General features: G+C 45.5%; 3 protein-coding genes and 1 pseudogene across 25 annotated transcripts in view; 1 reads left to right on the top strand and 3 right to left on the bottom strand.

Moving 5' to 3' along the window:
- Positions 1–26,671: 26,671 nt before the first annotated feature.
- LOC113886800 lies at positions 26,672–27,265 on the top strand (annotated as a pseudogene).
- A 3,498-nt stretch (positions 27,266–30,763) lies between these two features.
- USP11 (ubiquitin specific peptidase 11) lies at positions 30,764–45,832 on the bottom strand. Of its 10 annotated transcripts, none has more exons than XM_027533512.1 (21): positions 45,543–45,832; positions 39,040–39,149; positions 38,735–38,865; positions 38,277–38,394; positions 37,989–38,134; positions 37,804–37,865; positions 37,587–37,686; positions 37,044–37,217; positions 36,781–36,939; positions 36,164–36,388; positions 35,938–36,021; positions 35,725–35,819; positions 34,712–34,918; positions 34,007–34,059; positions 33,546–33,788; positions 33,386–33,456; positions 32,936–33,048; positions 31,855–32,004; positions 31,634–31,749; positions 31,372–31,460; positions 30,764–31,292 (listed from the first exon to the last, which is right to left on the bottom strand). In XM_027533512.1, exons 1-21 carry the CDS (start codon positions 45,815–45,817, stop codon positions 31,155–31,157), a joined length of 2,859 nt encoding a protein of 952 aa, XP_027389313.1. In that variant the 5' UTR covers positions 45,818–45,832; the 3' UTR covers positions 30,764–31,154. The 10 variants fall into 10 exon arrangements, with proteins under 10 accessions (XP_027389313.1, XP_027389311.1, XP_027389312.1 ...); XM_027533510.1 differs by having other exon boundaries at positions 33,531–33,788; XM_027533511.1 differs by having other exon boundaries at positions 33,546–33,791.
- A 2,802-nt stretch (positions 45,833–48,634) lies between these two features.
- CDK16 (cyclin dependent kinase 16) lies at positions 48,635–60,481 on the bottom strand. Of its 11 annotated transcripts, XM_027533528.1 has the most exons (17): positions 59,696–60,110; positions 54,565–54,772; positions 54,167–54,302; positions 53,824–53,957; positions 53,596–53,721; positions 53,453–53,509; positions 53,241–53,355; positions 52,482–52,576; positions 52,322–52,384; positions 51,946–52,069; positions 51,624–51,768; positions 51,417–51,514; positions 51,228–51,333; positions 51,104–51,146; positions 50,868–50,958; positions 50,008–50,085; positions 48,635–49,594 (listed from the first exon to the last, which is right to left on the bottom strand). In XM_027533528.1, exons 2-17 carry the CDS (start codon positions 54,664–54,666, stop codon positions 49,554–49,556), a joined length of 1,554 nt encoding a protein of 517 aa, XP_027389329.1. In that variant the 5' UTR covers positions 54,667–54,772; positions 59,696–60,110; the 3' UTR covers positions 48,635–49,553. The 11 variants fall into 11 exon arrangements, with proteins under 11 accessions (XP_027389329.1, XP_027389332.1, XP_027389330.1 ...); XM_027533531.1 differs by lacking the exons at positions 54,167–54,302; positions 59,696–60,110 and adding an exon at positions 60,140–60,481; XM_027533529.1 differs by lacking the exon at positions 54,167–54,302.
- Positions 60,482–63,642: 3,161 nt separating this feature from the next.
- Positions 63,643–70,609, bottom strand: part of UBA1 (ubiquitin like modifier activating enzyme 1) — a 21,939-nt gene continuing 14,972 nt past the window's right edge. For 3 of the 4 annotated variants that reach the window (XM_027533507.1, XM_027533508.1, XM_027533505.1), the window contains exons 17-26: positions 68,787–68,851; positions 68,348–68,543; positions 67,551–67,625; positions 67,242–67,431; positions 66,012–66,100; positions 65,631–65,723; positions 65,311–65,502; positions 64,294–64,395; positions 64,091–64,191; positions 63,643–63,970 (exon numbers count right to left, since the gene is read on the bottom strand). In XM_027533507.1, coding sequence (XP_027389308.1) covers positions 63,835–63,970; positions 64,091–64,191; positions 64,294–64,395; positions 65,311–65,502; positions 65,631–65,723; positions 66,012–66,100; positions 67,242–67,431; positions 67,551–67,625; positions 68,348–68,543; positions 68,787–68,851 — 1,239 coding nt within the window. In that variant the 3' untranslated portion in view covers positions 63,643–63,834. The remainder of the gene's footprint in view (positions 63,971–64,090; positions 64,192–64,293; positions 64,396–65,310; positions 65,503–65,630; positions 65,724–66,011; positions 66,101–67,241; positions 67,432–67,550; positions 67,626–68,347; positions 68,544–68,786; positions 68,852–70,609) is intronic. The other variant, XM_027533506.1, reaches the window with a different exon arrangement.

Raw genomic sequence — 70,609 nt, forward strand, 5'->3', positions numbered from 1 at the left:
TCATAATCCAAACATGCAAACCAAACAGGAGTTACAAGATCATAGCATTCCTCTATGACCTGGTTCCTGTAATTCACATGGAGACAGGAACACCATGCACTATGGAATCTGGGGTGTGCTTTGAAGGCCTAGTTTCTCATGTGCAAATCTCTGTGATATTGGGCTACTCAGTTTACCTTGAGAAGCCTTGGTAGTCTCACCTTTATTTTTTTTTCTTTTCTTATTTTTTTTAATTGGAGGCTAATTACTTTACAATATTGTAGTGGTTTTTGCCATATATTGACATGAATCAGCCATGGGTGTACACGTGTTCCCCATCCTGAAGCCCCCTCCCACCTGCCTCCCCATCCCATCCCTCAGGGTCATCCCAGTGTACCAGCCCTGAGCACCCTGTCTCATGCATCGAACCTGGACTGGCAATCTGTTTCACATATGATAATATACATGTTTCAATGCTATTCTCTCAAATCATCCCACCCTCGCCCTCTCCCACAGAGTCCAAAAGACTGTTCTATACATCTGTGTCTCTTTTGCTGTCTCACATATAGGGTCATCATTACCATCTTTCTAAATTCCAATGAGTTAGTATACTGTATTCGTGTTTTTCTTTCTGACTTAATTCACTCTGTATAATAGGCTCCAGTTTCATCCACCTCATTAGAACTGACTCAAATATATTCTTTTTAATGGCTGAGTGATATTCAATTGTGTATATGTACCACAGTTTTATTATCCATTTGTCTGCAGATGGACATCTAGGTTGCTTCCATGTCCTGGCTATTATAAACAGTGCTGCAATGAACATTGGGGTACACGTGTCTCTTTCAGTTCTGGTTTCCTCAGTGTGTATGCCCAGCAGTGGGGTTGCTGGATCATAAGGCAGTTCTATTTCCAGTTTTTTAAGGAATCTCCACACTGTTCTCCATAGTGGCTGTACTAGTTTGCATTCCCACCAACAGTGTAACAGGGTTCCCTTTTCTCCACACCCTCTCCAGCATTTATTGTTTGTTGACTTTTGGATAGCAGCCATTCTGACTGGCATGAGATGGTACCTCATTGTGGTTTCGATTTGTATTTCTCTTAAAATGAGTGATGTTGAGCATCTTTTTCATGTGTTTGTTAGCCATCTGTATGTCTTCTTTGGAGAAATGTCTGTTTAGTTCTTTGGCCAATTTTTTGATTGGGGTGTTTATTTTTCTGGAATTGAACAGCAGGAGCTGGTTGTATATTTTTGAGATTAATTCTTTGTCTGTTGCTTCGTTTGCTATTATTTTCTCCCATTCAGAAAGCTGTCTTTTCACCTTGCTTACATTTAAATGTATAAAATAATTCTACCCAAAAGCATAAAGACTTTGCCTTACACTTATCCTTTTATCATAATAATAAAGTCCTTAGCTTTAATTCTTCTGTTTTCGGTTGCCCGGGGTCTTCCTTGCTGCACAAGGGCTTTCTCTAGTTGTGGTGAGCGGGGGTTACTCTTTGTTGTAGCATGCAAGCTTCTCATTGTGGTGGCTTCTCTTGTTGCAGAGCACAGGCTCTAGGTGCACGGGCTTCAGTAGTTGCGGCACACAGGCTCAGCATTTGCAGCTCAACGGATCTAGAGTGTGGGCTCAGTAGTTGCGGCTCAAAAGCTTAGATGCTCCACAGCATGTGGAATCTTCCCGGACCAGGGAAAACACCTGTGTTCCCTGCATTGGCAGGCTGATTCTTATCCACTGGACCACCAAGGAAGTCCTAGCTTTTAATTCTTATTTTACCTATTTGCCTCTATGTTTTTATTAGGGGAATTCCAAAGTCATAATAATGAATGGCACATGAATAATAAGAAAACATTCATTTTCTTTTCTTTTTTAAATATTTATTTATTTTCCTGGCTGCACTGGGTCTTAGTTGTGGCATGCAAATTGTTAGTTGTGGCATGTGGGATCTAGTTCCCTGACAAGGATCGGACCTGGGCCCCCTGCTCTGGGAGCATGAAGTGGATTTACAACACTCGTTCCCTCTGGAAGCCAAGTTTAGAAACCTACTATCTTTTACAAAACAGGGAATGCTTGTCAGACTTGTAACTTCTGGCAAAGTTCTGTGACTAAAGAGCCCCCATTACACTGGGCATTGGCCCACCTGCTCCTAATAGATTAACATCAGACCTGTGGCACTCTTTCTGGTTACCAGTGGTGCCTCATCACAGTTGATGTTTGTTCAAATTGTGTTATGTTTTACTTGATGGACATACACCCAAATGGTTCTAATGGATGCTGCTAAAAGTACTGGAATAATAGATGTTTTAACTATGCATAATAGTTCTCTTGATTGTATGGAATGTTTTCAGTGGAGAAATGCCACAACTAAAACAGTAGCAGTAGAATAAGACACAATCAGGAGCCCACCTGGCTTCCACAGCCATATGGTATCACTGAAACAATACAAGATGGGGAAAGGGGAGCTGATCATGGTATTAAGACAAAACCTAATAGAGATGGATGTGTTTTTTAAAAAAATTCAACAGATGTAAGAAAAAAAATTCTATAGTATGCTCATGTACCCAAAGCAAAGCAAGAGGAGAGAAGCAGAAGAATAAGAATCAGAGGGAACAAATAGAAAACAAATAATAAAATGGCAGAAATAAGCCCAGATATATCTCACTAATTACTTTAAGTTTAAATGGTCCAACTATACCAACTAAAAACAGAGACTGGCAGAATGGATAGAAAATACAAACCAAATATATACTGTCTACAAGAAACTCACTTCAGGGACTTCCCTGGTGGTTCAGTGGTTAAGAGTCTGTGCTTACACTGCAGGAGGCATGTTGGGGAACTAACATTCCACATGCTTTGTGGAGTAGCCAAAAAAAAAAAGGAAAAAGATAAGCAATGCAAACATACATTTTTAAAAAGTAGACTTGAGGGCTACCCCGGTGGTCTAGTGGTTTAAGTCCACCCGCCAGTGCAGGGGACACAGGTTTGATTCCTGGTCCAAGAGGATCTCACACGCTGCAGACCAACTGGGCCCATACACCACAACTACTGAAGCCCACGCTCCTAGAGCCTGTGCTCTGCCGCAGAAGAAGCCACCACAGTGGGAAATCTGGGCACCACAACTAGAGAAAGCCTGCGTGCAACAATGAAGACTCAGCAGAGTTAAAAATTAGTAAGTCAATCAATCTCTTTTAAAAAAAAAAAAAGTAGACTTGAGAGCAAATAAATTTATAGGGACAAAGAGAAACATTGTATAATGATAAAAGAATCAATTCACCAAAAAGACATAACAATCCTAAATGTGTATGCATTAAACAAAATAGCTTCAGGATATATGAACAGCAAAAACTGATGGGGCTGAAAGGAGAAATAGATACATCCACAATTATAGCTGAGGACATTAGCAATTAATAGAACTAGTGGAGAGAAATTCCAGCAGTGATAAAGAACTGAACACCACCACTGATTAACAGGATCTAACTTATATGTATAGAACATTCTACCCAACAGTACCAGAAAACACATTCTTTTCAAGTACCCATGGAACAGATTCACCAAGATGGACCATTACCTGAGCCATAAACCAAATCTCAACAAATTTTAAAAAGGGCCCGCGGTTCAATACTTGGTTAGGAAAGTGAGATCCCACAAGCTCCACAGCCAAAAAACAAAGAAACGGTGGAATCAAACTAGAAGTCAATAGCAGAGACAACAGGGAAACATCTAAAACGCTTATTTAAAACCATGCTTCTTGGGACTTCCTTGTGGTCCAGTGGCTAAGACTCCATGCTCCCAACACAAGGAGCCCAGGTTTGATCCCTAGTCAGGGAACTAGATCCCACATGCCACGATAACAACAAAAAAGTTCCCGCATGCCACAACTAAAGAACTAATGTGCCACAGAGAAGATCGAAACTACTCTGTGCCACAACTAAGACCAAGTGCAGCCAAGTAAATAAACATTAAAAAAAAGATTCTTAATCATCTATCGGTCAAAATGGAAGTCAAAAGGAAACTTTTACAAATACATAGAACTGAAAGAAAAGAGAAAATAAAACATATCAATATTTGTGCAATGCACTAAAGCAGTGCTGAGAGGGATATCCACAGCACTAGATGCTTACATTAAAAAGGAGGAATGTTCTCAAATCAATAATCAAACTTCCTACCCCAAGAAACTAGAAAAAGAAGAGCAAAATAGATCCAAAGCAAGCAGCAGGAAGGAAAATAATGAAAATAAGAGCAAAAATCTGGCACTTCCCTGGTGGTTTGGTGGTTAAGAATCCACCTTATAATGCAGGGGATGTAGGTTTGAACCCTGGTCAGGGAACCAAGATCCCACATGCTGCAGGGTAACTGAACCCATGCCTGTGTGACACAACTAGAGAACCTGTGTGCCACAATTAAGACCCAATGCAGCCAAGAAAATAAATAAATAAATATTTTTTAAATCAAGAACATTGAAAACAGAAAAATTGTAAAAGTCAATGAAACAGAAATTTAGATATTTGAAAAGATCAATAAAATTGAAAAACCTCTAGAGAGATTGAGAAAGATAAAAAAAGAGAAGATACACATCACCAATATCAGGAATAAAAAATAGGATAGCTCTACAGATACTGCAACAGTTAAAAGGATTATAAGACTGATCTATACATCTGTGTCTCTTTTGCTGTCTCGTACACAGGGTTATTGTTACCATCTTTCTAAATTCCATATATATGTGTTAGTATACTGTATTGGTGTTTTTCTTTCTGGCTTACTTCACTCTGCATAATAGGTTCCAGTTTTATCCATCTCATTAGAACTGATTCAAATGTATTCTTTTTAATGGCTGAGTAATACTCCATTGTGTATATGTACCAGAGGGAGGGTAGGGGAGGGAGAAGGGAGGAGGGTTCAGGATGGGGAACGCGGGTATACCTGTGGCGGATTCATTTCGATATTTGGCAAAAGTAATACAATATTGTAAAGTTTAAAAATAAAATAAAATTAAAAAAAAAAGGATTATAAGATATAATAAAACTATGAATGACTTTAGGCTCATAAATTCAACAACCCGGAAGAAATAGACTGAATACTGCAAAACCACAAACTACCAAACTCATCTAAATAGTCCTATAGCCATCAAAGAGATTGAATTTTTTATTGATATTTAGCCCCCCAAAAGGAACTCTCTAGGCCCAGATGTTTTCACTGAAGAATTCTACCAGACATTTAAAGAGAAATTAGCACCAATTTTATTGAATCTCTTCCAGGTAAGAGAACACTTCCCAACTCATTTTATAAGGCCAATTTTACTTTGCTATCAAAACCAGAGAAAAAAGGACAAAAAGGAGAAAACTACAGATTGTTATCTCTCTTGAACTTATCCACAGAAATTCAACAAAATGTTAGAAAATCAAAAACATTAAAACAAAATCAAAACAAATCAAAACATTACCAAGGTTTATAAAGAGTTATACACCACAACCAAGTGAAATGTATTCCAGGTATGAAAGGCTGGTTCAACATACAAATTATACACCACAAATAAGTGAAATATAGTCCAGGTATGAAAGGCTGGTTCAATATACAAAAATCAGCCAATGTCAACCACTATACCAAGAAAAATCAGATGATCAAATTGATGGAAAAAAAAAAATCACCAAAACCCCATTTGATAAACTCAAACAGCCAGATTTGTGGTTTCTGGAGATGATGGAGTAGACACACTTTTCCCTACTTCTACCTCTAAGTACACTTAAAAACCTGGATATCGTATATAAACAAGACTCTAGAAGACTCTGAAAGGTGGAGAAAAGACAGCAGACTGGCTAGAGACTCAAGGAGGGAATGACATGGCAGTTAGTTCCCTGGGTTTTATTTCTGCATGATAGATCCAAGACGAGGTACTGGAAAAACCAGCAACTTCAAAACACTAAGTAGTGCAGACAAGAAAAGATCCAAGAAAACCTTTTCTCCCTAGCCAAAGAAGCAGGCAACAGGCAGCCTGTACGAGAAACAAGGTAAATGTTGGGACATGAAGATTAAACATGGAAAAGGCTTGGAAACAAACTTGCTATGTGAAAATGCATTAAGAAAAATCTCAGTTCTCCTCCTACCTTTCTCCTTTACTTTCACATAGAACACCACTTCTGATTTTTTTTTTTTTTGACTGTGCCACACGGCTTGCAGGATCTTAATTCTCAGACCAAGGATTGAAACTGTGCCCTCAGCAATGAAAGCACAGAGTCCTAACCAGTGGACTGTCGGAATTCCCACTTCTGATAATTCTGGTCACTAAATGTGTGGTGGTTTTTCCCCTACCAAACAATTCCCTGTGACACCAGTTGCATGTCTTACTACTCAGTTCTGACACACTTATCTACCTGGAGATTGCATCGGATCTGTCAGGTTAAGGGCTCAGTCCCACAAGACTGCTCCCACAACTTTGGATGCCAATCAAAAGTAGTAGGTCCCCAGGTTACCCACCACTTCTGTCTGACTCAGCTACACACTGGAGATTCCCATGACCTCTTCTCCCTTGGATTCACTAAAAAAAGCTCACAGAACTCAGGGAAACATCCATGTTTATCAGTTTATTAAAGGATATGATAAAAGATACAGATGAACAGTCCAGCTGAAGAGACACACAAGGTGAGATCTGAGAGAGTCCTGAGCACAGGCATTTCATCCCCATGGAGTTGGGTACATCACCTCCTGGCATGTGGACAGTTCAACCACCCGGAAGCTCCTAGAACTCCGTGCTATTGGGATTTTATGGAGGCTTCCTCATGTAGGCACAATCAATTATTAACTCTACTTCCAGCCCTCTCCCCTTTCTGGAGGGTGGGGAAGTAGGACTGAAAATTCCAAGTTTCAATCACTGCTTAGTCTTATTGGTGACCAGCCCCCATCCAGAAGCCTATGTAGAGTCATCTCATTAGAATTCCAAAGGATTTAGGAGCTCAGTATCAGGAAACAGGGTGAAAGACCAAATATTAGAAGAAAAGATTCTCCTGTGCTCTTATCATTTAAGAATTACAGGAGTTTTGGGAGCTCTGTGCCAGAAAGAGGGGGTAAAGACCAAATATATATTTTATTATAAATCACTATATCACAGGAACAAAGACAGAGAAGCTACTTACATTTCTGGGCATGCATGATCTGTCTAAATATTTCATCCAAGGAAAATAAATCAAAAATATTTTCTCACTTGATTAGGAGATATTAATATATAAAAGGGATTCAAAAGAAGAAATTCAAAATGTATGTGGCTTAGTCATGGAGATATGTGCCTGTGGCCTAAAAATAACCATAATATTACTAGTGAGAATTAAATGTTAGAAACCTTTTAAAGTGTAAATGACAGCTGATTGTGTTTTTTTGGTTTGTTTGTTTAGTAATAATGGAAATCTGCCTTTGAGAAGAAACTTGAATATATCTTAAGAGTGTTAGTCTGACTCTTTGTGACCAAGTGGATTGTAGCCCACCGGGCTCCTCTGTCCATGGAATTTTCCAAGCAAGAATACTGGAGTGGGTTACCATTTCCTTCTCCAGGGGATCTTCCCAACCCAGTGATCGAACCCAGGTCTCCTGCATTATAGGTGGATTCTTAACCACTGAGCCACCAGGGAAGCCTACGGCCCATGATCAAATACAGGCCACTGTCTCTTTTGGTAAATAAGTGTTATTGAAATACACACACATGCACACACAAATGGCATTTCTGTATACTATTTATATTAATATAGGTACAAACACAATGCCATTTATAATTGCTCCAAAGAAAATGAAATACTTAGGTATATAGTTAACAAACATGTACAGAGTCTGTATGCTATAAATTACAAAATACTGATGATGGAAACCAGAGGAATTCTAAATAACTGAAGAGATTTCTTGTGTTATGGATTGGAAGACTCAATGTGGTAAGAAATGTCAGTTCTTACCAAACAGATCTATAAGTTAATGCAATTACTATGAAGATGTCATAGATATATACAAAGATTTTCTAAGATTTATATGGAAAAGCAAAGGCTAAAATACCTTAAACAATCTTGGAAAAAAAACAGGAGGAACCACTCCACCTGATATTAAGGTTTACTTCGGAGAAGGCAATGGCAACCCACTCCAGTACTCTTGCCCGGAAACTCCAATGGACGGAGGAGCCTGGTAGGCTGCAGTCCATGGAGTCGCGAAGAGTGAGACACGACTGAGCGACTTCACTTTAACTTTTCACTTTCATGCAGTGGAGAAGGAAATGGCAACCCACTCCAGCGTTCTTGCCTGGAGAATCCCAAGGACGGAGGAGCCTGGTAGGCTGCCATCTACGGGGTCGCACAGTCAGACACGACTGAAGCAACTTAGCAGCAGCAGCAGCAGCATAAAGCTATAGGAATTAAGAGAGTGTGGTGTTTGCAGAGGCATATGGATCAAAGGAAAAGAATGGAGAATCTGACATAGACCCACACAAAGACACCCAACTAATTTTTGTCAAGGGAGTGAAAGCAAGCCAATGGGAGAAGGACAGGCTATTCAACAAATGGTGCTAGAGCAAATGGACATCAAAGGGAAAAAACCTGGAATCTGGAACCTCACACCTTACACAAAATTAACTTGAAATGGATCACAGACTTAAATATAAAACGTACAACTTTAAAAACTTTGAAAAGAAAATATAAGAGAAAATCTTCAGACATCAGGCTAGACAAAGAATTATTATACATGATGCCAAAAACACAATCCGTAAAAGGGAACTATGACTAACTGGGTGTCAGCAAAATTAAAAGTTTTTGCTCTGGGAGGGACTCTGTTAAGAAAATGAAAAGACAAGCTACAGACTGGGAGAAAATAATTGCAAAATGTATACCCAACAAAAGACTTATATCTAAAATATGTAAAGAACTCTCAAAATTCAACAGTGAAAACCAAAACCTCCAATTAGAAAATGGGCAGAAGTCATGAAGAGACATTTTACCAGAGAGGATAAACAGATGGCAAATAATGATGTTAGGCATTATTAACCATCAAGGAAATAAATGAAAACCATAGTCAGATATCCTTATGCAACTATCAAAATGACTAACATGAAAAACTGTAACAACGCTAAATACTGGAGAGGATGCAGAGATCACCTACACATTGCTAGAGAGAGTTTTAAATGGTACGGCTACTTTGGAAAATAATTTGAGTTTGGCAGTTTCTTAAACAAGCAACTAGTATATGACCCACCATTGCATTCCTCAGTATTTATCCCAAAGAAATAAAAACTTATGTTCACCCAAAAACCTGTATACAAAACAGTCTTAACAGTTTTATTCATAATACCTGAAACTGGAATTAGCCAAGATATCAAGTTGTGATAAAGCTTAGTTGCCGCACAGTATGTGGGATCTTAGTTCCCTGACCAGAGATCAAACCTGTGCCCTCTGCATTGGAAGGTGGATTCTCAACCACTGAACCACCAGGGAAGTCCCGATTTCCTCATTTGATATTGTACTATAGTTATGAGAAAGCCCCTTTGTACATTTTTCTTTGCAGGAAACCTTTTGTACCTTTTTTTTTTTTTTTTTGCAAGTTCATGTGAATTTATTATTTCAGAATTAAAGGTTAGAAGAAAAACTGTGCATGGAGAAGGGACTCGCACTCAATAGGCAGAGCTGCAGACTGTGGAGCTTGCCCTGGACATATGTAGCCTGGCATCAAGGTGACTGGATCATCAGCCTCCATGGGGACAAACAGTATGGCAGCAGATCATTTGAGACTCACAGTTCTGTTTGTGACCCATTCAGTGGATGCCTAAGGAATAGGACCCTTTCGGGATTTGCATCAATAAATCAACAAGATGGTAAGCACCATGCTACCCAGGTAAGGACTGTGGGCTTCTACTGCTACAGTTCAGGACTGGGCCCCAGAACAAGACCTGGTGATTACAGCACATGAAGGCTTCTTCATGAAAGAATCTCCCATTTGGAGAAAATGTTTTAATTATGAAGTTGAGGGGTAAGGGAAGAGGCCCAAACTGACTGTAAGAGACCCAAATCACCCAAGTAGTCCTTTTCACTCTGCCTCTTCCCTTCCACTCTGACCTGCACAAAGTCAGGACTTGGCAACTAGGTGAGAAGAGAAGGGAGGCTGGCATCACTAACTTGGTGTTTCTCTTTCCTCCAGGTTGATGATAATCATAGGTATGAAATGATGACTTCTAAGTTGGTCCCGGAGGGGTGCACACATCTGGGGGTGGGAGACAGTCTAGAAGGGCACAAGGTATACAAAGAAGAAACTACTGAGCCATCTTAGGATGAGCGTAGACACAAGGTATGAGGAACACATGGGGAGCTTAAAAGATGGGAGTGCTTTGGAGACTGGGTGTACCCATCACATGACCACAAAATGAGAGTGAAAACCTGGGCTTGTAGGGAAAAAACACCTTAGACCCAGTGATTGGCACAGATGGGGGAATATTAGGCTCTCTTGGCTCTTGCCCGCAGGATCCCTGACCTGTCGTGTCATCTCAGAAAGCTGTGGTAACCTTGTCCCAAGGCAACAAAACATTGTTGCTGAGGTCACAATAAACCTATTAGCAGAATCTGGTTACCCCAGATGGGGCTTCCCAGGTGGCTCAGGGATAAAGAATCTGCCTGCAATGCAGGTGACTCAGGTTCGATCCTTGGGTCAGGAAGATCCCCTGAAGGAGGGCATGGCAACCCACTCTAGTACTCTTGCCTAGAGAATCCCATGGACAGAGGAGCCTGGCAAGCGGCAGTCCATAGGGTTGCACAGAGTCGGAAATGACTAAAGCAACTAAGCAGCAGTTACATCAGATCAGGCTATGGCAGGGGGCTGAGTTGACTGGGGTTGCCTAATCATTCTCTTCAGAAACACTTCTGCTTGCTTTTACAGAAAGATTTAAGATTCCCTGGTGGCTCAGATGGTAAAGAGTCTGCCTGCAATGTGGGAGAACTGAGTTCAATCCTTGGGCTGGGAAGATCCTCTGGAGAAGGAAATGGCAACCCACTCAAGTATTCTTGCCTGCAAAATCCCATGGATGGAGGAGCCTTGCAGGCTACAGTCCACGGGATTGCAAAGAGTCAGACATGACTGAGCAACTTCACTTTCACTTTTCACAGGAGCTGTTTAATTCATCTGAGTTTGTTTATCGTAAGGCACAGAAAATTGGTTTATTCCTGTCATAAGAAATGATACACTTCTGCAACAGTTTATGCCCCAGCAGGGTTCTACTTCTGACACGGACATCAAGCCTATACTTGCCTGCCACACATGAACCAGTCTAAGCGGTGAAGCATGACAAACTACCAGCATACAGAAAGGCCACCCCAAAAACAGTAATCTAAACAAGATGAAAAGGCAGAGAAATATCCAGCAGGTAAAGGAACATGATAAATGCCCACCAAACCAAACAAAAGAGGAGGAGATAGGGAGTCTACCTGAAAAAAAATTCAGAATAATGATAGTAAAAATGATCCAAAATCTTGAAAACAAAATGGAGTTATAGATAAATAGTCTGGAGACAAGGATTGAGAAGATGCAAGAAATGTTTAAGTACCTAGAAGAAATAAAAAAGAGTCAAGCAATAATGAATCATGCAATAAATGAGATAAAAATCACTCTGGAGGGAACCAACAGTAGAATAACTGAGGCAGAAGATAGGATAAGTGAGGCAGAAGATAGAATGGTGGAAATAAATGAAGCAGAGAGGAAAAAAGAAAAAAGAATTAAAAGAAATGAGGACAACCTAGAGACCTCCGGGACAATGTCAAATGCTCCAACATTCGAATCATAGGAGTCCCAGAAGAAGAAGAGAAAAAGAAAGGCCATGAGAAAATACTTGAGGAGATAATAGTTGAAAACTTTCCTAAAATGGGGAAGGAAATAGCCACCCAAGTCCAAGAAACCCAGAGAGTCCCAAACAGGATAAACCCAAGGCAAAATACCCCAAGACACATATTAATCAAATTAACAAAGATCAAACATAAAGAACAAATATTAAAAGCAGCAAGGGAAAAACAACAAATAACACAAGGGGATTCCCATAAGGATAACAGCTGATCTTTCAATAGCAACTCTTCAGGCCAGGAGGGAATGGCAGGAAATACTTAAAGTGATGAAAGAGAAAAACCTACAACCCAGATTACTGTACCCAGCAAGGATCTCACTCAAATAAAAAGGAGAAATCAAAAGCTTTATAGACAAGCAAAAGCTGAGAGAATTCAGCACCACCAAACCAGCTCTTCAACAAATGCTGAAGGATCTTCTCTAGACAGGAAACACAGAAAAGGTTTATAAACTCGAACCCAAAACAACAAAGTAAATGGCAATGGGATCATACTTATCAATAATTACCTTAAATGTAAATGGATTGAATGCCCAAACCAAAAGACAAAGACTGGCTGAATGGATACAAAAACAAGACCCCTATATATGCTGTCTACAAGAGACCCACCTCAAAACAAGGGACACATACAGACTGAAAGTGAAGGGCTGTAAAAAGATATTTCACACAAATGGAGACCAAAAGAAAGCAGAAGTAGCAATACTCATATCAGATAAAATAGACTTTGAAATAAAGGCCATGAAAAGAGACAAAGAAGGATACTACATAATGATCAAAGGATCAATCCAAGAAGAAGATATAACAATTATAAATATATATTCACCCAACATAGGAGCACCACAATATGTAAGGCAAATGCTAACAAGTATGAAAGGGGAAATTAACAGTAACACAATAAGAGTGGGAGACATTAATACCCCACTCACACCTATGGATATAGGTCAACTAAACAGAAAATTAGCAAGGAAACACAAACTCTAAATGATACAATAGACCAGTTAGACCTAATTGATATCTATAGGACATTTCATTCCTAAACAATGAATTTCACCTTTTTCTCAAGTGCACACAGAACCTTCTCCAGGATAGACCACATCCTGGGCCATAAATCTTGCCTTGGTAAATTCAAAAAATTGAAATAATTCCAAGCATCTTTTCTGATCACAATGCAGTAAGATTAGATGTCAACTACAGGAAAAAAAAAAAAAAAAACTATTAAAAATACAAACATATGGAGGCTAAACAACACACTGCTGAATAACCAACAAATCACAGAAGAAATCAAAATATGCATAAAAATGAAAACACAACAACCCAAAACCTATGGGTTTCAGTAAAATCAGTGCTAAGGGGTAGGTTCATAGCAATACAAGCTCACCTCAAGAAACAGGAAAGAAATCATATAAATAGCCTAACTCTACACCTAAAGCAACTCCAAAAAGAAGAAATGAAGAACACCAGGGTTAATAGAAGGAAAGAAATAATAAAAATTAGGTCAGAAATAAACTAAAAAGAAACAAAGGAGACCATAGCAAAAATCAACAAAGGTAAAAGATGGTTCTTTGAGAGGATAAATAAAATAGACAAACCATTAGCCAGACTCATCAAGAAAAAAGGGGAGAAGAATCAAAGCAACAAAATTAGAAATGAAAATGGAGAAATCACAACAGACAACACAGAAATACAAAGGATCATAAGAGACTACTATCAGCAACCATATGCCAATAAAATGGACAACCTGGAAGAAACAGACAAATTCTTAGAAAAGTATAACTTTCCAAAACTGAACCAGATAGAAATAGAAAATCTTAACAGACCCATCACAAGCACAGAAATCGAAACTGTAATCAGATATCTTCCAGCAAACAAAAGCCCAGGACCAGACGGCTTCACAGCTGAATTCTACCAAAAATTTAGAGAAGAGCTAACACCTATCCTACTCAAACTCTTCAGAAAATTGCAGAGGAAGGTAAACTTCCAAACTCATTTATGAGGCCACCATCACTCTAGTACCAAAACCTGACAAAGATGCCACAAAAAAAGAAAACTACAGGCCAATATCACTGATGAACACAGATGCAAAAATCCTTAACAGAATTCTAGCAAACAGAATCCAACAACATATTAAAAAGATTATATATCATGACCAAGTGCGCTTTATCCCAGGGGTGCAACGATTCTTCAACATTCGCAAGTCAATCAATGTGATACATCACATTAACAAATTGAAAGATAACAACCATATGATTATCTCAACAGATGCAGAGAAAGCCTTTGACAAAATTCAACATCTATTTATGATAAAAAAAAAATCCTCCAGAAAGCAGGCATAGAAGGAACCCTCAATATAATAAAAGCCATATATGATAAACCCACAGCAAACATTATCTTCAATGGTGAAAAACTGAAAGCATTTCCCCTAAAGCCAGGAGCAAGACACGGGTGCCCACTCTTACCACTACTATTCAACATAGTTTTGGAAGTTTTAGCTACAGCAATCAGAGAAGAAAAAGAAATAAAAGGAATCCAGATTGGAAAAGAAGAAGCAAAACTCTCACTGCAGATGACATGATCCTCTACATAGAAAACCCTAAAGATTCCACCAGAAAATTGCTAATCAATGAATATAGTAAAGTTGCAGGATATAAAATTAACACACAGAAATCTCTTGCATTCATATACACTAACAATGAGAGAACAGAAAGAGAAATTAAGGAAACAATTCCTTTCACCATTGCAACAAAAAGAATAAAATACTTAGGAATAAATCTACCTAAAGAAACAAAAGACCTATATGTAGAAAACTATAAAAGACTAATGAAAGAAATCAAAGAGGACACAAATAGATGGAGAAATATACCATGTTCATGGATTGGAAGAATCAATATAGTGAGACTGAGTATGCTACCCAAAGCAATCTATAGATTCAATGCAATCCCTATCAAGCTACCAACAGTATTTTTCAGAGAACTAGAACAAATAATTTCACAATTTGTACATAAATACCAAAAACCTCAAATAGCCAAAGCAATCTTGAGAAAGAAGAATGGAACTGGAGGAATCAACCTGCCTGACTTCAGACTATACTACAAAGCTACAGTCATCAAGATAGTATGGTATTGGCACAAAGACAGAAATATAGATCAATGGAACAAAATGGAAAGGCAAGAAATAAATCCACACACCTATGGACACCTTATCTTTGACAAAGGAGGCAAGAATATACAATGGAGAAAAGACAATCTCTTTAACAAGTGGTGCTGGGAAAACTGGTCAACCACTTGTAAAAGAATGAAACTAGAACACTTTCTAACACCATACACCAAAATAAACTCAAAATGGATTAAAGATCTAAATGTAAGACCAGAAACTATAAAACTCCTAGAGGAAAACATAGGCAAAACACTCTCTGACATAAATCACAGCAGGATCCTCTATGACCCACCTCCCAGAGTAATGGAAATAAAAGCAAAAATAAACAAATGGGACCTAATTAAACTTAAAAGCTTTTGCATAACAAAGGAAACTATAAGCAAGGTGAAAAGACAGCATTCAGAATGGGAGAAAATAATAGCAAATGAAGCAACTTTCAAAGTATTAATCTCAAAAATATACAAGCAGTTCCTACAGCTCAATTCCAGAAAAATAAACGACCCAATCAAAAAATGGGCCAAAGAACTAAACAGACATTTCTCCAAAGAAGACATACAGATGGCTAATAAACACATGAAAAGATGCTCAACATCACTCATTATCAGAGAAATGCAAATCAAAACCACAATGAGGTACCATTTCACACAGTCAGAATGGCTGCAATCCAAAAGTCTACAAGCAATAAATGCTGGAGAGGATGTGGAGAAAAGGGAACCCTCTTACAGTGTTGGTGGGAATGCAAACTAGTACAACCACTATGGAGAACAGTGTAGGGATTCCTTAAAAAACTGGAAATAGAACTGCCATACGACACAGCAATCCCACTGCTGGACATACACACTGAGGAAACAAGAATTCAAAGAGACACGTGTACCCCAGTGTTCATCACAGCACTGTTTACAATAGCCAGGACATGGAAGCAATCTAGATGTCCATTAACAGATGAATGGATAATAAAGCTGTGGTACATATACACAATGGAATATTACTCAGCTATTAAAAAGAATGCATTTGAGTCAGTTCTAATGAGGTGGATGAAACTGGAGCCTATTATACAGAGTGAAGTCAGAAGGAAAAACACCAATACAGTATATTAACACATATATATATGGAATTTAGAAAGATGGTAACGATGACCCTATATGCGAGACAGCAAAAGAGACACAGATGTATAGAACAGACTTTTGGACTCTGTGGAAGAAGGCAAGGGTGGGATGATTTGAGAGAATAGCATTGAATCATGTATATTATCATATGTGAAATAGACCGCCAGTCTAGGTTTGATGCATGAGACAGGGTGCTCAGGGCTGGTGCACTGGGATGACCCTGAGGGATGGGATGGAGAGGGAGGTGGGAGGGGGTTCAGGATGGGGAACACATGTACACCCATGGCTGATTCATGTCAATGTATGGCAAAAACACTACAATATTGTAAAGTAATTAGCCTCCAATTAAAATAAATAATTTTTTTTAAAAAAAGAAAATAATATTAGGTAACAGTATTCATTTAGTATATGGATATGGCCCAAGTAGTGATTGTACTAAAATTACTAAATTCTTTACAGCACTGTTTTATTATATGAATATGTTTTCTATGTATGTATGTCACATATGTATATGTGTCATATGGAACAGATATAATATAAAATCCATATATGTGTCACACACACACACAAATATATAATACACTGTGCATGTTAAAACTCTGGAAATTATAAGGAAATATCACAGCCTCTGGATTTCTTTTTTCATTTTTAGCTGTAGCTAGAATCTTTGTGATGCAGTGAATTGAGGAGAAGTCAACAGGAGAATTAAGCTCAAATGAATATATCATACACCAACTTCAAAGAATGGACTTCATCGGCCCTTTGCCCACGGCTGTGTTTTGAGCACCACCTTGTTAGTAAGCTGAAACTCAAAGCAGTTCTCTTGACTCCAGTGCTTGAGTGGTTTACATTATGCTATGTGAGTTAGTAACTGGGAAAACCACATGTGATAAGAAAAACCTATGGTGATGACAAGAGAAATTGATTTATTCCATAGTTTTCACACAACATAAAAACATAAAAGGAAGGGTTTATTCTGAACAGTTTTCCACTGTTACATAACTATACAATGTTCTGAGTAAAAAGAAGGACCACTCTGAGACTTTCCTTCTTTTTTTTTTTTTTTAGTTTTTTTTTTTTTCCATCAAGCATCAAGATCTTGAAAAACAAAAATTCCCACAGTCCCCAAGCAGAACCTGAACATCTCAGATGCCATGGTGAGGGTTTGAGATGAGTTCTTAGTTTAAGTGTGGGAAAGCAATAGACTAACAGACTCAGGTAGCAGTTTAGCTGAGCACAAGGTCTCTTCCTGATCTGGAAGTCAGCGAAGATGAGGGCAGAATTGAATAGTAGTTTTTCAGAATCAAGTTCCTAGAACTCACTGCCGAGTGATTTGAGGTCTCGGTGCCTGGAGTTCTGGCCCAGGTCTGGTCGTTCTCATTCTCGCTTCCTCAGGTGCGTACAGGTGTCTTGCTCCCTGTTTGTCCCAGGTGCCTAGCCCGTGCCCAAGCTCTGGGCTCCTTGAGCATCGCTGGATGCCTCTCCCAGCTTCCATCCCCAGGTTGTTCTGATTCCACTTCTCCTCTGCAACTTTAGAACATGTATTAATATGCGAGTGAGGCTCACAATATGTCAGGGATAACCTTTAATATGCTCTAATTTATGAAAAAAGTAACATTTTCAAACTTGGTGCTTCCACTATTATTAGTGCTGTGGACATCTGCTGATTTGGGATTGCTGGCACCCTTTCCTTCTTCTTATGGAAACAGCTGCCTCTTTTCTCTTGGAGGGTTGACCATCCTTTCTTCTTTCTTTGGGGTTGGAGGACTTGCAATCACAATGGTGGTCACAGTGGGGATGGACTGATTTGAGAAATATGTATTAATAATTGGAGTCAGCAGGACGAAGTAATTTGCCATGAGGGGTGAGGACAGGACAGGGAGTCTTGGCTTGGGTAATGTCAGAAGATGTCACTGCTAATGGAGCTAGAGAATATAGCATGAGAATTGGATCATGGTTTTAGTTCCTTATATTACATATATCCTATGATAAATTCTAAGTAACTTACCCGACTTTCTCATTGATTTAGCTACAGTCATACAAAGCACCATTTTTAAAAAGGTGGAGGGAGGAAAATCCAAGTTGCTAGGTGGAAGAGAGTCCTTTCAAATAGTGCTTTGTATGACTGTCTGTAGCTCAATCAATGAGAAAGTCGGGTAAGTTACTTAGAATTTATCATAGAATATATGTAATATAAGGAACTAAAAAAACAGTCTTCATGAGTACCACCTATTTGATGCTTATCTAAATAAAATTTGCATCATTTGCAAAAAAAATCTCCCTATAGTGTCAAAAATGGGGTGGGAGAGGAGTAGATATTTACTCCATAGAGTATTACATTAAACTATTTTAATATATTCTATGAAATCCAAATGTTCGAAAGACCAACCTTAAAATGTAGAAAAAAATGTTGCAACTGTACTAACACTCATTACTAAGTAATATTCATGGAATATTTGCTCCAAGCCCAGCAGCCCCCAGGTGAGCCTCTGCCTCCTTTCTGATGCCATATCTGAGAGAAGCCAAGTCAGTCAATGTCTCTGTGAGGCAAAATAGTCATTAAGAAACAAAAAGTACACTTGCCAAATCTTCCAACTCATTGTTTAATTTTTTACTTGAAGAAGACAAAAACACTGCAATTCACATATTTAGACAACTTTATCACTATTGCTCAGAGGAAAGGCCTGTCCTGGTCTAGTAGAATTCTACAGAAAGGTCTTGTGTTTGGTGTAGTAAGGGATACTGGGCTCTGGCAGCCCACTAACCTAATTAATAAAATGGTACCCTTTGTACCAGGAAATGTCAACCCACTCCAATCTTCTTGCCTGGGAAATCCCATGGACAGAGAAGACTGGTGGGCTACATACAGTCCATGGGGTCGCAAAGAGTCAGACATGACTTAACAACTAAACAACAATAATCACTTTTCAGATCACACTTGAATTATTAATTTTTCAGAGAATTTGAATGCAAAAAGTAACAATCAATATAATTTAAATGTCATCTCACAATTAAGAAAGTATCTCACAAGTCTGTTCAGTTGCAGGTTTTTATGTTCTATTACATTGCTAAGAAACCACTGGGGCTTCCCTGGTGGTCCAGTGGTTGAGATTCAGAGCTCCCAATGTGGGGGGCCTGGGTTCGATCCCTGGTCAGGGAACTAGATTCCACATGCAGCAACTAAAAATCCCATGGGCTGCAACTAAGACCAGGAGCAGCCAAATAAAGAAAGAAAAATAAGTTTCTTTCTTAAAAAAAAAAAAAAAGAAACAGATACCCTTTCTGAATCATCCTTGTGATTCAGGGAATCACAGACTATTCCCTGGCCATTTCACAATCTTTGCTGGATGCATTAGAATTTTCTAGGTGGTAAAAAGAAAGTTTTGAATTTTTTAAATTACTATGGACTTAAAAGAGTAGCAAGTTTCTGCACTGTATTTCTGAAAAATATCTGGGAATAACTATAACAATAACAAAAGCTGAAAATTATTTTCAAGGACTAAAGAAAACAAATGCATTGTCATGCATGCTACATGTTATCAGTTAAAATAGCCAACTGTGATGAAATATCTGAGGGAAAAAGTAGAGACTTTTACAAATGTAGAAGAAAATGTTACTTCTCTGGGTCTAAGTACAGAGTACCAAGGACAAGGAGAAATATGTCAGAACAAGCAGAAAAATCGGGTCATATACCTTGAGAATCGAAACCTCTTATTTATTCTCACTGAGAGAATTACTGTGAATAACTAGGTGAGTTTGATAGCAGCATAAGGAACAGAAAGGGAATGAGAAAAGCAGGAAGCAAATTCGAATAGCCAGGAGAGTGGCTTTGACCATGAGCATGGTGTCAGAATTTCAAGAATGACAGAAAAAGCAAGTAGACAGATGGCAGAGACACTTGCTGAAACCATAGGGAAGAGAGTTTCAAATATGTTATCATTGCTTTTGAACACTCATTGCCCTTAACTCTCTGTGAGGAAAGCTCTGCTAGCCTTTAAGACTAATGAAGACTGGTTGTCTTGCATTGGGAAATATGGGAGGTTTAAACTGAAAAAGCCTAAGGTTTCTTGATGAAAACAAACCTATGATGGGGCATTCAAACCCAAAGCAGCATTTTTAAAAATCAAAGTACTGATGGTTTGCAATATTGAGTTAGTCTCACATGCACAGCAAAGTGATTCAGTTATGTGTTTTTTCAGGTTATTTTCCATTACAGGTTATTACAAGATATTGACTGTAGTTCCCTGTGCGTGTGCGTACTAAGTCACTTCAGTTGTTTCCGACTCTTTGCAACCTTATGGACTGTAACCCACCACGCTCCTCTGTCCATGGGATTCTCCAGCAAGAATACTGGAGTAGGTTGCCATTTCCTCTTCCAGGGGATCTTCCCAACCTAGGGATTGAACCTTGGTCTCTAATGTCTCCTGCATTCACAGGCAGGTTCTTTACCACTAGCGCCACCTGGGAAGCCCTGTAGTTCCCTATTAGTGAAGTCACTCAGTCATGTCTGACTCTTTGCGACCCCATGGACTGTAGCCTACCAGGCTCCTCCATCATAACCTATTCCTCCTCTCCCTCCCTTCCCCTTTGGTAACCATGTTTATTTTCTATGTCTGTGAGTCTGTTTCTGTTTTGTAAATAAATTTATATGTATCATTTTGGGGGTCTTCCCTGGTGGCTCAATAGTAAAGAATCCACCTGTCAATGCAGGAGACATGGGTTTGATCCCTGGTCTGGGAAGATCCCACATGCAGAGGAGCAACTTAGCCCCAGTGCCACAACTACTGAGCTTGTGCCCTAGAGCCCACGCTCTGCAGCAAGAGAAGCCACCACAGTGAGAAGCCCAAGCACCACAACTAGAGTAGCCCCTGCTTGCCACAACTAGAGAAAGGCCCTTGGGTAGCAATAAAGACCCAGCACAGCCAATAAATAAACCAACAAATAAAATTATTAAAAAAAAAAAAACCAAGATCAATGCAGAAAGGCATTTATACATCACTGAGAAAGGTGTTTGGGGTGAGGGAGAGGAGAAGTAAATACAAAAATCATCGATGTAATCACCTGTTTTTTTCCAGAAAAAGCTTAAAATGAGTCATCTCTCTCCCTATGTCTCCTCTACCCACCTCCTCCACCACTCTTATGATTCCAGAGAGGAAATAATAGCCAATAATCACTGTGGTCACAAGTAATTGATGGTCACAAATGCATGGTCAGGTACATAAAATTATTTCTACTTTAAAATACAAATTACCAAAATGAGGAAATATATGCATACACTCAGTTAACGGAGGTTACCATAGAGACAGCCAGCCGTACTGTTTCCAGTTACTGCTCTTCATTGCTCAGAATGCATCCACTATAATTATATTCCTCCTAGAATACTCAGATACACATGTTCACGTGCACACACACACACATGCAGGCTAAACACAGTCAAGCAACACAGTCCCACAAAATTTAGGTTATGCTGTTATTTCATCTGTGCTCTTGAAACCATGGAAATTCAGAGCAACAAGAGGCTCTGTGTCCAGAGTCTTATCCAACATACTACGGTTGCAGCTGTAGAAAATTAGGTCAAAGCCTGAGATGGGAGTTAGGAGCAGGCTTCTGACTAGATTCTGAGTGTGCTCCTTGTCCCAAGATTAAGATGGCATGAAAGAGACTCCCAGAAAATGCTAACTTCCCATCAAAGAGGCCCCCTTTGACATTGGAGAGTGACGACATCTATCATACAGAAAGCACTATTGTGAGGACATTACTGAGCGCTGGAGTGTGAATTATTCTTTTATCTTTAATTTTATCATCTAATAATGCTTTGAAAGTACAAATATCATTTTTTGATGCTATGCCTTCAGGGAAATTAAGAAGTGATCACTGCAGTTTTAAACACTGTACTTCCAAAATAGACATATAACTCGTGATTTGGGAGGAATGTTGTCACCTAAGGGGCTGGATTATAAAATTCCAATTTAAAAACAGTATAGGTGTGAAAGGTGTTAGCTGCTCAGTTGTGTCCGACTCTTTATGATCCCATGGACGATGGCCCACAAGGCTCCTCTGTTCATGGAATTCTCCAGGCAAGAATACTGGAGTGGGTTTCCCGACCCAGGGATCAAACCCAGGTCTCCCAAATTCTACTTTAGAAAAGTGTTGGAGGTAAAGTGGGGGAGGGGATGTTGGAAGGATACCATGGGGAAATTAAGAAATATCACAGCATTTCAAAAATAATTAAAGAGGAATCCTCATCCCCTCCCCCACTTTTCCCGTAACACTTTCTTAAAGTAGAATTTGTGGAAAACCTATTTTGTTTTGAAGTTGGAATTTGATAAGCCAGCCCCTTAAGTGATTGCATTCCCCCAAAATCAGAAGTTACGTGTCTATTTTGGAAGTACAGTCCTTCCTGCAGGGGCTTCCTAGGTGGCTCACTGGTAAAGAAATCTGCCTGCCAATGCAGGAAATGCAGGTTTGATCCTTGGATGGGGAAGATCCCCTGGAGAAGGAAATGGCAACCCACCCCAGTATTCTTGCCTGGGAAATCCCACGGACAGAGGAGCCTGGCGGGCTACAGTCCATGGGGTGCAAAGAGTTGGACATGACTGAGCACAAACATCTTTCTTTCAAAAAGATCTCAGAACAAACTGGAGGCTGCCACAGAGAAAGGGTTGGGGGTGCTGATGAAATAAGTGAAGAGGATTAAGAGGCACAAACTTCCAGCTATAAGATAAATAACTCCCATGTATATAATGTACACATAGGGAATATAGTCAACAATATTGTAGCAGATTTGTCTGGTCATGGATGGTAACTAGACTTACCATGGTGATCATTTCACAATATATTCTACTGTTCTGTTCTACTGTTCAGGGCATGTGCATATACACATGCTAAGTCACTTCTATCATGTCCAACTCTTTGTGACCCCATGGACTGCAGCCTGCTAGGCTTCTCTGTCCATGGGATTTTCCAGGCAAGGACACTGGAGTGGGTTGCCATTTCCTTCTCCAGAGCATCTTCCCAACCCAGTGATCGAACCTGCATCTCTTACATCTCCTGCATTGGCAAGCAGGTTCTTTACTACAAGTGCCACCTGGGAAGCCCAATATATATCACAATATATACATATGTCAAATCATCATGTTGTACATCTAAAACTAATACAATGTTCTATGTCAATTATATCCTAATAAAACCAGGAAAACAAAAAAAAAAAATAAACTTTTTAAAAAAGACCTCAGAACACATACCACCACATGCCAACTTGTATTCAGCACTCACTTTCCCTGAATGCTCAGATCTCTTTGCTAAGAGATTTAGGGCTTAGATGTAGTCAGGTAATACATATATATTTAATACATTTCCTTGTCATTTATTTCAATATATTTAGTAAAAGTAGCCTGCTTCATATGTCTAACTCTCTTGGGTGATTCCCTGTTCTATCTCCTACAAAACAATTTCATTTGGAGTTTTAACATCAGAGAAGATGAAAGCTTTGGACTATTGTTGTTTAGTTCCTAAGTCATGTCCAACTATTTTGCGATCCCATGGACTGTAGCCCTCTAGGCACCTTTGTCCATGGGATTTCCCAGGCAAGAATACTGGAGTGGAAAAAAAAAAAGAATACTAGAGTGGGTTGCCATTTGTTTCTCCAGGGGATTGTCCCAACTCAGGGATCGAACCCACATCTCCTGCATTGGCAGGTGGCTTCTTTACCACTGAGCCATCGGGGAAGCCCAAGCTTTGGACTATGGTTATTATAAACTTTCTTCATTCTCCAAAAGCACAAAATTAACTTGTTTTCTTATAAATAAAATTACTCCACTGACCACAACAGCACAATCTGAAGCTTCCAGTATTTCTGTATCCTGTGACAATGGAGAAGCAGCCCTGTGTGGTTCCATGATGGGAGTCCTCAAAACATGCCAAAGATAGAGATGGAGATATGGATGAATTACACTGTAGCAGTCAGAGCAGGCAATGTTCAGTCTCTGCTTGGGCAACAAAATAACCAATCTCTTCTTTTTTTGATGCTAGGTTAAAACAAAGAGCTACCACAAATAGCTGAAATTTGGTGGTGGGGGATTCCTAGAGAAAGTCAGCTTTGTTAAAGTACTATCTATCAAACCTCATGCCAGAACCACTAAGAAAGTAGGAAATCCCCTGAACTTGAGACATTTCCCCCTTGCCCACCCTGTGATGATGGAAACTCCTTTAGTAACCAGGAAGCATTAACCCCACCATGGCAGGATGCAAAGAGATAAAGCTAGGGAACAGGATGGTCTAAAATAATTAACAGCTCTCTAAAGAGTTGGCCCTACTAACATGGCTCATTCTTTCCAATTATAGGAACACATTTCCTTGGTTTTTTTTTTTTTTTTTTTTTTGGCCCTGCCATGCAGCATGTGGGATCTTAGCTCCATAACCAGGGACTGAACCCATGCCCCCTGCAGTGGAAGCTCACAGTCCTAACCACTGGACCACCAGGGAATTTCCAATACATTTCCATTTTTTAAAAAGCTTACACATGATTAAATTCATTAGGAGGACTGAAAGTACTATTTTTTTTCTTCAAACAAACAAAATTGCTTTTCAGCACATGTTAGAAGGAATAGAGTAGTAGAAAGGGTGGGGCTGTAAAAACAAGACCTGGCTAAAATATACCACTTATTTGCTATATGACCTTGGGCAAGGGCAAAATGCATACCTGCCTCAGCGGCAGCTCCATCACAACTATGACACCATATTCCACAGTCTCACACAGAGAGCAAGTGAGAATGTATCTAGAAACTTTTTGGTAATTCCTGAAGTCTCATATACATTGTTTTCATGACATTAGAACAGTACACAGTTTATAATAATTATTAAAGTATTTTTGTCTGCAGGATAGATTAAAAAACAGATTTTATGTGAAAACACATATTTTACCTTCACTGAAACTCATACCCCTATTCATACATGACAAAAAGAAAGGGTTAGCTGAAAGCTAGAGACAGGGACAAGAGCTTGGGAAAAGGCAGCAGTGTTACCAAATAGATACAAAGTCTGCTGCTTTCAGTACAGGGTCCTTTTGGAAAGAGGAAAGGTCCTCCCCAACCTACCCCATTTCCAACTGGGCACAGGAAACCTACTAACTGAGGGAAGGAGAAAGAGAAAAGCACTTTAGTGACTGCAACTGCTAGCACACACCAAACCTAAGAATTTGTTAGGTTCTAATATGGAAAGAGAAAGATTTTAGAGCTGCTCAAAGAATAGGACAGGAATCTTACACAGAAATAGAAGAAAAGAAAGGAAGATCCCTTGGAACCCTGATTTCAGACATTGTTCATTCTTAAAAATACAGAAAGCTATATTCTCAATTAAGTTTTCTTCTATAGTGTATTTACATACTGGTGTTATTTTATTTTATTTTACCATTTTATAGAGTAGCTAACACAGGTAGTGGTCAGCTCAATGGGGTGGCTGGTGAATGCACGTGGACCATGACCAGTCATGCGTTGCATTCTATGGAAACTATAACTGAAGACCTAGAAACCATAAGGGTTATATGCCATTTCTGTAAACCTCATCCATGTGCTACTGTTTTCTAATTTTCTGTTCCCTCTTCTCCTTGCTTTCTTCTGCCATCCATATTTCTTTTGTAACTTCCAAATAGCTCTCCCTTCTATCTCCTTTCCACACAGAAAGAGTGTACAATTTTTTAAAGGTATGATAAGTTTTCAAAATAGAGATATCAGTATTTATATACGTTTTGTCCAGTTGTTAAGGAAACTTTTTTCAAGATTAAGTCTATGATGGCACCAAAAAACAGTAAGCATTTCACAAATGTGTTACTTTTATTTAAAGAATTCAATAGTGTCAAAAGTAATCTATTTACATGGGGTTTTCACAATCCATGTTTCTGTCTTTTATTATCTAGGATTATAAACATAACAGGGCTTCCCTGGTGGCTCAGACAGTAAAGAGTCTGTCCACAATGCGGGAGACCCAGGTTTGACCCTGGGTCCGGAAGATCCCTTAGAGAAGGAAATGGCAACCCACTCCAGTATTCTTGCCTGGAAAATCCCATGGACGGAGGAGTCTGGAAGGCTACAGTCCATGGGGTCACAAAGAGTTGGACACGACTGAGTGACTTCACTTTCTTTCTTTTCTATAAACATATCAAGGCAAAAAGTTATAATAATTAACGAACTAAGTCTTCATCTCAAGAAGTGGGAAAAAGAACACCGAAACAGTAAATTTTATAAAGTTGAAGGACAGCAGTTCTGCTTCCAGCCACATGGACAAGAAGCCACATGGACAAGACTCACCCTCCACACAATGCAACTAGAGTAGCCCTTGATCACCCACAAGGAGGGAAAGCCTGCATGCAGCAACAAAGATCTGGCACAGCCAAAAAAATAATGTACACTATAAACCATAAAGCAATCAGTGAATAAAACCATGAGTTAGAGCTAATAAACCAAAAAAAGAGATGAAGTGAAATCATTTTAAAAAACCTAATTCAAAATAAAGCAATAAAAGAGGGAAAATAACAAGAGGGAAGAGGACAAACAGAATCAGATAGCTGCCTCACCATGCCACCTGCTCTGGAGCAAGTCATGGTGGTGGCACTGGCGGCCTGGCTGCTCCTGGCGTCCATGACTGGCGTGCAGCAGCAGCAGGACTTCAACAACCTCAAGGCCGTCAACATCCAGGGCAAGTTGGTGTTGCTGAAGAAGTACGACGGCTAGGTGTCCCTGGTGGTGAATGTAGCTAGCAAATGCGGCTTCGTAGACCAGCACAGCAGGACCTGGGGCCCCAGCACTTCAATGTGCTTGCCTTCCCCTGTAACCAGTGTGGCCAGCAGGAGCCCGACAGCAGCAAGATTGAGAGCTTTGCCCCGCCGCACCTACAGTGTCACTTTCCCCATGTTTAGCAAGATCACAGTGGCCAGCACTGGTGTCCACCCTGCCTTCAAGTACCTGACGGAGACTTCTGGCAAGGAGCCCAGCTGGAACTTCTGAAAGTACCTAGTGGCCCCAGATGGAAAGGTGGTAGGAGCTTGGGACCCAAGCATGACAGTGGAGGAGATCAGGCCACCATTTACAGTGCTGGTGATGAAGCTCGTCCTGAAGAAGCAAGAAGACTTATAAACACTTTCCTTCCTCTCCCTCATCCCCTCCCCGCACTGTGCATGAGTGACCAGAGCAAACTCAAATGGTGCTACAAAGAGACCACAGACTCTCCTCCACTCTTATCCTGATACCTAACCCATCACTCCTGTCAGGGGAAAATTCTAGTAGTTTGATTATTTGAATCTTAGAGCAACCTCTAGGAACCAGTGAGAGTTCTTGACCAATGACTTACCAGCTGGTAAGAACCTCTAGCCTATGAAAACATGTGGCAAATAGAAGCATTTCAAGCAATTATCTTCTATCTATAAAGCGGGACCAATTCCTACCTCACAGGGCTATTGTGAGGATGAGGATGAAAAGCCTATGGAAGTGCCAAGGGCAGTGCCAGCTAACCAGGAGGCATTCAAGAAATGGTTCTTGCATATGAACCAAAAAATAAGTTGTGATCAACAAAAACTTGAACCCAACATGAATTTCGAGCCCTAAGAATCCAGGCCAAATATTTGCTGTTGTTACAGTTTTCCTATGTATTTTTTTTCAATTACAAAAGTAATACAATTCATTGTAAAATAATACATGATACAAAATAAAAAATGAAAGCATCTCCCTCAAAAAAATAATGATAGCTAGATGAAATACTAAAACTTAAACATATCGATAATTACATTAACTAAGTTATCTAAGCACCTCAACTAAAACTCAATGTAAGATTATGTAAAAAGATCCCAATTGCATTGCTTCCTAAATGTGTTAAGAAACACATTTATAATACACAAGGGGAGTGACATTAGCAACATGGCAGACTAGGAAGCTCCAAGCTTATGTTCCCCAACAAAAACTTAAAATTAAATTTGAAAAGAAAAAAGCAAGCAAGCCAAATTATCAGACCCAACTGTGTCAGCACTTCTGGAAAAGTCACAGGTTTACAGCAACAGAACAAGTGTCCAATCAAGAAAAAGTCATTTTCAAAATCATGGGAAAGTTTTGCAGCATTCTTACTCACCCTCATCCCAGCTTCTCCCTAGGAAGGTGGTAGTTGTGGTCTGAAAGCGGCTGCCTGGTTCCCAGTCCCCTCCCTTGAACTGGAGGAAACAGCAGATTATTTGCAAGTGGTTGCCTATGTGCTTTCTACCCATCCACCATGTTCCATGTTCCTTTCTTCTTGCCTTCTTTTGGATTATTCATCTATTTTCTCCCTCTTGTTTGAAATGTGTACCTTTTATAGTTTTTAGTTTTTATACCCTTATTAAAATACAGTATTAGTCTAACTTAAAATCTTCTAGAAGATGCATTTCTTAGTATGCCCTAAACTGTATTCAATTCACAAAATCCTTCGGCTAGGTCTGATTTGTTGCTGAACTCATCCATTGACTTTTTCCTACTAAATGCTAGTTTTAGTGATATAGAATTCTATTATTTTCTGTTGACCAACCATAATACAATGGTATTAAGCAAATGTTAGTTACATAATCACAATAGTAAAAGATGTTTATCAGTTTCACAGTAAGTAGCCAGACAAAAAAATAAAAGATAATTCTTAAGTTTTGCTATGAAGGTGATGGCACCCCATTCCAGTACTCTTGCCTGGAAAATCCCATGGACAGAGGAGCCTGGTAGGTTGCAGTCCATGGGGTCGCAGAGAGTCAGACACGACTGAACGACTTCACTTTCACGCATTGGAGAAGGAAATGGCAACCCACTCCAATGTTCTTGCCTGGAGAATCCCAGGGACGGGGGAGCCTGGTGGGCTGCCATCTATGGGGTTGCACAGTCGGACACGGCTGAATTGACTTAGCAGCAGCAGCTCAGATCTATCACTTCTGTTTGGTTCTTTCTCAACTTATTTTTACTTGTTTTCATTTTCACTTTTAAAGGTTTTAAAATTTTTTTTCACATGTATCTCTATTTCCATGACCAGAATAAGCATGTTTTACACTGATGGCTGAGGAGTCTATTGTGTCTCTGTATTACTATATTGTCTTTTATTTGTCCTGATTCTTAGGCATGTTGTCTTTTCAAGGTGTCTTTGGTTAAACCAGGGAAGTTATTTTGAGTTAATTCCTTTTAGGTGGATGTCATAGCTAATGAGGACTTATTTTGAACCAGCTCTTCATGCCTGCTTCATCTGCAAAATGGGGTAATAGTGCTTAAACCATATAGTCTTTGTGAGGACTTCAGTTCAGTCAGTTCAGTCACCCAGTCGTGTCTGACTCTTTGTGAACTCATGGACTGCAGCACGCCAGGTCTCCCTGTCCGTCACCAACTCCCAGAGTTTACTCAAACTCATGTCCATTGAGTCGGTGATGCCATCCAACCATCTCATCCTCTCTCATCCCCTTCTCCTCCCGCCTTCAGTCTTTCCCAGCATCAGGGTCTTTTCAAGTGAGTCAGTTCTTCACATCAGGTGAAGTAATGGAGTTTCAGTTGTGAGGACTAAATGACAGCTTATGAGTCCCTGGATCCAATATTTTTATTTTTTTGCTTAAGTCAGTTTGAGCTGAGTTCCTCACAGCAACTATCTCGATTTCGCCTGTATCTACAGCACGACTGAAGGCTGGTGGGTGATAAGGCTGGGCTGAGTGCCCCTCAGAGGGGGCTTCGCAGGCCCAGTGCAAAGGCAGGAGGCTTGTCGGGGGAATGATCTCTCAACCGCCCTGATAAGGATTCCCTTCCTCAGTGTGAAGGGCTGGGGTGCTTGTTTAGGTCCAGATACTGCACACTGGTCCACTCCATTCTGCCCCACGGTTGTCCCCACTGGAGCTCTGTTTCTCTGAGGTGAGAGCTGGCACCCACAGGAGGGCTCAGGCGGCCGGGGGCGGGGGAGTGGGGGGGCTGTGCAGTGCTTAGGTGGCATTTTATGCTCACACAATGCTGCACCCATTCTATCTCGCTCTTCTGTGGGATGAGGCTGGAGGGACCCTGCCTGGTTGGGAAGCTGCAGTCATGGTGGGAGGCTAAGCATAGGGGCAACACAGACACAGCCCATCTGTCCTGTCACTGTGGGTGGCTTGGGCCAGATGTACTCCCTCCTCAGAGGACACTACTGCTGGCCTGTGAGGTGGTCTGGTTAGTATCTTTATATCCAGAACCCAGCCATTTGCCCCCACACATGCCTGTCTGTTCCAGACACACCTTTCCCACAGCAGCTGAGCACAAGTCATGTCCACTACCACTTCCATCCTGGGTCCACAGAGGTCAAATGTCCCCTTTGGGGACTACTACCTCCAGTGTAAGTGATGAGGTGCCTAGACCTCTGGACATAACTAGAGCAATTACTTGACCTCTGCATCTGTTTGCCCACCTGAAATTGGCAATGACAACTCCCGTGTGAGACTCTTGTGAGGATTATGAGTCAATATTTGCAAAATGTTTTAGAAAACACTGGGCATGCAGTTTGGTGCTGAGAGTTGTGTCTGGCGCACAGATGGTGCTTCACAAGCACTTAGAATAGGACCTGGCACACAGATGGTGCTCAATGAGCACTCAAGAGCAGCAGCCATCACACACCTGGCATTCACTATGCACACAGGCACAATACTGGTGCTTGGTTAAGGATGTGGAAAAAAAAACCCACAATGCCAAGGAACACACTGGCACTTTTATATATACACAGCGCAAGGTACAGGGTCTCAATAAGAAAATACACTCTGTTCAGGTGCACCCCACCCCCACCCCCTGAGAACACCCCAGATTGAGAACAAGAAGGAAGGGGAGAATCATAAATAGAGAATAGAAGGAAGGTTAATGCTCTAAAGGGCAAACACGGGCAGGGAACACACTGCTGGAAGGAGACACGACCTCTTCTTCCCTGGGAGAGCGCAACATAGCAGCAAGGAGAACAGTAGCCACAACTAAGCCTGTGACGCCTGGCGTGGGGCACCTATAACTCGGGTTAAGAGAATGGGGGTGGCTTCAGGAAGGAAGAGAGCCGGGACAGCTTCCTTCCTGGTGGCAGGGCCAGGGCCCCTCAGTTTACATCCACGAACTCTGATTTGGGTGGGGCACCACAGGCAGACGATGCGGGGGGCTTTGACGAGCTGGCCTGGGTTTGCAGACGGCGTGCCACGTCCTGGCGTTGGTAGAAGAGGACATAGGCTGCCTTGGACTGTGAGGAGAAGACAGGAGTCAGCGTGGGTTGGGGAAGAAGGTATCGGGAGAAGGGGAGGAAGGAAGATAGGAATCACCTCAATCTGATTCTCTGTCACAGGTGAGACGCTGCTGTCATCGAAGTAGTGCCACTGACCACTGTCCTTGTTGCAGGCAAATGTCGTGTCTGTAAGAGAGGGCAGGCAGTCCTCACCTACCTTCCTGCCCCTAAGAAGGGTCCACGTTGGCTCTCTCACTCCTCTGACACCAATGACCTCGCCACTGGTTCACACATCTACTTACCCACTGGGACATCCCAACCCCATTGCCCCCACCCTGAGCATGCCCCTGGGTACATACAGTGTCCATCCCGCAGGCCCCCATAATGGTTGGAAACTGCGATCAGATCGTATTTGTACAGCTCCCGGGATGAGTCGTTCTGTGGCTTGATGACAAACTCAGAGAAGTCCAGGTCCCTGTGGGTGTGGCAAGGGTTAATATCAGTGGCGCCCCCTTCCCCCAGTCCCTGCCTTCCTCCCCACCCCACTCCTGCCCCCAGCCAGCCTCCCCAGGCCCCAGACCGGATAGGAAACTCCACAAGGGTGTCCAGCTTTTCTCTGGAGAACTTGGTGTAGGAAAAGCGCTTCAGGTGGATGATGAGTGTCTCTGGTAGCATCCACAGGTCCAGCTTCTTGGTGGCCAGCTGGTGCTGCTTGCAAGTGGGGCAGTACCTAGAGATGGAGCCCAGGTCAGGAGACAGACACTTTCTGAGCTCTTGTTGCCATGTAGCTTTGATGGGCCTACTCCTATGTTACTTTAGCATGCTTGTTAAAACCTTGCCACGTACTTATCAATTGCCCAACATAGGCACTTTTGTACTGGCATGTGTTTTTGTTTGGATTCTGGTCTGGCAGACCCTAGTCATCTTTTTGAGCCTGCCTCTGTCCCTCTGGTTTTCTCTCTTCTGTTTTACTCACTCGCCAGGTATTTGCTGACGGCCTACTGTTGATATGAAGTAGACGGCACTACTTCATATTTGTTCCCTTTCTGCTTCGTGGAGATGCTCCTCTTATTTTTGAGATTGGCTTTATCTTTTCAGTTCTTTCTGTTTCACTTATTCTCCAACATCTTAATGAGCATCTACTGCACAGCCCACACCATTATAACCAATGAGAAGAGACACACAGTGAACTTAACATGTTTTCACTCTCAAGGGGCTCACTCTAACAGGAAAGACAAAAAACGACGTAAGAGAAGAACGTAAGATGTGACATCAAGGGGTGTTAATGGAGCAAAAAAGAAATGCTAGGCTCAGACAAAAACAGCACATGAAAGGAATGCAGGGAGCTGATGGCTGGGGGAGAAGCAGTTTTTAACAGAAGAATAAGAGAAGGCCTCTCTGATAAGGTGATATTTGAAGAGAGACTTGAGCAAAATGAAGGAGGTCAAGTCCTGTAGATAATTGGAGGAAGGATGATTTTGGGAGAAGGAACAGCTCGGGCAAAGGCTCTGAGGTGGAAATAGGCTTGGGCTGTTGGTGGCCAGAGTGGCAGGAGGCGATCGAATGAGCAGGTGGGGGAAGGTGTATTTAGTGGTAACAGGGGCTGGGCGGAGGTGGTCCTACCTAATAGCACCCCCAGAGGCCCTGTTCTGGTCCCTTACCAGGGGTTTTCCTTCTCTAGGGTCTCAACGGTGGTGAAGAGCTCAATGCATTCCTGCAGCTGCACTGGTGCCTTCTTCAGCACGTACCCAACGCAGTCATGCTTCACGTAGCCCTAGGTTTGGGGAGTGGATGGCAGGTATGAGGATGAAAAGTGAAAGTCACTCAGCTGTGTTGGACTCTTTGTGACCCCGTGGACTGTAGCCTGCCAGGCTCCTCTGTCCATGGAATTCTCCAGGCAAGAATACTGGAGTGAGTAGCCATTCCCTTGGGGGATAAAAAGGAGTAGGGGTGGAAGATGCACGCTAAGTGGTTAAGGGCATGGACTTTGAAGTTAAGAATCTGAGGCCCCGGGAGCTCTGTGATCACGGCTCAGCTGAGGTAGGAGAGGGTGTGTGTGGTGCCAACTGAAAGTGCATCCCCCTCCCTGCCATCCCCGAGATCTCCTTTACCTCAGCCTCCACCTCGTCATAGTAACGCTTCTTCATCTCTGGTTCCCAGTCGATGGCAATGTACGGCTGGGCTAGGGGCGAGGGGAGGTGGTCATGGGCCCTGCTGCCAAGGAATACCCCCTCCCGCCTCCCAATCCTGGCTCACAGCTGAAGGAGACACCATGGGTATCCTCGTTGAAGGTCGAGCGGTCACTGGTCCCATTGGAATTCACTGTGTGCAGGGTGAAGAGGTGCTTGCGCCGTGCCCTCTGGGGCCAGTGAGATGGCCCAGGAGAGTTGTCCACAGGGGCCCGACTTCTGCTCACGACTCTGGAGCTAGGTCCAGCCTGCTCCAGCCCAGGGTCTTGGGAGCTGCCCGCAGTCACACGTCCAGGCTTAGGGAGCCTATCCTTATCCTCCAGGTCTGCTAGGATTGGGGGAGGATGTCAGAGGTGGGAATGTGTGAACCCCAGAGGGCTGAGCAGCAATGCACATCCAGGTGGACCCTGTGTGTGTGTCAGACCCACCCCAGACCCACCACTGACCCACTGACCCTCCCTCAGGCCATGGGAGACCCTCATCCTTGTGGATCCATGTACAGACACTCATCCTTGCGGATTTGCTCTCCTTCCTCTTCCTCACCTTTCTCATCCCCGTCATCCTCATCATCCGAGCTGGGTCTGGTCACGTAGCGTCTGCCAACAGAACAGAGGAGACTCTCAAGGAGGGCGCCAGAGGGCAGGGAGGACAGAGCCCAGAAGTCTACTTTGCTTATGATGGGAAGCCATGGGTCAACCCCATGGTTGTGGAGGAGGAGCCAGAAGGTCTCAAGAGATGCTACAGGAACGTGGGAAGAGATGGCCTGACAATGGAGGATCTTGTGGGCCACAGTTAAGGAGTGTGGATCTTAAGTATGATAAGCCACTGTTATACAGATACATGATCAGCTGCACATTTCCATCAGGGAAGGCCTCCGAGGAACATGCATAAGTGCCACGTGAGGGAGAGGTGAAGCCAGATAGTGCACTGCTGTTTGCCTGGTGGGGACTCTGGGTTTTAAGCACAATAAAAATCGATCGAAACACAAATAACCAAGACTCTCCTAGGAAGACAATTAAGTACAAGATGACGTTGTCTGCCATGTTCACTCCTATATCCCTGGCACCTAGGTGAGGTGGTGGCGAAGTCAGAAATTTAGAGGAAGAAAAAAGCCTACAAGTTACTCTCTGGCCATGTTAAGTTTGAACTGTCTTCAGGAGCTGGACGGAAGGTGGCAACCAAGTGGTTGGACACTCGACTCTGAGTTCTGACCCCACCTCCCCACCTGACCTGGAAGCGCAGACTCACGAGAGGCGGTACAGCAGGATGTGATACAGGGCGTCCCACGAGAGCCGGTCCCGGGGCACTGACACCAGGAGCGGGTGCCCAAAGAGCATCAAGCCATAATAGGAACTGTTATAGTCCCGGGCTGGGGTGCGCTCCCGCAGGTAGATAGGAAGCACAACATCCTCTCTGGAGTTCTCACCAATAGCAGCCCTGCCCGACACCTCATATCTGTGGGAGATGAACATCAGGTCCCGTCTGATAAATATACCCAAGAGGGATTCAAGGACTCTGCCCCAGTTGCTCCAGCCACTCACTACTCACAGCCTGAAAGTATTCTTAAAAGGGTCCAAAGAGTCACCCAGGGTTTTGGATCATTTACACAGCACCTTGTTTACGTGATATTAGATAAAGTCTTTTGGTGTTATTAGAGCACTGAGGGAGCTGACAAAAATTTTTCGTGACACAAGGATCTAAAACAATTTTTTTTTTTTGGAAAACTGCTTGGTTACAAAGAACTTTTCTACTCATAAAGCACCTTCTATTTCAGTTACCCAAACATTTCAAACATGTTTTTCTTTTTGGCCACACCACATGGCATGTGGGACCTTAGTTCCCAATCAGGGATAGAACCCATGCTCCCTGAAGTGGAAGCACAAAGTCATAACTGCCAGGGAAGTCCCAAACTTGTTCTGAATGCTTTTATGTTCAGAAAGCAGCTTAACATTCCCTATCTTAAAAATCATTTGGGTTTTGTGGCCTGCAAAGTGAGTAAGGAGTGCAGATCAGCATCTGGTACATATGAGGTACTAGTTAAGTGCTGAATAAAATAAACAGGAGCCTCCCTCACATAATAAGGAAGAAAACACCCAAGGACACCCTGCATAAGGATTTCACCCCACTCACTGACACCCCTAGCAGCCTGCCTTGCTAAGGTACATGGCTGAAGCCCTGAGCAGGCTGAGGAAGGGAGAGGGAAGGTGGTTAACAAAGGAGGTTCCTAAGAAACCCCCATCTCCCCTGGTCTTCTTACTCACATGAAGATATCATCTCGGTCCAAGATGCTGCTCAGGGACTCCTCCAGCTGGTAGATCTTGTAGAAGCGGTGACTGAAGACATCAGCCACCATCATCTGGGAATGGGTTACAGAGAGGGGACCGATCAGTCTGCAAGATCTCCCACAGGCCTTTCTGCCTCCCTTGGTTTCCTTGCCCCTGTATCCCACCTTCCTTCCATCTGCAGAGCCTCACCCTTTCTGGCGAGATGCCAGTGTGTTTGGCCAGAGCCACACACAGATCCGAGATCTTGCCTTTCTTGGGGACCACGAGCCGGTGCTGAGGGAGAAATGGTAACCACAGAAGAGCAGAAGGATGTGTGGTGAGTTAGTGCAGGAAACCCTGAGGTATGGCTGAGTAATCAAACCAACTCTATGAGTGCAGGTCCCTCATTACACCCCCGTCCTCGTTCCCCTCATACCTGCTCCGGCTTGCGGCGGGGGTCCATGGAGACAAAGAAGACCTCCATGACCCTCTTATGGCTCACAGGCAGTGGGACACTGAGGTAGCAGAAGGGGTCGAAGGTCACAGACACATTGCCACAATCAGGGCACACCAGTGTGGATTTGAAGAGGCCATGGAAAGTGTCCACGATCACAGAATCATTCCGCCGTTTGTGGTTTTGCCAGGCTTCCTGAGCAACCTCCTGTTGACAGTGTAGTGCTGAGTGGTGAGGGATGCCAGGGGCTGGGGAAAACCATGGTTTGCAGGCAGGGTGCGCATGGGAGTAAAGGTTAAGGCCACTGGTAAAGTCCAGAGACAGAGTTATAGTGAGGGCCACCTGGAGACTGTGTTGTTCACTGTCAGGGCTAGCGGTTACTTGGGGAAGGAGACTGGGTGGGAGTTAACTCTCACTGGGTGTAGGAGCAGATGTGGAGATATGGTGAAGATGAGGATGGGACTGAGGTCAGGGAAGATGAGCTTAACCAAAAATGGGGAGTGGTGAGGGCACCCCAGGGGGGCCAGAAAATCCCTGTGGCAGAGGTCCTAGTGGCTTTAACAAGGCTCTCATGATGGGGGTCTTCTGGAAGCACCCACCTGATCTGGCCTCCCAGCAGCATCACATAGCTCCACATATTCCTTCTTCTTGATGCGATTGAGGTCCTCGTGTAGCCCATCCAGGAGGAACGACAGCAGCTCCTGTGAGTCATGCTGCTGGTAGCCCAGAAACTGGGACGCAAAGTGGCCGACCTTGGTCTGAGGAGATGGGCGGGGCGTCAAGGCATGAGGGAGGAGATGAGTGGGGGGTGGGGGTTGGGGGGTTGGGGGGCAGATAGGGGCTAGCCAGGGCTGAGCCACACCTTGAACACCTGGGGCACAATGGAGCGATGGTGGCCAGACCATGCCTGTTTCACCAGGTCTGCATAGGCCTGTGCGATCTCCCCCTTCATGCCCAGTGGGTTGCAGAAGTTGAGCTCCTCCAGGTATCGGTTTTTAAGGAAGTACTCTGTGAGCTGCGGCACGTTACTGAGGCACTGTAGGAGGCAGGAGCCAGGTGAGTGAAGGGGAGAAAAACGTAACCAAGGTGGGGATGGATGAAAGGAAGGGGGAGGAGGATGAAGGGGAAAGAAAGGAATGGGCAGAGGAGTAGGGGAGAGGAGAGAACAGCACTTCAGGAGAAAGAAGAATGTGGTGATGAAGGAGAGGAGACTAGGGAGAGCAGGGAGCAAGTGGAGAGGAAAGGCACAGGTATTTCAGAAAGAAACATGGGCACATCAAGCCAGACTGTGGGGACCTAGCTTCCAACCTGACACCTTGCCCTGCAGTGCCCCCAACTCTGTCCTCCATTTCCAATTCGTGAATCCACCCCCATGCTGCACCAGACCTAGACCTCATGGTCCAACCTGCAGGGCCGAGTTCATGAAGCATGTGTTGCCCAGATTGGTAAGACCACAGATGCCTGGCTGGCCCTGGAAGTCCTCTTCCTCCTCCAATGTGCTGCGCCTGAAACGGATGAGTTTTTATCAGCTGAAGAACTACCATGCACAGAGAAAATGTGCTCATGGGCTCAGTGTGCCGACTGTGGGACCCCACTCTGGACCAGAAACCCCGAAGGCTCACGTGTCATGTGGCTGGGCACTGGGCCAAGTGCCATCCTTGTTTCGGGTCTCCATGACAACCACCTGGGTTGGAGGAAGAGGAGTAAAAAACAGGGAAGGCATTCATGGAGGGCCCATGGGTACCGAGCTCTCACTTCTCTGAATCTGAGCATGGCCTGTGGGCAAACAAGTCCTCCCCACCCTCACCTGCCCAGTCTTGAGAGCGGCGTCAAGCACTGTGACGCGGGTGTTGCACAACCTCTCAAAAGAGCCCTCCGCGTTCTTGATCCACAGCCGAGTCTCTTCCTGGGGGCTCACCAGAAACTGCTCTCGAGCGGTGTGCAAAACTAGGTCTGTGGAGGGGGATGGTGCACGTTGTTCAAGGTCGTCCTGGTACCCTGAAGGATCCCCTCCTTCTTGACCTCAGACTCCTTAGATCACTGAACCATGACTGTTGCCGGGAATGCCAATCCATTCCATGACCCATGGGCTCACCAACAGAATCTGTCTGGCTGAATTGAGCCGTGTGAGGTGTGTCCATATCACTGTGCCGGACAAGCAACAGTTCTACTGAGTACACTTCAACCTTGTGGGTGCTGGGCAGTTCCACAACCTGCAAGGAGGGAAGGGTACACACACTGGCGTACCCACCGTGTGCACACACCGACACAGGGTGACCACCTCTGCAATCAGAGGAGCATCCACAGAGACGAATACACATGGCACAGACACACGTACGAGGCTGTGTGAAGTGAGCACACACAGGCAAGCAAACACAGGGGATGCAGCAAGATATCGTCTAATGACCTAAGAAGGGCAGAGCCAGATGTATGGATACAGCGGACATGAACACACAGGTCTGGACCCGTCCTGGACCTTTAAGGCCTTCTTCCTACGCTTCCCCCCACCAGAAGTCAACCCCCACCCTGCAGCACCCGCACCACCCACTATACCTTGCGTTCAATGGGAGGCTGGCCATGCTCTAGACCATACCAGTTGACCAGGTAATGCCAAGCAGCCGCTGGGAGCAGCACATAGTCCTCACCTTCCACCAATCCCTTCTTGAGGCGCCAGTTTACCTGGTCTGCAGGAGGGCAAGGGGAGGTGGCAGAGGAACAATCAGGGAAGGAAAGTGATGAGTCAGTCTGGCCATCTCACCAATGACCTAGCACAGAGAAGGGGCTCATGATCGTTTGTTGGGACAGAGATGACAAGAAGTCCAGGGCTCAGCTGACATGGGGAGGCAGAAGCCTGGTACCTTCAAAGAGTTCAGCATTGTTGATGCAGCCAGGGAAGGTGCTGGAGTCCTGATTTCCTCCCCGCACGTACACCTCCCACTGCTTGTACCAGTGATGCCCCACGAGGAACCTGGACCAGACAGGTGACAAGGGTGTCGCACAGTTATCTGGTGGTGTGTGGTACCACGTCCCATGGTTATTGGACTAAACATATCCACACGTTACCAAGAAGATAAGTTTCATGAACATCTGAAACTAATACAGAGCTAAAAAATAAAACAACAACCAAAACCAAACTCATACCATGATGCCAGAAAACATGAGATTTTATTATAGAATAAATGATAATTTACTTGTATTAGTCTGTGGGGTAACACAATCAAATTAGATTCAAAATAATTGTTATTTGCAGCTAATGTTATAAGACTTCAGCCATTTTTTGAATGTGCAATGTTTGTACAGGATACAAAACTCTTCAGCTGAGAAATGGATTGTTAAATATGGAAAATCCACTCAGAAATTTAAAAAAATTTCAACTGCTAAAAGAACCACAAAGTCCTCCTTCAAAAACTGCACACTGTGACCTTTAAAATAATTTTTTTGTCTTTAGGATTTATTTTGATGTTATAATAAATTTCTAATCGTATGGTGACTAGCTCACTCTGTGTAAAACTGTGAAAAACATGTAACATAAAATTTACCATCTGAACCATCTTTAAGTACAGTTTGACCTGCTCTCTTTTAAAGGAGACACTTTTATAGGCACTACTAGGATAAACATTTAGGACTGCTGAAATGTGCCTGTGTAGAATGCCATGAGAAATTCTCAAGTCTGCAGAATATCTGATATATAGAAAGTGCTAAATAAACATTAGCTGTTATCATTCCAATCCTAGGGCTCAGACAACAAAGTTCACGTACACATAATCCTCATGCCGGCACCCCTCGACCCCCACCTCATCGCTCTGCAACAGAAACCTGCTCTGAAACGGACTTTTTTTTTGAGGGGCGGCATGCCCCACAGCATGATCTTAGTTCCCCATCCAGGGATCAAATCATGCCCCCCCTGCAGTGGAAGCTGACGGTCTTAACCATCAGATTGCCAGGGAAGTTCCTGCTATGCAATTTTTGATACATAGAAGGCTATCCAAAGTATTTAACAGCCTCAAATAAAAACTTTTCAAAAAGCTACAAAATGGATGAAAAATATGTAACCGTTTTCTAGCTATTTAACTGTATACATTTGATTCTTTAAAATGGCACTTTTCTTTGTTAACCTGGAATGTCGCCCAAAATAGGCAAACTTTTCTGCGGGCTGTTTTATTTATTTGGAGGGGGGCGGTGTGCAGTGACCCCCCCCAGATCCCACACTTCACTCAGGCTGGGGACACACACACACACCCTCCCCACCCTGGTCGTTCATGCCACAGACACCCATCTAGAAGATTCTATCACGGACTTTACCCTCTACCACTTGTACCTTCAAGGTTTTAACTGCTTCTGTGGATGGTCTATGAGGTGAATTTACTCAGTAAAGCTAGTTTCTTGTTAATGGGAACTTTGACACAAAAGGAGGCACAGCTTAACAGGTTTTTTTAAAGCAGATTTTAAAGGAAAATTAACATTAAAATAACTTTTTATTTACAGTGGTAAACAAAACCTCCACACCTGGCTACAACATGAATTTCTGAAGCCTTCATAGAAGACTGAAGCTTTACATAAATTTTCACAAAATATTACTACAATGTTTTTTTCAATTCAAAGACACTTTGAATTTTTTTTAACATTTCTGAATTGGGATGGCTCATAATTTGTCAGCTCAGGTGACAGGACATATAGAGTTGTCAGTGTCTAATGGAAAAGCACGCACATGATTACATTTACTCCTACATGCTCATGTTTTTTTTTTTTTTTTTGGTTGCTAATGTAAATGTATCTCTAAAATTCTAACTTTCTAATTTCTTATTGCTAATATACAGAAATAACATGGATCTTGTTAAAGTCACTTATGTTTCTGTTTCCTCCAATTTGTTCAAGTGATATGAAACTTGTACTTATGGAAAGAAATTACTAAACAAGATTGTCTGTCCTCTAGATTTCTCGTGTCTGGAGAAAATATCGGTTATTTTGGTTAATCATTACATTGCTAGGTATAATAATTATGGAGAAACAGAAATATGGATATAAACTAAGATATGATTTCCTACTCATTTTATTAAAAGGTTGTTAGCTTATTCAGATATAAATTACACTGTTCTAAATTACTTATATATCTATATAAGCCTAAATACATAAATAAAAATGGATATAAATAAGTCCTTTCTGTAAATTGTTACATGAATAATGCACCAAAGGAGGAAAATTAGAATTGGGTTTTTTTTTTTTTTCCCCCCTAGAAAATGACTACGTTAACTTATGCCCAGACTGGAAGCTCCTTTTTTGTCACCAAATTACTGTCAACTCTTGGTGCCTTTTGACCTCTCTTAACTCACTTTTTAAAAAGAATTCTTGCTTTTAAGAAAAGTTAAGCTCCCAATAATCGTTGCTATTTATCACTGTATGTTTTACAAGGTTGACTATAAATATTTCTTGTCTTCACTTCGATTTATATCTTGTTTTTAAAAAAGCAACAACAACTATTCTTGGGATCCCCTTGCTGGTCGGTGGTTGAGACCTGCCTTACCATGCAGGGGATGGGGGTTCGATCCCTGTAAGATCTCACATGCTGCAGGGCTACTGAGTACACACGCTGCAACTAAGACCTGACGCAGCCAAAAATACAGAAATAAATATAAAACAACGAACTATTCTTGCTTTGTCTTTCCAAAATTCAGGCCAAAGAAAGAACAGTAACATTGTTCAAATGTTCTTTTCTGCCTAAACTATCTCTGGGAGATATCACAAAGATCTACTCCTTCACCCTACAAAAGGAATGCATTAGGTTTACCTAAAATTTTTCATTTTTCAAACTTTTTAAAATTTTTAAAAATGACAAACCAAAAAGAAAGTTTATCTTCCTAGGTTAGTTATGGTTAATTATATATAATTAGATATACTAATATAAAAACCTTTCAATAACTGCATACTTTTGAAGCTAAAGAGCATACTTTTTCAAGCAACAAAGACTAGTACAATAACTTTCTACCAAAAGATGCCCCCCTCTAGAACTTTAGACTCACAACCCCCTTTCCCTTTTTGGTTCATAAAAAATCTGAGCAGATACTAGGGGTGCTGACTCAATTACAGGGGAATTGTTGGAGGCCTATTACTTATTTCACTCTTTCATTAGATCCAGTGGCCAAGGCATAATTATCCTGTGTAACAGCTTTAGGAGAAGTCTGCACAGCACTAACCTTTAATGAAGACCCTAGAACTAAACCGACTGAAATTTTCACATGTTTGGTTGACAATTGCTGCTACAGCTGTTACACAGGATAAATACGCCTTGGCCACTGGCTAGTCTCTTAAGTTCCGGAGAGAAATTGTTTTCCCTTCACACATCACAATCGATTCTGCAACACTGCACCCAGGCAGCCACCTTCTTTGATCTGAACAAAGACAGGCTCATGCTTATCTACCTCTTGTTAGGAAACTATCTACACCCTGCAAACAACCAGAGGCTCGTTCACTACCCCAGATTTAACTTCAGATGGTTCACTTTGGAAAATTTGCCAAGGAGGCTATACTATCATTGATTTGAATTTTCTCTTAAAATTTAAGCTTATCCCAGAAATTAATCAGTTTAGATAGCCAAATAAATTAAATGCCCTCACCCAGATCTGCCAGTTGACAAAAGCTAGAAAGTGCAAATATTAACATGTATATTTAGGTATATGATTTGCGATAGGTCCAAGACTTTGAAATGCTTTATGAACACAAAATTCCTGATCACTCCAGTGACCCCTTATAAAAAAGACAGCAAATTAAACTGGCTTCAATGCTTAACCAACATTGATGGGATAATTCTTTTTATTGACACATCCTAATTTTATTATTCAAATAACATAAAATTAACCATTTAAAAGTGAACAATTTAGTGGCATTTAGTACATTCAGTGTTGTGCAACCACAAACTCTATCTACTTCCAAAACACTTTCAACACACCAAAAGGAAACCTGGTATGGGTGGGATACTTTTAAAGGCTATTGTCACAAGACTGTAAAAGTAAGAAAGATGGGGCAGGAACTAAAGCCTGCAAGCCCTTCTGAACACCTCCAAATGGACTATAGCAATATTTCTGTTATTGTCGTTTACTCTCAAGATGGACTGAGGCTGTACCTTGCTGGAGAGCTATAGTGTAATAGTAAAACTGCTTGGTTTCATATTTCCGATTTGGGGAATTTTAACTTGTCTCTCCAGTAACAGGAATATGTATTTCGCTAGTACTGTGATTAAAGAACTCTAAAAGGAGCAAACCTCACTTCTATCCTAAAGGCTTTCAGGTGAGAGCTTGCTTGCGGCAATGCAGGAATGCCAAGAGTCCAATACAGCCAATACAGCCGGATGGAGAAAATAAGGGGGGAGGGTAATCTGAAGAGAAATGGGAGAAACGATCACAGCCAGATACCAGCCTGGAAACTGTAAAGCCCTGCAAGTCACTGTAAGAATTTCAGCATTTACACTGCATGAAACAGTAAGACTCTTGAAACGTTCTGAGGTAAAGGATGGACATAAAGACTCACTCCGTATAGAAACAAGAAAATAATACTAGTACAGTGGAGAAACCCAGCAAATACCTTCACCAAGTGATCAAGGCTACCGTCACCAATGACATCATGTAGATACTGAGTACCCACCTGATACGATGCAAAGGGTACTTGATACGCAGCCAGTCTGATTTCACACATATCCTCCCATAAAATGAAAGCTTAGACCACAAATACTATTCAGGGACGCATACAATGGTAGGAAACTGATAACTAAATCAAAAATTCAGGCAGGGAGGGGAATTTTCATCCCGGAGCAGCACAGAATTTCTTAAGGTAACGGTTTGAATCTTAACCTAGGTGGTTAATTCACAAATTTTGTATTATTCTTTAAATTTTTAACTTAGAAATAGACTCAGAAAAGTCGTAAAAATAATACAAAGAATTTCTCCGTGCCCTTCATTCAAGATTCTCCAAATTTAAATTTTTACTCACTCGGTCATTATTTCTTTAAACACGTCTTTATATATTCTATTCTTTCAACCATTTCACAGTAAGCTTGCTTACACAATGGTTCTTTAACCTTAAATATTTCGGTTCTTTAACCCTAAATGAATTTCCTAAAAACAAAGATATTATCTTTCACAATCACAATACAATGATCAAAACCAAGAAATTAGCAGTACTAACATCTAGTCTACAGACTTTGGTAAACATTTTATCAATTTCCTCATTCATATCTTTTACAGTAAAAGAGAGAAAGTTCACTTTATGAGGTGAAAAAAAGATTTTTAAATAATTTATTTTTTCTGCTCCGGGATCCAATCTAGGATAACACATTGCATTTAGTTATGCATTCGTTAAATCCCGTTAATTTCTTCAACTTGGAACAGTTCTTCCCGACCTTGAAATTTTTGAAAAGTACAGATCGTTTATTTTTATAAAATGTCCATCAACCTGGCCTACGTAAACGTTTCATATAATCTTTGCAGGTCTTACGTATTTCACAACTTAAAAAACGAGATGCAACTCGGCGAGAAATAAAATGAACCCAGAAACAGTACATTTCGAGCAGAGGTTAGCAAAGAAATCAATTAAACAAGTCAATTTATCAAGATACGCATTGATATTTTAAAAATAGCTGTTTTTTCTTGATTACAAAACAAAGTACTACTAAAACAGAAAACAAACGTAACATCGAAGGCCCCTCCCGTGCCAATCACCTGCACTTTCTCCCGTCCTGGGACGAAGAGCTTGGCCAGAGGCAAAAACCTCGCCGCTTCACAAGCTTTGCTCATTCGCAGGCGCCATTTTCTGCTTCACGGGCACCACCTCCCCTCTGCAGTCTCTCCACGGCCTCAGGACACGCCCCTCGGCCTAGTCACGAGCCTCGTTCCCAGGCTCCAGCTCTCTCCACCACTCAGGGTCCGACTCCCTCCCTCTTCCCCGACCCGCTCCGCCTCCCTATCCTCTCCTCAGCCAGACGTCACCGGCCTTGAATTCGTTCTCAGGCGCCGCGCAGTAGTCACGGCCCGCCCCCAGATGCTTCGTTACGCCCCGCAGACTACGCTCCCCAGCTCTGTTGTTGAGATCCCCTCCTTCCCAAGTTACAAGGTCCACCTCGCTGGCCTCGCCCCGCCGCCGCGGCCGTGCCTTCTCATGACCCGCCCCCTGCCTCTGCGCGCCAAATCGCGCCGCGCTGTCAGGCTGCATCGCACAGGCCCCACCTCTTTCTCAGACTAGGCACTTCCCCGCCCCTCTCGTTCCCAGTCCCATAGGCCATTCCTCCTCCCCAGGGCGGCTCTCACGTGGACCTCCGCCGCCACGTTCCCCACAGTCCCCTCAAGCCGAGGCTCCGCTTTCAGCTCTGCCTTACCAGCTTTCGCCGACCCGCAGCGGACGCCGTCGCCCATTCTCGATCTGGCGCCGTTGGCTCTCCAGGCCCGGCACCTTTTCCCGCTGTGGCTTTCGGTGGTCGACCGCAGTCGCAGCCGTATCCGCGGGATTCGCCGCGACCGCCGCCATAGCCATTTGCCCTCCTCTAACGGCCACCGCAGCTGGGAGTAGGAAGGGCCCCTCAACGGCCACTTCCGGATTTTGGTCCCGGAAACGGAAGCAGAGCCCCCCATACAGCCAGGGGGCTACTGCCATCTTGAAAAGGGACCCCCGCGCTCGAACTCGTCGAGGGGCTGGGCAGGCATAGGCCCGTGGGCGGTGATTTCCGCCACCAATAGGCGGGGTAAATCCTCCAGGTGGGAACTGAGGACCAAGGTGTCTTGTGGGATTCTAACGCCATGTTGAGTCAGGACAAACGATTGTGTGGAAAGTAGAGGTAGTGGTCCCCGAGGTGGACATATTGGGACGTGCTCAGGGGAAGCTTCCAGGACCTTTCTATCCCATGCTCTGCTGAGGACCGCGCGCCTGTATCCTGGGAGCGGCCTTTTTGCAGGCCTGACCAGGATGCCCTTCCTTCATTGCACTACCCTTCTCCATCAGAAACTAATGCAAAAGAGGGCATGACTTCCAGGGCGCTACCCAGGCCTGTGGGCCTCTTCCTTGTGTGAACTAGATTTATCCTCTTGACAAAAGTGTTGAAGGCAAGTCAGCCCCAGGCCAGGTATATTTTTATTGGAGTTACAGCACTGATAATAATAGTTGGCCCTGTTTAGCTGTTTTATTGCACATAAATAGTAGTCTTAGGCAGCAGGTTGCCTATGGGAAGCAATGGGGATGTTGAGGACCAGAAACGTTAATTCACTTTGCCCCACTAGTAAGTAGTGGAGTTGTGGTTGGAACTCAGGAATTCCAGTTCCAGAGGTGCCACCTTTAAATTCCAGGACAGAGATTTTCAAACTAGGGTCCTTTTTGGCTTTCTACCCGTTCAGGAGACCCTTTCACGGTTCACGAAGTCAAAACTATTCACGACAAGGCTTTTTCATGGTCATTTTCTATTGTGTGTGCCATGGAATTTTCCAGAGACTGCATGACATAAGCAAAAGCTCTTTGGATATCCTTAAGAATATGAAGGAATTCTGAGACCAAAAGTTTGAGAATCAGTCCACTGCACCAGGGCTTTTTTTCAGCTTAGGCACTATTGACATTTCTGTTGTAGGATAAAGTTTAGCTGCATCGCTGCCACTACCTGCTGATTCCAGTAGCATCCCCCAGTTGCAAAACTTTCTCTGCGGGTGAGGGAGATTATCTCCTGCTGAGAACTGCTGCTCTAGGCTATGTCTACATTTTCTCTGCTGGGGCTCCCAGCCCTCTATGTTGGTGATAACTAAAATTTCCCCCTTTGGCTCCCTATTGGCTGTCCCCACCTAACCATCACACAAACTCCCTAAGACAGGATCATGATTCTGGGTCTGTTTCAGTATATTTCCCTCACTATCACTACCCATTCCCACAGGCAAACACACACCTTGCCTTTTCACACCTTTAGACCCATGCACACAGGTGTCCAAAATACCCTTTGCACAATTTCAAACCCCACTGCCACCAATACACATGATCTCACAATTTACCTCTATTTTCAGTTAACTTTGGTAGGGCAAGAATTGTGAATTACTGATGCCAGCCTCCAGCTCAGACCTGGCACAGATGAGGGGGTCACAACTCAGTTGTGTAATCTTTGAGGGAGGAAAGGTTGCAGCCATTTCACCTCAGGATCTGTAAAGTGGCATTCGAGTTGGGTCTGGCACATGGTAGATAGATGCCCTTCAGGCCTACCTGGCTTGCCAGGTTCTCTGAACTGACTCTCACACCCATCTGCAGATACCTCCTCCCCATTTAATTTGAAGCCTGTCCTTCCTACAATCCAACAAGAGGCCTCCCTCCCTAGGCTTGATTTCTCCACTTTCCAGAGACCAATCTCTGCCCACACCGATGACCCTACCAGTTCTGAGAGCAGTTGGGTGAATTCTAGCCCTAAGTCCAGCCTGGCAATCTTGTCCTGTTTTGCAAGGTCTTCATTTTCCCCACCTCCCTTGCTATCAGAAGTGGCCATGTCAACTGATTCTAGCCAAAGGATGGCACAAGAAGTCTGCTGAGGAGCTTAACAGTTTTAGCCGTTATAAGGAAACAGGGAGGATGGTTTTCCTCGCTTGCTTTCCCATCTTTGGGGACTTTACAGTCATCGTGGAACCATAAAGCTGTAGACTATCACCAGAGTGCTTACAGGGACACAGCAGAGGTCCACTGCCACCGCTGGACTTCAGCAACCAGCCACTTAGGCTTGCATTTCCTATAGCATTTGGCAGGCCCTGCCCACCCCACATCTTCTGCCTGGAAATCTATCCTAGGCTTTGCTCAAGATGGTGGACAGGGGCTAGAACTCCCAGGACACAGGAAATCAAAGCTTCAACTTGAGTCCCAGCCTATCTATAGACTTCTGGCCTCACAAACCATTGCATTCTTTCCACAGTCATCTCATACATGTCCATGGTTTCCATTACTTCCTAGATACCAATAACCTAAACTTCCATCAATGGCCCTAGTCCTAAATTTGACCCATGTATTAAAAAGATTCCCGTATCTTCTCCGTGGTTTAAAATCTACCCTATCATATTCCCAACTGGCCTGCCTCATGGTCCCAGCTAGACACGTGTTAGTCATATTGGGTTTCTCTGTCTTATCTCCCCCAAATCCTGGTTTTATTGGGCCTTCCAAGTGTCTTTCAAAGAAACAGCCTCTCCATACCTAACAGTCTATCCTCCATCTGGTTTCATATTCTGGGGTAAATCTAACTCCTCTCTGCTCAATCCTTAGCCCATCCTCTATACAGCCTGCCCTATCTGCTTTTATGTCCCACCATGGTATGTGCAACCCCTCAGATGCTTTTTCATAGTCCTGACACATCCCTGGCCCACTCGCAGTGCTCTTCTAAATAGTAGGCACCCAGTGTGAATTCTCCAAGGTCCCAGTACTCACCCTGGGTTAAGCCCACCCCCACAGGGATTTGCAATCAGGTTTTTCACTTTAGACTTTTTAATATTTCATACAGCGATTACGGTGCATTCAGGAACCCACCCCTCCCAACTCCCCTAGGAGGGCCCCTGCCCCTGCCCTCCCACCCCATTTGAGGGCCCCAGGGTTTAGAGTGGAGGAAGGGAAGGTAACCACCCATCTGGGGATTGACCCCAGAGACTGTCCCTGCCCTGTCTCACTTTCCCCCAAGGTTAGGGGGTAATGCCTGGGCACAACCTCCCATGCACCCCTCTGTCCCTGCGTGTGCGCATATACACACTATGGCTCCATCGCTGAGTTGGTCAGTTCCTGGCAGGGCCCCTACTCAACAGCACCGTGCGGGATGGGGGCAGGAGGGCTGGGCTAGGGAGACCCTGAGAAGGAAGCCCCAGCTATGGGACTGCAGGAGGGAAAGAGTGGGGGCCCCCCACCTCATCCATCTCCCATAGAGTCTCCAGTAGTCCCCAAGTCCCCCTGTGGCTGGGGATGGCAGGTGGGGGTTGGAAGGCGAGTTGTCAAGGCATGCTTTCCCTTAGCTGACCCCAGGGTCTGGTGATGATTAGGGTTTTGAATAGGGGCTATGTCCCTGCCATGAAAAGGCTGGGAGCAGGGCTTCATTGCACAAAATACTGTGGGAGGGCCACACACACCGAGTGGGGCCCAGCAGTCTGTATACAGAGATATTGCATTTAAAAAATGAAAACCTCATTTAAAATAATTAAAAAAACAACAATGAATGAAACAAACAAACAAGGCCCACACAACATGAGGCAGGAAAGCAGGAAGGGGAGCCTCAGACCCAAGCCATCACCATGTCTTGTCTGAGTCGAGATCCCCAGCCTGGGCTAGCTCCAGACCCCTGGTTGGCCATGGGGTAGTGGTCCTGGGGGAGGGTATGATGGGGAGGGGTCTAGGCCTAGCCTCAGTGTGGGAGGCTGGCACGGCCACGCTGTCCACCAGCAACTACCAAGACAGAGAGAGAAAGAGACACAGACATATAGACAGACAGACCAGGCGAAGGAGCGATGAGAGCTTTGTTAGCACCCAGCAGACAGGCCAATGGGTGGGCCAACAGGCCAATGGTCGGGTGTTCAGACAGGCAGCAGGGGACATGTGGGCATGGGAGCATGAGTCAGGCAGGTAGGCAGGCAGCAAGCAGGGAGGATGCAGTTGGGGGCTGCCCTGTGAGGGGTGTGGCATCCCTCCAGCTGCTGCCTGCTGGGGCCTCGGTCTGTGGCTTAAAATTCGGTGTCCACCACTCGGTAAGCTGGCCTGCCTGCAGGGGAAAGCAGAGCGGATGGCTGTTGGTGAGCAAGCAGGTAAGTGGATGGGGGCCAGGGGGCAGGGAAGAGGGCAAGGGTCACACCTACACTTACCTGAGTCAGGCATTGACGAAGATCGAATGCTGGCCTCCTTTTGTAGCTGGATCTCCTTTAGTGCAAATATGGAAGTAGCTGTGGGTGGAGGAGAGACAGAAGTGGGGCATGACCCATGAGGCCATCCAGGACCACCTCCCGTGTGGCCTCATCAGGGCAATTAGAAAAATTTCTAATTTTCTTTGAGTCTTGACTTTCATCGGCCAAATAATCCCACACACAAACCAGCTACCACTAGGGAAAATGGAATGTAGACTATTACATGACACTGAGAAATTAGTAATTTTGTCAACTGTGATAGTGGTATTGCAATTACCACCTGTTAAGTCTAGATGATGGATGATGTTTGGGTTGTAACTGAGATTAATCCAATGTGGTTTTTTTTTCAGTGTGATCGTTGTATTATTGTTGTGCTTAAGAAAATATTTTAGAGGTACATGCTAAAATTGTATAGATGAATGATAGATCTGAGATTTGATTTAAAATAATCAGAGTGAATATAGATAAAACCACTTTGGCCATGAGTTGATCACTTGTTGGAGTACTTGGGGACTTATTATTTGGTTCAATATATAACAGACCATATTACTTGGTTTAATATATAAATATACGGGATTTTAAGGTAAAGTGATGGATGTTCTGCCAGGTTTTATGTTTGAAAATTTCCATGAAAGGTAAAAGAAACTGAAAGCTAAAAGACTTTTTTGTAAAAAACAACATATCACATATGTGAACAAGGGCATATGCCTCACCCCATCAGAAGTGGCACAGCTAGAACTCAACACAACTGCCCAGCTATCTGCAGCAATCCTGTTGCACAAAGTCCCCCACCAGCTGGTCCATTCCCAAGCCCCACTCACTGTCAGGAAGTTTGTGGATCCGATCCCCCAGACTGAGGAAGAATGGATGTTTCATGGCATCCTCTGCGGAGATCCGATTGCGACCTTCAAACTGAGTGTGTGTTGGGGTGGGGGAGTATTGACACTTTCAACAAGTAGGCTTCTCTTCCTCCCCACCTCAGACCCTGCCCCTATAGCTGTTTCCCCACACCTGGAATCCGCTAGCCCCCTAGGGTGGCCCAGGAAGGTGGTCTCACCTGCAGCAGCTTGGTGAGGAGGTCAGCCCCGTCGCTGTCAACTCTACCTCAAGGACAAGGGGACCTGTTTTAAACTGAGTTTGGGTACTCTGGCCCCTAACAGCCACCCACCCACCAGCCTCACCGGGGTGCATGGCTCAAAAGGGCCTCGGCTCGGTACTTGGGGTAGTTGTATGTCCTGAACTCTTCATTGGACAGGATGCCTGGCCATGTATCTTCATTTGGGGTTCCTGGCGGGGAAACGGAGTATCCTAAGCATCTCACAGGGCCTTCCTGCATGTCCCCACAGTTCCTAGGGCTCATGCCTCCCTACCCAAGATGCGGAAGATGAAGTGCAGCTGCTCCTCCACTGTGGAGCCTGGGAAGAGGGGCCGGCCTGTGGCCATCTCATAGAAGATGCAGCCCACACCCCTGGGCAGGGAGAGCACAGTGAATAGGCAGGTAGTTGGCTGGTTGGCTGTTGTGACCAAGCCACTCCCCTTTACTGCGTGGCCCCTGCCACATTTCAGCCTGTCCTTACCACATGTCAATCTGAGTGGAGTAGTCCGTGGACCCGAGCAGGATGTCAGGGGGCCGGTACCACAGTGTTACCACCTCGTTGGAGTAGGTCTTCGTTGGAATTGACTTGGCCCGGGCCAGGCCTGGTAGGTGGAGATAATGAGCAGCTGGAATTGAGGAGGTCATGGGCCGTCTGAGGGAGAATGTAGTTGGGACTGAGGGCTTCCCAAGTGAAGCCTAGAGAGGCTGAAGGGGAGGGACTGAGATGAGGTGGTCAGGGGGAAGGAGGGGCTGGGAGAGTAAGGTTGGGGGATCACTGGGATGAAGGGGGAGGCCAGGGGTACCGAAGTCAGCCAGCTTGAGCTCTCCTCGCTCATTGATGAGTAGGTTCTGTGGCTTGAGGTCTCGGTGTAGCACCTTCTGCCGGTGGCAGTAGGCCAGGCCACGGAGCAGCTGGAACAGGAACAGCTGGGGACCCAGGAACAGCAGGCAGAAGTCAGAGTAGCCAGCAGCTTGACCCCAAGCAGGCACTGCTCCCCCTCCCAAACACAAGCACTGAGCCCAGAGCCTCGTCTCATAAATAGAGGATAGGGCCCCAATGCCCTTCAAGGGCTCCCAGCAAAAAAGCCAAATGGGAAACGTCTGTTTCTGGGAGATTTATGGGGTGGAGTGGGTGAGTGGGGGGCCCCCTTGTGCCCCTGCTTCCTGCCCCACACCCACTTTCACGTTGTGCATGTTGATGATGTTCCCACAGTCATCCAGGTACTGCTTCAGGTCCTTGTCCTGAGGCGAGAAGAGCAGGTAAAGGAAAGAGGGTCACATCCTGTGGCTCCTGGCCATCTCCCCACCTCCCCCAGGACCCATGGCCACCCAACCTTACCAGGTACTCAAAGACAAGGGTGAGGGACTTCTCCGTGTGAATAATGTCATGTAGCGTGACGATGTTGGCGTGTTTGAGGTCCTTGAGCAGGGACACTGCAGGAAGCAGGGAGTTGGGACAGGGGAAGAGTCAAGGCCCACACTTAGGACAGAGGCGAGGAGGAGGACTAGACAGGGTCAAGCCCAGGGTTTCCTCCTTTCCCTGTGTGGTTTGGGATGGTGGCTCACAGTCCACTCCAACCCAGTTCCAACCCACCTGCTATCAGGAAGAAGGTGTGTCCCCCAGTTCCAAACATGCAGAACCAGAACCTGGGATCACAGCCTTAGGCTTACATGACACTAGATCTTTACAACCAGTTTTTGGTTTTGGAAAGGGCCCTTGTTCCAACCCTCAGTATACAGACCCACAGCTTCATGTAAAAATGAGTTTGCACACTCAATTTCTATACAATTCAGACTCATTCCATGTGATTTTTCTGACTAGAAACTATTGTGTCAAGTAAACTGGTGAGCACTTCAGGGATATTCCTAGAACCAAAGCAAACAATTTATCTGCCTCTTCTCAACACAGGAAGACTCCTGGTTACCCTGATTTATTATCTGGATGTGTGGGTGATGAGCACTTTTTCACAAATCCCAGATCACCACGAGAGAAGTCTTCTGGGACCCCCAGTCCTGTCCTCACTATGGGTGTATATGTGCACATACGCACCATGGGGAGAGCCTGGGAAACCTGGAACAGATTGGGTGGGACCTGTACCTTCCCGGATGGCGGTGCAGGGTGCCCCCTCTTCGTGTTCCAGTCTGATCTCCTTGAGTGCCACAAGGTTGTCTGTGAGCTTGCTTTTGCCTTTGTAGACAGTGGCATAGGTACCCTGGGATGTGAGGAACAGTGACAGGAGAGAAGCTATGAGGCTACAGGGAGTTTCCACTGACCCCAGCCCTACCATGGGTCTCCTGGCTGTCTCTCACCTCTCCCAGCTTGTCCAGCTTGATGTAGGTCTCCAGTTTCCCAAAGCCGATCTCAGACTGTCGGGTAAAGGAGGCAGACTGAAGTAGGCTCAGCGGAAGGGACTGGGAGGAGGAAAAGGAGGACAGGAACAGAAGATGCTCACCAAGCTGACACGGCGGAGACGGCGGCTGAGGGGCTTGTCAAAGATGGGGCTGTTGAGGGTCAGCTTCTCAAGGTAGCCCTCAGGCAGCCGGATGTCGGCTGGTAGTGATAGGCGCTTGTTGATGTCCTAGCAGGCAAGATGGGGGAGAAACAGGACCATCAACTACAAATCTCCAGATCTAACCCTTTTTTTCCAGCCCCACCACTGCCCGGACAGGGAGATAAGCACCTCAGTGGAGATCTTGCGTGGGGGATGGTTGCGCATGCGCACCCTCACTGGTGACTGCACCTCATCGGAGGACGTGGCTGAAGCCTGGTCACTTTCCCCATCAGACCCCATCTTCAAGTCCTCATGCACAATCTCTGGTAGTGGGGACAGGGGGAGAGCACACCAGGTGGGCTCAGGAGCCCCAGGACAAATCCCCCCACCCCGATAACACATTCCCTCATCACACATTTATGCACATGGACTCCAGAGCAGCCTGGAGTTCCTCAGGGAAGAGGGTGGGAAGGCCCCGGGAGGTTCACACAGGTCAAGACAGGTTGAATTGGGCAGGGGGGGCAATAGTCACCTAGTAGAGCACCCCGTGTCAGCGCCGAGCTGAGACTGTGGCTTGCCCAGGGCCAATGGGCAGGCAGCGGCAGAAGTAGCCGAATGCCCTGGGAAGGCAGGCCTGGGGCAGGCAGGTGCCAGGAGGCCTGAAGGGGCTGTCACAGAGCGCAGAAGGGCAGAGGGAGGCTTGGGGCAGCTGTGGCAGGCAGGGTACCCTTCCTCCCCCTGAGACCTGGGCACAAAGCCAAGGAAAGGGGCACAGATGGACAACAGAGAGAGGGTGTTGAGCAAGGATGGCAGAGGTAGGGGAGAAAATGGAGAAAGGAAAGTGAAAATAATACAAGTCTAAGAAGAAATCGGTTGGCAGGCAGCACCCCTGGGGACCAGGGTAGGAGCGGGAATGGTCAGTGGACCCACCTGGTGCAGAGCTGAGTGGGCCCCGTACAGAGCGAGGTTCCCCAGGGGCAGCACGTGTGGGGGCCTCTCCAAGGTCACTGCCGCCGCCCCCACCACTCTCATCCAGGCCTATCTGTTCAGGGGCACCATTGGTCTTATCTATACCTCGGCCCCCTCGGAGTGTCATTGACAGCTGCCGTTTGATCTTCTTCATCCGATCCATGGCGACCTGAGCAGGGGGTAGGGATGGGAATGGGTCCCACCCTAGCAGTCGCCTGACCCTCATGGGCCCCCTAAAACCCAGTGAGGCGCACTGACAGGAACCTGCGGCAGTGCCCACCCAACCACTGTGGAACCCTGGAATCACGCAGGATTCCTGGAAACCTGGCATGGATGGAGACCTCAGTCAGTGCCTGCCACCTACACCAACCAGCCCCAGCAGACCCTGCTCCTAAGAGCCCACCTGGGTATTAAGGCTTGGGTGGCTGGCTGAGGGAAAGGGCACAACTGGTGAAGTGTTGGCCCCTTTGGGGGCAGCCTCACTGTGGGAGCAGAGGGCTCTACAGCAGGCATTCTCAGGTGCAGCGGCACTGATGGACCCAGCCATTGGTGAGGTGGGGGACTCTCTCAGGACCCTGAGACCACTGACACGGCCCCAGGGATGTCCATGCAATGGCATGTTCCGCTGGCACCAGCCCCACATCACCCCCAACTACCAAGGCAAAACGCTCCCCGTGGCCACAGGGTCCCTCTCGCCTCCCCCAGCAACCATCCTCCCCCAGCAACCATCGTCAAGGTGAGTAGTGGACTACCCCACTGGGCTACCCAGATGAGGGGTGCAGGGAGAGGGAGAGGTTTCCTGCCCAGACCCAACCACTGGGTGGGGTTGTAGGGGGATCTCAAAGTATACCAGCTGTCCTGAAAGTTGCTGGAAAGGTTCAATCAGGTTTGGACCACAGGGTCCCACCGAGATTTTTACAAGCCAGGTCACAATTCTTGTCTAGCTGAGAATGTACCATGTGTCCCTTATCACCCCAAATAAACGTCTCAGTCCTTCATGTGGCCCACAAGGTCTTACCCCACTCACACTACCACCCTTCTGGCCTCACCTCACTGCTCACTGCTCACTGCTGTTCTGCAACTAAAGGCCCTCCTCAGGGCCTTTGCAGCGGCTGTTCCCAGTACTTAGAATACTCTTCCACTAGATTTCAAAGTAGCTCACTCCCTCACCTTTAGGCCACTGCTCAAATATCACTTTTTTTTCATAGATAACCATAAACAACCCTATTTAAAATCTGAACCATCCTGAGCTCCCTCACCTTGTCAGTTGTCCCCTCAGCACTTATCATGTCCTCAGAAATGACACCATCTATTTATTGGTTTCTTTATTCTTTACTGTGTCCTCACCACCATAACTAGAAGATCAGCTCTGCCAGGATAGATGGATGTCTGTTTAGGTCACAGCTATATCCTGAGGACCTGGAACAGTGACTGATACAGAAAAAAGTATCTGTATCAGTGCTCAAAAAGTGCTCATGGCAGAAATTAATGAATCAGGAGCTAAGGACCTAGGACCAACATTTGTCAGGGTGAGTCCCTGCTACTCATTAACAACCCCAGACAAGGTGGCCCAGGGACACTGGCATTGGCAAGATGACCTAGATGGGGCTGCTGGCAGGAATGGGGCCACCAAAAGGCTTAGGCCGGCCTTCTTCTGCTTCCTCCTGGCTCTGGGCCAGCAAGGAGGGGGAAAGACCTGGCCCAGGGACCATCTGGACTCACAGCAGGGCCTAAGATGGCCCTGGGCCCAAGGGAAGCAGAGCTAGGTAGGAGGCTGGGGCTGGGGCTGAATTTGAGTAGAGAAGTGAATCATCTGTTACCGTGAAATCAGGTGCTTACCCCAGTGGTCTCCACACCCCACTTCTGCCTGCCTGAATTCATCACTCCCAAAAGGGTAGAGGGGCCAGCCTAGCAGAAAAGATCTCAATAAAGAAGATGAAGTCCAACCTGGGATAACAAGAGCAAAAAAAAAAAAAAAAAAATCCTGACCCAGGAGAGTGAACACTGGACCTGAGGCTGAGGAAGATGAAGCATGGCCAGTTCCCAAAGACTCTTAGGTCTGTCCATACGGCATGGATACCCAGTTGTTTTGCCTGTTGTGGAAGGGAATAGGGGATCTGGTGGGGGGAGGTAGTGTATTGTAAGTAGGGCTGGATGGAGGATGAGGAAGGAGCCAGAAGGAGCCATGGGTCCATGACCTCTAACTGGAAACTCCAAGGGCTGGACATGTTCCAGGGCTTAGTTTTGGGGAGATTTTAGGAAGATGGGGGTACAAAACCTGTGTTTCATGCAATGCCTCCAGCAGGGGGACCCTGCACCAGGTCCTGTGAGCAGAGACACTTGAACATTAATATGTAGTAAAACTTTTAAATATCATCTCAGTTTTCTCAGATTTTTAGATTTTAGAATAGTGAATGAGGGAGCAAGAAACTGGATACACAACCACACTCAAAAAAGGGCACATGTTCTTTTTGACTCCCCAAGGGGATGTTTCCATCCTCAAAATATTTTCATACCCAAGGATACTCACCACCTCACATTACACCAGCCACTGAGGACACAATGATCACATTCTAGTAACTCCCATAGGAACATACCATCCTCATTCTGTTCAGGCACATCATCCCATAAGCACACACTGGACTCTCACAGTGTCCTGCTTCCTTCAGTACACACTGGACCCTCAGGAAGGCTTCTCTGCATTTTAACTGCCAACAGCACCGCAATGTCCCTATTTATCTTTGACCCTATTAGCATACAAAGCCTCAACAGAACACTGAACTCTGTTAGCACCCAGCCGGCTCCTCTAAGTTAACTCTTAGCACCACATGCTGCCTGTTAGCTTCTCCACAGCATTCACTGTTCCCCAGCAAGATTCTGATCCCTATTTACATGCACTTAGGACCCTCTACAGCTGTAGAGAGTAACCTACATTAGCACTCACTGGACCTTCACACTGCCCTGAATCCCTTAACATAAAGTGAATCTTGCAGATCCCTGAACCTGTTTTTGCCCACACTCAGACCCCTCCACAGCTGTGATCATTATTAACATGTCTTCTGGTCCTCCCACTACCCTGTCCCCCTACTTCCCATCAGCACAGGCTGGACCTTCACTTCACCCTGACCCCTATTACCACGCACCGGGCCTCACAGTGCCTCCCCATTAGCACACCCTGAACCCGTACTCAGCCCCATTCTCCAGGGACACACAAACACGCTGTTCTATAATGGCCTGACCCTCATTAGCACACACAGATCTTCATCCAGCCCAGAACCCCAGTAGCACACTTCAGCCCTCCATGGCTCTAATCCACTTTAGCACACCTAGACCATCACATATTCTTTTCTTTTATTTCTCTTTGCTTCAACTCCTCCACAGCTATAACCCCTGTTGGTTGACAACTGGATCCCTTCACAGCCCTCATCTTCTTTATTGCACACAAGATCTTCTCCATAGCTCTATCCTCCATTAGCACTCCCTGGTGCTGCTGCTGCTAAGTCACTTCAGTCGTGTCCGACTCTGTGCGACCCCATAGATGGCAGCCCACCAGGCTCGCCCCGTCCCTGGGATTCTCCAGGCAACAACACTGGAGTGGGTTGCCATTTCCTTCTCCAATGCAGGAAAGTGAAAAGTGAAAGTGAAGTCGCTCAGTCGTGTTCGACTCTTAGTGACCCCACGGACTGCAGCCCACCAGGCTCCTCCATCCATGGGATTTTCCAGGCAAGAGTACTGGAGTGGGGTGCCATTGCCTGGAACCTCAACAAATCTCAGGCACTCAGGAACACACTATCTTTACAATATTCTGACACTCACTAGCATATTCCAGAACTCATACTGCTCTGATTCTCCTCGCACTGACTCACATTTACATACCTGTCACTAAACCCACATGAGCAGTCACTAGAACTTCATACATTACCCTGCCTCTTCTTTATAGGGCGTCCTGGTGGCTCAGACGGTAAAGAATCTGCCTTCTATGTGGGAGACCCAGGTTCGATCCCTGGGTTGGGAAGATCCCCTGGAAAAGGGCATGGCAACCCACCCCGGTATTCTTGCCTTGAGAATCCCCATGGACAGAGGAGCCTGGCAGGCTACAATCCAAAGGGTCGCAAAGAGTCGGCCACGACTGAGTGTCTAACACACATATACACACAATCTCACATCCCCTGACTTCATAGATACACACTCATCTCACACCATTTTGATCCTTAATACAATGAACCTCTTACAATGCTAAGATTCTTCCCTCACCACCGATCCCCACTCTCCACACACATATATCCACAATTCTGATACCCATTAGCACAGGGCTCAGGTCTTCCACCAGTTTGCCCTCATTAATATACTGGGCCTTATACTCCCCAGACCTTTATTACCATATACACATACCCTTGAGAGCTACGACCCCCACTGGCACCCTCTCAACACTGGACCCTGTCCTCTATGAGCACACTGTATCCTCAAACCCTGCAGTCTCTCATGGACAAATACACAGTGTTAACACCATCGTTACTCCCTTACCACATATAGGACCTCAGAGCTCCGATCCCACCAGCGAACCTTCCCTTCCGGCACCTCTACCACCTATCCACCAGCAACACCCACAGGGCCTTTCTACAGCTCTAACCCTATTTGCATATCTCAGCACTCCTCTGACGTCCTCTTCCTTGTTATTCATCCTCGGGCCCAGCACCGCCCCTCTGCTAGCACACACTGAGCCTCAAAACCTTACACAGCGGTTAAGACTTATTACCACATGCTCTGACCCCTTCACAGCTGAGGCCCCCGTTAGCAAACCTCTAGTCTTTCACCACTCTGCCACCCATTTACACACCCCCTGGTCCTTCGACCAGCCTACTCCCCACTAGCACCCATAGTGCTTCCCATCCCTAGCTCCCAGACCAGGCCCAGGGCGGGGCCAAGGTCAGTGAGGCCCTGAATGACCCCCCGCCCCGGTGCATTCTGGGAAACTCGCTGGGGGAGGGGGCACAGGCCAGCGGTGCAGCCCAGACCCCTGGGCACCGCCCGGGGTCTGGGTTGGTTCTGCAGGAAGAACAGCCCCCACCCCATGCCTCGTGAACGCGCTCACCGGCGGGGGCGCGCGAGCAACCTCAGTGCCGCGGGGCCGGCGCGGCGGCGCCTGGGGCGGCGGCCCGGGCTGAGGCCGCGCGACCTCCTTCTCCTCCAGTTCGCCGCAGGCGCCCGTCCCAGTAGTCTTCGGCCATGGCTGCTGGGCCCGGGCCGCCGCCGGCTGAGGAGGAGGAGGCGGCGGCGGCGGCGGCGGCGGCTGAGGCGGAGGCGGCGTCCCGCTCAGCCGGCCATGAGCTTGGCCGCTGCGGGCGATGCCCCCGGGCTCGCTGGCGCCCGCTGGAATCCGAGAGCTCACGGCGGCTCGCGGTTCAGAACCTACTGCTCACGGAGACGCGGCGAATCCCAGGGCCGAACAGCCAACGGCCAAACCACTGCGCGCGCCGCGCTCCGCGCATGCGCACGCACGCGCTGGAAAGGGTGAAGTGGGAAGGAGGGGACTCACCTCGGACTGCAGGTACCAAAAGACCCGTCCGCAGCGGGAGGGGGCGCGGCCATTGCGCGCCCACTGGGGAATGTGGCGCTGGCCCTGGAACGGCGCCAGCGGGAAAGTGTAGAGGTTATTTAGTACTGAGTTCCGATCTTGCTAGAAGTTTGCTAACGCCGAAGTGGGCAGCAGCCAGTGACCAGCGTGCCGGTCACCACTCGCTCACCCTACTCGGTTTCACTTGGTACATCCCCATAATAGAAAACGGGACTTTTGCAAGGAGGAAAAAGACAGATGAGGCAGTCAGTCCTAGTCCCCTGAGGTGCATAGGGAGGCAGGGATTTTAAAGGTTCGCGAGATGACTTTTCTCGGAGAGGCGGCCTGGAAAATCATTGGCCTTTACCACCTTAGATAGGACAGTGTCTAGCCCCGCCCAGCAGCTCCCCCACCTTCCTCAGACCGCGAGCTCATTCCGACTGAGAACGTTTGCAGCCCCGCCCTTTGAGGTGTCGCCCAGGCAATCGGATTTGCTCCCTGGGGTGAGGCTGAGCAAGAATGAAGGGCGTGGCCTGCCTGGAGAGGCGTGATTTCGCTGTCCTGACCACGCCCCCACCAGGTTTTCATTGGTTTCGTCGTGGGCGGGTCTCCTTTTTGTTCCGAGCTCCTCTTACCATAGGTCAAACATCTCGCAAGGTGATTGGTCAAAAGATCGCTCAGTCGAATTTCATCCCGCCTCTAGCCACTCCCATCTCCATCAACGAAGCTCACAGGGTGGAGCCTAGGCTCATGGGAAAGACGGACCTTTAAAGGGGCGAGTGCATCACTTGGCATGGTTGGGGCTTTGACTTGGAAGGGGACGTCTTTTTCCCTTCGCCCGAGGACATGCACCCTAAATTGGGTTTTACTGCCACCTTTCACCGACTCGATGGACAGGAGTTTGAGCAAGCTCCAGGAGTTGGTGATGGACAGGGAAGCCTGACGCGCTGCAGTCCATGGGGTCGCAAATAGACATGACCCAGTGACTGAACTGAACTGCCACCTCTACCTCTTCTGAGCCTCCAGAGCCCCGCCCATGACTCCCTCCTGCGCTCTCCAGTTTCCCACTTTATTTATTGGGTGCCTGTTGTATGTCAAGCATTGCCAAGCCAACCTAATCCCTTACCCATCTCTGCCTGGAAAACTCCTACACCATCACCAAGCCCAGTTCAAATGGAGGTAGACTCCATTGCACATCTTTACTGTCTAAAGCCATATCCCCCACCTCTTCTGGGCTTCCCTTTATGATACCCTTGGCCATACCAGTTCATACAAACAAGGATTTACCAGAGCATGTCGTGAGTGGAAATACTTGACAAAAGTCCACCTCAGGATAGATTTTCAGGTCCATTACTTCCCAGGCCTCATCTCTTACCCTTCTCACTCCACTCCAGCCATACTATTATCCTAGCTGTTCCTGAATAAAGCAGGCACAATCCAGTCTCAGGGACTTTGCACTTGCTGTTCCCTTTGCCTAGAATGCTCTTCCCTCAGATATTCACATGCCTCATCCTCTTCAAGTCCTTGTTTTAATGTCACCTTCTTCATAAAGCCTTCTCTGACTCCCCTATTTTAAAATGCCTACCTGCACCCCATCGTTCCACACCTCCACACCTGGCTCTACAGACCTTTTGAATTGCACTGATCAACTTCTAACATGCAATTTACTTACTGTGTTTACTGTCTATTCTGGGTCTCACCTGTATGTGCATGCACACACACCTCCCACCCCAGGACAGCGATTTTTTTTTATCTGTTGCTGTCTCCAACGCCTACAATACTGCCTGGCTCACAGTAAGCAGTTGACAAATGTTTGGTGAGTGATTGATGATAAACAGTATTAGGCAGCGACAAGACACAACCTTGTCCCTATCCTGTCCTTTGTGCCTGCTGGGTGCAGAGGGCTCAGTGCAGTGACTAGAAACCCTGCCCACTGAGCCCTGGTCTCCCATCTTGCTAGTGTTATAATGGTAGACAAAAATGACAGAGAAGTAAAATGGCATGTGTGGGCAACAAAGATGCAACCAGAAATCATGGGTTCTTGAAGAAGAAGCTGTTCTCATACCTTGTGTGAATTCGGTAACAAGGGGATCCAGGAGCTGTGCTGAGGGGGATACAGTGAACAAGGCCTAAAGTACCCACAAAGGTACCAGGATAGTAGAAGCAGAGAAATCAAATTCGTGTGCAAGCCTCAGATGCTGCAACAGTAAAAACAGTGGACAGAGGTGCAGAGTGTTTGGGGTACTCTAGAGCAGCAATAATGGACAAAGTGCCTGTAGTGGGAAAACCTCTCCACTTGACCTACACAGCCAGCATGACCAGTAAATGGATCCCAGAGGTAAAGCACTTCAATCCCTAATGTCCTGGTGGAGAATGAAGGGCAGTATGGAAGGATGAGGTCACCCAAGCAGCAAAGACCAAGAAAAGTAACCAGAGAAATGTAGGCAAGGGCATACGCTGTGCTTGGGGTCTGGAGCTGGCCCAGGAGGCAAAAGTTGTGCAGACAGGCTGTGATGGGTGTCAGGTGAAGTTCAGGCTAGGCTGTGCAATTCCCAATACTCGGGTTTGAGTGAAGGAATTTCTAAATAGAAAAGGAAAAAGTTGGAAGTCTGGCTGGGTGAAGGACAGTGGTTATAAATAGCATCCTCTGGCACCACGTGGCCAGTCAGACTGGTGCTTTCAACTGTCTGGTGTGCTCAGCCAAGACCTAAGACAGAGTATGGGAAGTTCTGCAGTCGTGGTGGGGTTTGTGGTGGGCCTCCTACTGCCAGCTCTAACCAATCAACAACCCACATCCGGCTCTCACAGGTGGGAAGCCTCATGACAAGAAGCCCAGACCTGAGGGACAGGAAAGAAGTTTTTCCTCCACAGATGTTCTCAGCCAAATATTTTCATCAAAACTTCAAAGTATGCACAAACACTGGCATTCCTCAGTCCAGCAGAGCTGTTGAGCCCTCCCTTCAGCAGGGAAGTTGAACAAAGGACACCACAGGCATTCCTGGCACTGGGAACCATGATGCTAAAGGCTTGTCCAGGGTCTGAGTGCTTCGATCCAGGTGGGAAGGGATCTTCCCCAAGGACATAAGCCACAGTGACCAAGCCCTGGCTGACTGGTTGCCATACATTTTCCTTCACAGAAGAGGAACAAGGTTAGAGAAATTAAAAGACTTGTTCAAACACTACTCTTTACTACCTCTCAAAATCAATAAGGCAGGGAGGGAGTTAGGAGCTAGAGACAGAGAAGGCTAATTTGAACCCAGCTCTAGTGAAGTCACAGAGACCTAGATAACTGCTCTCTATGGCTTCATCCATGCTGCCACTTCTTCCTAAGCAGGAAGGACAGAGGGGAAGACATGGCAATTCCCACATTTTCTCTGCCTGGGATGCTGGCAGCTGGGGATGAGGCTGAGCCCTTTGGGTTACCACATCAACTACACAGCTCCAGGAAGTCCCTTCTTTCCCTGGAACCAGCAGGGTATGCCACATCTGGGTTAACAATTCTTTATTAGGAGTCAGGTTCCGAACAAGGTAGAAAGCAGCGGCAAGAGGAGTTCAGGTAGGGGGATGAGAACACCAAGCCTGGCTAGCTGGGCCACTGCCAGAGGTCAAATGGGAGCCCTGGGATGGAAGGGATCTGGAGAGGGGATCTGGGGTCAGTCTACAGGAGAGGACACGGATCAGCGGATGGTGTATCGTACATAGGGGACCTCAACATCCTCGCCGCTCTCATCGTTACAGCACAGCTCAAGCACCAGTGCTCGCACATGGCGGCCAAGCTTTCGTTTCGACACACGGCTTACAATCTCGGTCATCCTGGGGACAAGGGAGCAGAGGGTCAGGAAGGCAAAAGGTAAGTGAGAAGAGGCAGGTAGCTGGGGGCAGTGAGCAGCAGTGGGACAGCTGCAAGTTGAGGCTCCCCACCACCCAACTCACGGCTGATCCAATCGTTCCTTGAGCTTGGCGGCTGGCATGAAGAAAGAGTAGAGCATAGACACGCCCTGGGACAGCATAGTGATCTCCAACTTATGTTCTGTCTGGAAGAGGGGGAGGACAGCAGTGTTACAGGGGTGGACAGGCCAGTCAGTCACCTGCACATGCCACCCCCAGGTGGGGTGAGAGTCAGAAAGGGCTCTCACCTTGAAGTAGTCGAGGAACTGTTTGAGGGTCATCTCCTCACCGTTAGGCTGCAAACCCTGTACCTCAAAGCGATCCCACAACGTCCACTCTTGGTTATAGTACTGTGGGAAAAGTAGCAGTCTTTGGCATGGGGGCCATCAGGGCACCAAACCTCATCAGTCTCCCCCTCACTCATGCAGACATGCTAAGTCAGACCACAAGCCTCTTTTGTCCAAAATGTTCTTGTGGCTTTTGTCTGGCCTTGAGTAAGCAGTGAAACCCTTATGATAATTGAGACAAGGCCTTACATCATGGAATCCTATTCTCTTCTCATTTCCTATCCCCTCATCCTCTCCCACATTCTGCTCTAATGACTTCTTCTTCAAACAGGCCAGGCACACTCCTACCTCAGTACCCTTGCAGACACTGGTCTCTCTCTATGGAATGCCTTTCTGGCAAGGCCTGGCCTGTCTTTTCACCTCCTCCAAGTATGGACTCACATGTCATCTTCTCCTTAAGGCTGTTCCTGACTATCCCACATTTAAAATTCTAAAGCCATCCCCTTGCCCCCTGGTATTCCCAAGTTCTCCTTATCTTATTCTTTTTTTGGAGGTTCTAATATTGTTTACTGTATTACTCTATTTCATGAATATAACCTTAGCACCTGTAAGAGTACCTAGCACACAGTAGGTGCTCAATAAATATTTGAGTGCATAAATGAATGAAGCAAGTAAAAGCACTGAGCATAGCAAGCACTCAGTAAATGTTGGGTGCTACTTTTGTGCAGTTTTAATCATAATCTAATATTCAAATATCTTTTCTGAGGGCTTCCACAGTCATAATCAGACACCTACTTAACACATAGAAGGTACTTAAAAAAAACATGGTAAGTGAATAAATGAACAAAGGTGTACACGAAGGAAAGAGGTACACATTGACAGAAACCCTCTCCTGGTGACAGGCTATGAAGCAAACTAGAGCCAGCTCTATAGACAAACATCCCACCCACAAACCCACTTCCTAATATAGACCCTCACCTGGTGACGAGGTGCTGCGAGGGGCTCGGAGAAGCCAAAAAAGGGCAGGGCCAAGTTAAGGAAACCATTCTTGTAGGAGTTGAGCTGTCGGTGCCCCTGCACCACCTTGTACAGCTCTAAACACACAAGGCCAACCACGGCTGCTGTGGTTGTGGCAATGGCTGGGATGATCTTTCCTGCAATCAGCTTGCTCTGTGAGGCAGCAAAGGATCAAGGAAGATGGAAGTTGAGAGTAGAAGAGGCTGAGTCTAAAGAAGGGATGAAATGTGGGCAAATCCAGCCCGGGAGGGGGTGGAACGTTGGGTCTGGGTTTGCCTCACCTTGTGCCGGTCTGCAGGGGGAATGTCATAGTTCTCTGCCCGGAGGTTGGATGCGGCCACGATGAAATCCATATGGAAGTTGGTGTCATCATCCTTTTAGGAGTGAGAGGTTAAGGGAGGAGGGTAGGCAGACAATAGGAGAGAATCAGAGGAAGAAGATTCCTGGCCTCTAGGGGCACAAGTATCCACTGCAATTACCTGCTGGGCTCTCAGATCACAAAGGCATGGCTGGGAACATCTATTCATTCAGGGCCGCCTAGCAGGCCCATGATCCAATCCCACAAAGGCCTGGGGCTGCCTCCCGATCCCCAGAAGCCTGTTCTGTCCATCCCACCTATGCTTATCCCATCCCCACTGCCTGCTGGGGCCCCCAGCCAGCACCTTCTCAAAGTCGATAGGGTACATCTTGAACCCAGGGAGCTTTTCGGGACTGGGCAGTGTAGCCTTGAGCTCTTCCAGACGGCTGTCATCTGCAGGGAGAGAGGGACACCATCAACGCTTTAGACCCAAGGCCAGGGTCTGAGGTAGAAACAAGTGGGGCAAAAGGTGTTTAGGGAAACAAAGGATTTGAAAAGGAAAGACATCCTGGGAGAGACGAGGGACAATGGCAAGAAACAGTGCAGGACAACAGAGTACAAACCTGAAGAAGATTGGGGTGGGAGGGGTGCAGCATGGAATATCAAGAGAGGTAAGAGAGCTATCTCTAGAGACTAAAGAACCGAAACAAAGACATAAGGAGAAAGTGGGGATGGACAGATAAGAATGGGAGAGCAGTAGATCTCAGGGAGAATGATGCAGAGAGGTGGGGAGACATGGAGGATACAGGGGAAAAGGGCAGGGGAAGATATACAGAGAGGAAGTTTAGAGAAATATGCAGATGTGGTTAAGATGAGAGGACAGAAGATACAAAAAAGTAGAGAATAGGGACATATAGAGAGAGTGAGATAGGTGAGAAGACTGCATACACCCTATATATACTCTACATACACTGTGTCTACATGTATATACACACACACACGTTTATACACATTTTACATGTACCTTATCTATGTTTTATACATATACAAATACATGTGCATGTATATGAGGGAAAAAATGAAGGAAATATGGGTGAAATGCAGAAGTAGAAAAATATACAGAGAGGAACATGAGGGGTAGATATTTGGGAAGAAGATGGGAGACATGGGAGAAAATAAAAACAGCCACATTCAATTCATCGTGTATGGCTGCTTTTGGGCTTCAACTGCAGAGATCATTAGCTGCAGACACTAATATGGCCTAAGAGAGTCAACTGTTTGGCCCTTCACCCAATAGACAGCATGAGCTGGGGGAGAGAGATGGGGAACTGGGGTAAAAATATGAAGAGGGGGATGAGGAAAACTATGTGGAGGGTAATATCACGGTGAAGACACACATGGAGGAACATGGGGGTGAGAAGATAGGGGCAGATACCAAAGGAGCAAGACCACACCCTCCGGATAAACAGATCAAAAAGGAAGTCTCAGGACAGAGTCGCACAGCAGTGCTGGGGCAGAGAACTGGTGAGGAGGCTGCACTGGGCAGAGGACCAGTGGGGCAGTAACTCCTGGCAGAGGGGCCAAACATCCTCACCCACAGAGGCATTGGCGCTCTGCAGCTCCTGGTCAGAGACATGGATCTTGACTCCAGACTTGGGGGTGAACTCGGGGACCTGCACAGACTGTAGGAGTGTGGCCACAGCAGCTCGGTCCTGAGAGCCTGTCAGCCCGTAGGTCTGGGCGAACAGGTTGGCAGCAGCTATCACGTAGTCCAGATGGAGGGGCTGGGAGAAGGCAGGGCCCAGAAGGGTGAGCACGTCTGCCCTCACCTGGGGCGTCTCGGCCTCCTTCCCTCCCACCCACTCTCCACTTGACCCTAGGAGACCCCAAGGAGGAGACTTACATTGCTGACATCAAAGGTGAGTGGGTGTGGACAGCGTTTGGGCCCAGACCAGAATGGAGCTCCTGAGCTTGTGAGCTAAAGAAGTGGAGAGATTTTTGAGGAGCAGGATCTAAAACTGGAGCCTCTCCAGCAATCCTAACTTCTCACCTAGGCCTTGGGTATGCCCTATTCACTAGCCCTGGCTGGGCATGCATGGCAGGGGATAGAGTCAATCATGAATAACCCAGACTGTAAGGGTCCTGTGAATGGAAGTTCTGATGCCAGGGTGAACTAGGGGTGTTACTGAAAGAACTCCTGGCACTCACTCTGTGCAAGACACAGCTTAACAAACTCTTATGACCTGCCAGGTACTGTACTGAGTTAATATTAACAAATACCAAGAAATCCTCACAAGAACCCTCATGAGGTAATTATTACCACCTCTACTTTACTGACAAGGAAACTGAAGTAGAGAGAAGCTATGTGACTTGCCCAAGTGCAAATGGTGCTTGGAGTTGAACCCCCACTGATTTCCTGAGCTCTTAACTCGAAGATTTCTCCTCTATGATCGCTACAGTCCTAGGAGGTGGATGAGTCAGCCCACCTCACAGGTAAGGGAAATAAAAATGAAAGTCTCTTGCTAGAAGGAAAGGGGATGGCAAAAAAAGGTCAAGTTTAATCATTTTTCTGAGACTCCCCACACCTTGGGGCATGTGCCACAGCTGGAATAATCCCCAGGAGGAGCCAGAGAACTCACAGCAGGCTCCCATTACGGAAAAAAAGCATTCTGCCAAGTGGACCTGGCAAGTGGGCGTTACCTGATCAGGAGGGAAGTTGTGTAGCAGCTGCCGGATATTGTTAGAGTACTGCGTGTGCCAGTGGTGGCAGGCCCAGGTCACACAGTCAGCCCAGGTCTGTGGCCGCTGCAGCACGAGACTACGCTGCACGGCCTCCAGCACCTCCAGGGGTTGAGTGCCCGCCAGTCGCAAGGTCCGCTCCACAAACTTGGGGTCTCTATCAGGAATTGGGGGAGTCAAAGGGGCAGGATTACACAGCGGCCTCAGGAGTGGGCTCCAGGGCAACCTCACTTTCTCCAGAGAAAGCTAATCCTGACCGCCAATGGAATGAGGCTCAAGCTTCATTCACAGATTCATTTGAGAAGTGTGCCTGTGCTGGGTGTCACAGCAATGAGGAAAGCAGCCAGGATGCCTTGACTGGCAGGCAGGGGGTGGGCTGAGGGGACATTTGGTTACTTACGTGAGGTATTGGTTGACGTTTTCTGCCGGCTGCTTGAAGAGGCCTTCGAACTCATCTCTAGCCCACTACAGACAAACAGATTACAGGGGGCAATGGTGGACAAAACGGACTTCTGGAAGCGTTAGAAACACCATCAGTGAACAAATCCAATGGGAAGAACATAGCTGCTCTGGGAGAAGGTAAGCCCCCCGCAAACTTCCCCACTCCTCAACCCCCTAACACTTCAACTGAAAAACCAATGAACTTGACCTGGACAGTACACTAGTGAATGTGTGAAAAAAAAATTAAGATCTGTATACCTTACTTGAAATATGGCATGCCTCAATTAAAAAAAAAAAAAAGGTTCAGTTATGTATATTTTAAAATTTAAAAAGAAAAGAAAAAAGAAAATTCAGACCAAACCCCAAAATAATTTCTATACAGGCCCTGAAGATTCAGCAGCAAACTGGACAGAGGTTCTGCCCTTTGAGGGGGTTTGGAGGACACAGATGTGAGATCTAGGTTCAAATCCAGCTGTTACATAGTATCTAACTTTGTGACTTCAGGAATACACTTAACCCTGTGGTGCTGCTGCTGCTAAGTCGCTTCAGTCGTGTCCGACTCTGTGCGACCCCATAGACGGCAGCCCACCAGGCTCCCCCATCCCTGGGATTCTCCAGGCAAGAACACTGGAGTGGGTTGCCATTTCCTTCTCCAATGCATGAGAGTGAAAAGTGAAAGTGAAGTCGCTCAGTCGTGTCTGACTCTTAGCGACCCCATGGACTGCGGCCTACCAGGCTCCTCCATCCATGGGATTTTCCAGGCAAGAGTACTGGAGTGGGGTGCCATTGCCTTCTTTCCCAAATAGATACTGTAACAGTCCTAAGTACCTCAGGGGTTGCATGTATGTATACATTTACAGTTTATTTAAAATAGCACCAGATACATAGTAAATGCTAAGTGCTTTACAGCAACCCTATGAGGTATACACCACTGTCAACTCCATCTCATGAGACAGAGAAGCTAAGTCCAAGGTCACTCAAGGCCTAGTGACACTGTGGCAGGTGCACAAACATAAACACACCCAGCCTGGAACTGGAGAGGGGGAAGGGAAAGTGATGGAGGAAACTTTTTTTTTCTCTATTTTGTTCCCATACCCCATACTTCAACTAAACATTCTGAATGGTCTGCTTTCAAAGACTGCAGTTAAGATTCATCTGATAGCACAATGGTTATCCTCAGGTTCTGATTTGAGACATAGGTGCTGGATACCCTAGATATGTTCATTTTGTAAAAACCTCCAGGCAGATAATATATGCACTGCTGTGTATTATATGTTTATGCATCATACCAACAAAATCATCCTGGAAAACCAGCTGTTAAACCCATTTGGAGCAATAGCAGTGGACACATGAATATGGACTGTTAGAGACAAATAAGTAACCAGGAGAGACAGTAAGAATTACCACTAATGGTGTTCAACATGAAGGTATTTTGGCTAGATGTGGCAGTTCTCACCCGGGAGTGATTCTGCCCCCAGGGGACACCTGGCAATGTCTGAAGACATTTTTAGTTGTCACAAACAGAAGGGGGTGCCATTGGCATCTTGTGGATAGAAGCAAGAATTGTGCTAAACATCCTATGGTGCTTAGGATGCCCCCATGACAAAGAAATATCGGGCCCCAACTGTCACCAGTGCTAAGGTTGAGACCCTGTTGTGTGGGAATATAGCCTCCCTTTGAAGAAGTATAGGGAGTGAAACATTGTGATGTCTGCCGTACACATGGATCTAAGAAAATGTGGCAAAACATTAACAAATGTTAAATCTAAGAGTATTTGAGTGT

This window comes from Bos indicus x Bos taurus, chromosome X (genome assembly GCF_003369695.1).
Source record: "Bos indicus x Bos taurus breed Angus x Brahman F1 hybrid chromosome X, Bos_hybrid_MaternalHap_v2.0, whole genome shotgun sequence".
Classification (NCBI taxonomy): domain Eukaryota; kingdom Metazoa; phylum Chordata; class Mammalia; order Artiodactyla; family Bovidae; genus Bos; species Bos indicus x Bos taurus.

What these genes read in the sequence shown, in the direction of transcription:
- CDK16 (XM_027533520.1), bottom strand. Translation starts at nt 54,934, where the DNA reads ATGCCAGGTTTCCAGGAATCCTGCGTGATTCCAGGGTTCCACAGTGGT. An exon ending in CCCACTCAGCTCTGCACCAG is followed by an intron (nt 53,958 to 54,564) that starts GTGGGTCCACTG and finishes CCCCACTACCAG; the next exon opens with AGATTGTGCATGAGGACTTG. An exon ending in CTTCATCTTCCGCATCTTGG is followed by an intron (nt 51,334 to 51,416) that starts GTAGGGAGGCAT and finishes TTTCCCCGCCAG; the next exon opens with GAACCCCAAATGAAGATACA.
- USP11 (XM_027533509.1), bottom strand. Translation starts at nt 45,817, where the DNA reads ATGGCAGTAGCCCCCTGGCTGTATGGGGGGCTCTGCTTCCGTTTCCGG. An exon ending in AGCCTCCCATTGAACGCAAG is followed by an intron (nt 38,395 to 38,734) that starts GTATAGTGGGTG and finishes CCCTCCTTGCAG; the next exon opens with GTTGTGGAACTGCCCAGCAC. An exon ending in ATGACGAGGTGGAGGCTGAG is followed by an intron (nt 33,049 to 33,385) that starts GTAAAGGAGATC and finishes CCCCAAACCTAG; the next exon opens with GGCTACGTGAAGCATGACTG.